General features: G+C 47.1%; 2 protein-coding genes across 2 annotated transcripts in view; one reads left to right on the top strand and one right to left on the bottom strand.

Moving 5' to 3' along the window:
- The window catches only part of RNGTT (RNA guanylyltransferase and 5'-phosphatase), a 668,054-nt gene extending 666,317 nt beyond the window's left edge, over nt 1–1,737 (bottom strand). Inside the window, exon 1 of the mRNA XM_075338411.1 lies at nt 1,478–1,737. Within this exon, the coding sequence (XP_075194526.1) occupies nt 1,478–1,541 (64 nt within the window). The 5' untranslated portion in view covers nt 1,542–1,737. The remainder of the gene's footprint in view (nt 1–1,477) is intronic.
- Nucleotides 1,738–38,529: 36,792 nt separating this feature from the next.
- PNRC1 (proline rich nuclear receptor coactivator 1) lies at nt 38,530–62,410 on the top strand. The gene is made up of 2 exons (XM_075338410.1): nt 38,530–38,997; nt 61,314–62,410. Exons 1-2 carry the CDS (start codon nt 38,758–38,760, stop codon nt 61,764–61,766), a joined length of 693 nt encoding a protein of 230 aa, XP_075194525.1. The 5' UTR covers nt 38,530–38,757; the 3' UTR covers nt 61,767–62,410.
- The last annotated feature ends 9,679 nt before the right edge of the window (nt 62,411–72,089 follow it).

Here is a 72,089-nt window from a genome sequence, read left to right as displayed (position 1 = left end):
AAGAAAAGCCGGCTTCAGTGTAATGAGTGGGATCTATGGCTCCCCTGATCGGACCACCATAACGGGAGGATGGATCTATGGTTCCCCTGATCGGATCACCATAAGGGGGGGAATCTATGGCTCCCTTGATCAGAGCACCATAAGGGGAGGGGGGGGGGGAATCTATGGTTCCCCTGATCGGACCACCATTAGGGGGGGGGAATCTAGGATTCACCTGATCAGCCCACCATAGGGGGGGATCTAGGATTCCCCTAATCAGCCCACCATAAGGGGGGATCTAGGATTCCCCTAATCGGCCCACCATAAGTGGGGGATCTAGGATTCCCCTAATCAGCCCACCATAAGGGGGGATCTAGGATTCCCCTAATCAGCCCACCATAAGTGGGGGATCTAGGATTCCCCTAATCAGCCCACCATAAGTGGGGGATCTAGGATTCACCTGATCAGCCCACCATAGGGGGGGATCTAGGATTCCCCTAATCAGCCCACCATAAGGGGGGATCTAGGATTCCCCTAATCAGCCCACCATAAGTGGGGGATCTAGGATTCCCCTAATCAGCCCACCATAAGGGGGGAATCTAGGATTCCCCTAATCAGCCCACCATAAGGGGGATCTAGGATTCCCCTAATCAGCCCACCATAAGGGGGGGATCTAGGATTCCCCTAATCAGACCACCATAAGTGGGGGATCTAGGATTCCCCTAACCAGACCACCATAAGTGGGGGATCTAGGATTCCCCTAATCAGACCACCATAAGTGGGATCTAGGATTCCCCTAATCAGACCACCATAAGTGGGATCTAGGATTCCCCTAATCAGACCACCATAAGTGGGATCTAGGATTCCCCTAATCAGACCACCATAAGTGGGATCTAGGATTCCCCTAATCAGCCCACCATAAGGGGGGATCTAGGATTCCCCTAATCAGCCCACCATAAGGGGGGATCTAGGATTCCCCTAACCAGACCACCATAAGTGGGGGATCTAGGATTCCCCTAATCAGACCACCATAAGTGGGATCTAGGATTCCCCTAATCAGACCACCATAAGTGGGGGATCTAGGATTCCCCTAATCAGACCACCATAAGTGGGATCTAGGATTCCCCTAATCAGACCACCATAAGTGGGATCCAGGATTCCCCTGATCAGCCCACCATATAGTTCTGTAAAGCTTCACTAGCAGTGTGGGGCATGGGAGTGATGCAATGACCCTGTGATCTAGTGCCCCTGACACCAGTACATACGGGTCACAGCACCTCCTGCTGTGCACACGTGACTACCAGCCGTCCCTATACACGGTGTATACACACAGGCAGCTATGTCAGCAGATGACGATGTCTGAGAACCCCGGACGACACGTGACTGCTGAGGGCTTGCTGGCTGGATAGTATTCGCCCTGGTCTGAGAAGGCAGGCAGATGCAGAAATGACATCCACAGTGTAGTGTCACCCACTCGAGCCCTGCTGCAGCCATTTACCTGCCACCGGCTGTCCCCTGCGAGGGCAGTTCAGCCATCTGGGTGGTATCTTGTTATGAGCCATGCGGATGGAGGCAGGAGGAGATTACACTGATATTATTGTTCCTGAAGGCTCAGCCGTCACGTGACCCCTCCCAGAACCACTCACAGCGGCGAGCTCACACAGTGACGTCACCCCCTTACGTAACGGAACAGGGCTCCCACCGGGATCCCGCGTCTCACAAACCCCATTCAAAGTGGTGCACTCGGCCCACAATGCACAGCGGAAACCCTCTCAGTGAGGGTGCTTCCGGGACGCGGAAACTTCCGGTGGAAATCCTACCTGGGTGTAGGAGGGTGACACCTGGCGAGTAACAATGGAACTGCAGGATAGCAGGCTGGCCGCCATTCTAATGTGCGAGTGCTTGTGTGATGAGATTTGGGCCGTGTGTCCCCGTATGTAATACCTGGAAGGGCGCAGTGACGTCATGGCTCACTGGACTGGCTGTAAACAGGTGCCCAGACGTGTGGTTGCTACTGGCAACTCCTGTGTCCGTGTCTTGAGGTCACCTGCAGACAGGACAGACTGGCTCTCAGCACTGGGCACTGTAATGAGCTGTATACCTCTGTGGTATGGGACAAGATGGCACTGGCGTTTTCCTCAGAAGTGACCAGCTTTTCATTGACATTACTGCCAGTTATGGTGTCACACGAGCGTCCTGGAAAGGAACCTGTGGGGTTAATACCAGAACTATTCAGGGGGATAGAGACAGGCGCCATCCGTCACCTGACGACCAGTTTGTACTTTTGTGTATCCTTGTCCGGGCACAGAGCAGCTCTTCCCGGGGACCCAGACCTATGTCTTTCCCTGCTAGCCATTTTCCTGGCTATAGTGGCTAGTTAGTTCATGAATGAGGGCCCGTAAAATGTTGGGGAATTCTTTATAACTAAAGGTGGCTACGTACATTACGTAAGTAATGGCTAAACCAGCCTACCATGTGGTTGTCCCCGCCAAGATAGATGTTTGGGGGAGGTGGGGTGACCATCAAAGCAACTGGATTCCAAAACCACATGCTGTATTCTCTAGAAGCCATTACCCAATGATCCAGGATTGTTAAAGGGAACCTGTCACCAGTTTTTTCCCTATTAAACCAAAAATACCACCTTCTGCCCCTATCGCGGGGCTGAGCATAAAGTTTCTTTCGCGCGAGCGCCGGTGATGTAGTTGCGCTGGCGCGAGATTATGGGCGGGTATGAGGATGATGCTGGTGAGGTGATACACAGCGCCGACCATAATCTCATGCCTGCGCAACTACATCACCGGCGCTTGCGCGAGGGAAACTTTATGCTCAGCCCCGCGAAATGCGCCTGCGCGAGACTCCAGCAGCGTGGAACGGCATCATCCATGTAAATCATGACTGGGGGACGACAAACAGCGGTAGGAGGGGGGACAGGAGCCGAATTAGAGCCCGCCCATCTGGTCAACCAAACTCATTTGCAGAGGCAACGGTAACATTTTATAAAGTTCTTTTAGGGGTCTGCAAGGGGGGTCAGCAACAAGGTGCACCTTCCTAGAATGCAGCCCAGGAGCTGCAGAAGGTGATATTTTTGGTTTAATAGGGAAAAAACTGGTGACAGGTTCCCTTTAATTCCTGGGGAATTTCAGTATTTCCAAAAACAGACATGACAGAGAGTGACATGTCAGCTTTTAAGGCCCACATACACCTAGGATAAGAGGTGACACCAGCTAGAGGGGGTATTAAGCATTATCACCTTTACGTGTTTTTCTGAAATTAAAGTGCAGTAAGTGTTGCAAGTGTAATTTTACCTAGGTGTCGTTTTATTTTTGCTTCATATTTCCTGCTAATAAAAATCCCCTACGTGTTCATGTCATTTTTTGTCTGGACAGATGAAAGGGCTCATAAGCGGATCCATGGAAGTTCGGTTTGATGGGTTCATCCGGACTTTGGATAAAGTTCAGTGTGGGACCCGAACTTGATCTCAACCCCAATGGAAGTTACTAATTGGGCCCTTCTAGAGAAGGGTGGGCGGGGTTTTCCCATTTTTGCACACACTACATCCGATCACGCTGTTGGTACCCCCAGTGAGAGCCATTCACACTGCAAGTGCCTTGCACTGGGCTGAGCACAGAGTATACGTGAGCACAGCGATGCTCATGCAAGTGGTTTGCATACGTAAAGCTAACAAACTCTGTTTACAAAGCCTATGTTTAGTACGAACACTGCACTTTGGGTTCGCTCATCTCTACTCATAAATAAAAGGGCACCATGTACATTTCAGGTTTAAATTGATAATTTGTACAGCATGGGCCAAAAATAACAGAAGCAGAGCTTTTTAGAATTCCTTAGAATTGATCCTCATACTGGAAACTGCACCCAACATGCTGTGTATCTACAGTTATGAAGACCATTTTGACCCCACATGTGTTCTCCGGAAAATAGCTGTTCTAGAGTGAAAAATGCAAATATGATGTGATTGTGCCCAATATGGGTGTATGGACACATACGCTCCATACATTTTTGGAGGGGTTACGCTACTGGACATCACCATTTGAAATAAACACAATGGACACTCATCTCCTGCAGTGGCGCAGTTCTAGCAATTTCCACACTGCTATTCCTGACAGGTCACATGACATTGTAGTGCCTCGGGTCTGTTGAAGCCTCTACTATTTCTTCATGGCGAACATCCACTCTGATGAAATATCAATCCAAGACTAGGAATAGCACCACCAGCATTGCTGGAATGGCGCAAGAAGTAAGAACCCACTGGTTTTATTTTAAAAGAGTTACTGGAATCATTAAGCTGGGTTATCTCATCGTGAAAAGCTCATCTAACACATTATTAGTTTAATATGAAGCATCGCTCAGAGGCTTAAAATCCTAAATATTATGCTCGCATGTGCGAGCGGGAGTGGACCCACTGGGCCACAGCACAGGCTTGACCTGAAGGGCGTACCTATGTGGAAACCTCATCTTCACTAGAGTCTCTGATGGTGAGGATAGGCCACCAGGTGCTACTCAGGGAGACATGGTACTGAGACAGCTGACCTCAGGGCACAGATGTAGGCAGGCACAGTCTCGGGACGGCTGATGCAGACTGGACGGCTGGGATCGGCAGGGATGTAGGATTAGGCTATAAGGCAGGTGTAGCTGGGACGGCAGGTACTGAAGGTTGTAGCAGGTTTGGCTAGTACAACAGTCACAGATGCTACAGGGGATACAGCAGATACAGAGAGTACGGCAGGTACGACAGGAAAAGTGGGTACGGCTGTTACAGGCAGGTACAGCAGGTTTTAGGACACAGATACATGTTAGCAAACACAGCTTAACGTACAGCACATGGGAACAGGACCTGACAACTAGCAATGTGTCTCTATTCTCTAAGGATAGACCACGTTGCCCAGGCACCTCCCATAGGGAGAGGATGCGGTAGATACCTGGTGACTCTCAGCCCTAGGCTGAGAAGAATGTTTTGGCTAGAGCACGCTGGCACTGTAAAAATAGGTGAGTGCGCCCTAAGCATGTCCCCAAAAGACCTGCATGATGTGCTCAGGCCCTGGGAGCTGGCAGCTTGGGCTGGGGACATAGAAGCCACTGCTGGGGGGCCGGAAAGGTAAATGTGCCATCGTCCCAGCCAGGGAAAGGGGACAGGAGAGTGTGGGGATGCCGGTAACGACGTTGCAGTACCCCCCCTTACGCCCTCCCTTCTCCAGGCTTGAAAGGAATCTCCTCAGGAGAAGAGGGACATATGCTCCCATGATGTCTCCTCAGAACCAAACCCCTTTTAATCAATGAAAAAGAGGGTTTTACCTTTTTCATGGCAAGGATGCTCTTTACCTCAAAGATGTCTTTCGCATTGACGAGTGAAGATAGGGCAAAAGGATTCCTGAAGTAGTGGCTCAGGACGACAGACTTAGGGTACTTTCACACTTGCGTTAATTACCTTCTGGCGCAATCCGCCCTTTTGGAAAATAGCGGAATCCGTTAACGGATTCCTCTGTTTCCCATAGACTTGTATGGATGACGGATTGTGCCAAAAGTACCTGCGTTGCTTCCACTGACCAACGCTGCGTAGCTTACGCCGGGCGGAAGGAACGCAGCATGTAACGTTTTTTGAGCGGCGGAATCCTTTATTTTTCACTGCGCATGCTCATCTTTTTTTTTTTTTTAATCACAGAAACTTTATTTTGTCTCTTGGTGGCAGAACGTTCAGCTGAGCGCCCGGCAGCCGACTTTTGAGAGCACTCAGCTGATCGCCCGGCAGCCGGCTTTTGAGAGCACTCAGCTGATCTCCCGGCAGCCGGCTTTTGAGAGCGATCAGCTGATCGCCCGGCAGCCGGCTTTTGAGAGCGCTCAGCTGAGCGCCCGGCAGCCGGGTGATCAGCTGATCGTTCACAATAGTCTGCTGCCGGTAAAACTGTAAAGAAGAAAAAAAAAAAAAAGCTTTCCGTTGTTTTGTACGATCTGTTGCATCCGTTGTGCCATTATATGCAACACATCCGTTGCATCCGTCACACAACACAATGCAACGGATGCCGTTTAACGCAAGTGTGAAACTAGCCTTAAGGAGAGACACATTTAAGGAGTTGCTGATCCACAAGGAGGCCAGAAGCTTCAGCTTATAGGACACAGCTGTAATGCCCATACTGTCGTCCCCACGCTTTCCTGCCCCCCTCCAGCTCTCTGACCTTCCTAGCTGCCGAGCAGTGGCTGGTCTATGCTGCTGGCTCGCAGGACCTGCACATGCCGCACAAGCATCCTGGGAATGATCGTAGGGTGTGTATGCAAACATGCCCCTTTTCTTAAAGGGCAAGTTCACCTTGACATGGCAGTGCCTCTCAGCTTGGCTTAGAGGCTTCAGGTATTTAAGCCAACTTCCTTTTTAGGGAGGTGTCTGGGCACCAAGTTTTATATGTTGTTAATCCTCAGGTCCATTGTGCTGCTTCTGTTATTGTAATGCATGTTGTTGCTGATTCGTATCTGTGTTTCAGTGCATTACAAGTCCGCTGCTGCTACTGCTGAAAGTATCCATGCCAGCTGCCTACCACGATATCTGCTGCTGCAAGTATCCACATCACTGAGTGGGGCTGGGGCCAGCAGGATCCATGGCCTGGGCAAACTGTTATGCTCGCCAGCCTGCAGCAAGAGGTGGTCCAGCAACGCGAACAACAGGACCAGATGCTGATTCAACTGCTGTCACTGGACACCCGTTTCAAGCTATGTCTTTCAAGAAAGCGATACCGGCTGTGGTTCCTACTCTAGCAACAAATCCAGCTCAAAGTGCCGATCTTCATCTTATGTCCCCTCCATGGTTTGACGGTGATCCCCAATTATGCAGAGGCTTCATTAACCAGTGCTCCCTGCATTTCGAGCTGCTGTCACATCTGTTCTCAGATCAGACCAAGGTGTCCTTTATGATGTCGCACGTGAGTGATGAGGCTCTGGCTTGAATCAACCCACTGTGGGAGAAAAATAAGTCTGCCGGTCTTGTTCGACAAGCCGGGTCGAATTTCTTTGGCCACATCATCGTTGCTCAGACTCCGCCAAAGGCGTCTCACTGTGGGCCACTATGCCGTCTGGTTACACACCCTGCCATCTGAACTAGGATGGAATAACAAAGACAAGTGGCTATATTCTGGGAAGGATTGTCTAGGAGAATAAAGGACGAGCTAGCGGGTTGAAGTGTGCAATTACAACGCCCATGCCAGCATCCTCACGCTCTCCTGCCCTTGTTCCCCGGCAGAAACACTGTCCCTCTCACCTTCTCTACAACCCAGCAGTGACTGCACCATCCCTAGTCCATAATGCTGTTTCCTAAGGCCTGCACACATCCCATAGGCCTCCTGGGAATCCTGGTAGGGTGCGTGCACTGCCACTCCCCTGTTATGATCCGGAACCATGGAAGATCACCATAAATCATTGGTAAAAAGGTGACAAGAGCATTGGCAACTAATCTGGCCGCCATCCCCTTACTAACCATCAACACTAGAAGTAGCTGAGGGGTGAACTAACATCCTATGCACCGCGAACCCAGCCAGAGAACTAGCTATCCTAAAGGAAGGAAAGATGAATAACTCTCTGCCTCAGAAATAGACTATAAAGGTATAGCAAGCCCCCCACATTCAAAGACTGCGGTGATATAGGAAAACACAATACACAGATAGATGATAGGATTAGTAAAGGTGAGGTCCCACTGACTAAATAGGACAGGATAGGAAAGGGGCTGATGGTGGCCAGAGAAAAACCCATAAAAATCCAAATTCCTGATAGTACAAAAAGCCCTCAGATCGCTGGATCTGAACTCCGTCCTATACCAGGCGCTCTTGTCATACCAATGAACAGAAAGCAGGAACCATTACACATTCAAGAAGCAACAAACACATGGACTTATAGGAGCAATACTCCAAACATAGCTGCAGGGAGCTTCCCAGCTAAGCAACTGAGAGGGAAGATTCCTGCCTGCAAATAAACTGAAAACAACCACAGTAAATGACAAACTCAGATAAGAGCAAAAACAACAAAACAACATAAGAAAGGTGGTCTGGAGCAGTATGAGAAGGCTGGAAAACTAAAGAACAAATGACATCCGGCTCAGCCTGCTAGCAGACCAAGGTTTAAATAGGCAGAGAGTTAGCAATGGAAACGCCCATTGCTCTAACACACCTGGTCTCTGTCCAAACCATTCCTGGCCACAAGAGGGAGCCTCACAGCAGCAAAAGCATAACTGACATTCACAACACTCCCCTTTTCCTAAAGGGCCAGTATGACCTGACCTGGCAGTGCCTCTCAGGTCGGCTGAGAGGCTTCAAGTATTTAAGGCACCTTCTCCTTAAGGGAGGTACCTGGGCAATGAGTTAGTTATGTTGCTAGTTCTCAGGTTTTCGATGGTGCTGGCGCTGCTGCTGTTACTGTGCTAAAGTGTCTTGCAAAAGTATTTGGCCCCCTTGAATTTTTCAACCTTTTCCCACATTTAAGGCTTCAAACATAAGGATAAAAAATTTAAATTTTATGGTGAAGAATCAACAACAAGTGGAACACAATTGTGAAGTTGAACGAAATGTATTGCTTATTTTAAACTTTTATAAAAAATAATAAACTGAAAATTGGGGCGTGCAATATTATTCGGCCCCTTTAAGTTAATACTTTGTAGTGCCACCTTTTGCTGTGATTACAGCTGCAAGTCAGTTGGGGTATGTCTCTATCAGTTTTGCACATCGAGAGACTGAAATTCTTGCCCATTCTTCCTTTGCAAACAGCTCGAGCTGAGTGAGGTTGGATGGAGAGCGTTTGTGAACAGCAGTTTTTAGTTCTTTCCACAGATTCTTGATTGAATTCAAGTCTGGACTTTGACTTGGCCATTCTAACACCTGGATACGTTTATTTGTGAACCATTCCATTGTAGATTTTGCTTTATGTTTGGGATCATTGTCTTGTTGAAATACAAATCTCCGTCCCAGTCTCAGGTCTTTTGTAGACTCCAACAGGTTTCCTTCAAGAATGGTCCTGTATTTGGCTCCATCCATCTTCTCATCAATTTTAACCATCTTCCCTGTCCCTGCGTAAGAAAGATAGGCCCAAACCATGATGCTGCCACCACCATGTTTGACAGTGGGGATGGTGTGTTCAGGGTGATGAGCTGTGTTGCTTTTACGCCAAACATATCGTTTGGCATTGTGCCCAAATAGTTCGATTATGGTTTCATCTGACCAGAGCACCTTCTTCCACATGTTTGGCGTGTCTCCCAGGTGGCTTGTTGCAAACTTTAAATGACACTTTTTATGGATATCTTTGAGAAATGGCTTTCTTTTTGCCACTCTTCCATAAAGGCCAAATTTGTGCAGTGTACGACTGATTGTTGTCCTATGGACAGAGTCTCCCACCTCAGCTGTAGATCTCTGCAGTTCATCAAGAATGATCATGGGCCTCTTGGCTGCATCTCTGATCAGTCTTCTCCTTGTTTGAGATGAAAGTTTGGATGGACGGCCAGGTCTTGGTAGATTTGCAGTGGTATGATACTCCTTCCATTTCAAGATGATCACTTGCACAGTACTTCTTGGGATGTTTAAAGTTGTGGAAATCTTTTTGTAACCAAATCAGGCTTTAAACTTCTCCACAACAGTATCACGGACCTGTCTGTTGTGTTCCTTGGTCTTCATGATGTTCTCTGTGCTTTAAACAGAACACTGAGACTATCACAGAGCAGGTGAATTTATACGTAGATTTGATTACACACAGGTGGATTATATTTATCATCATCAATCATTTAGGACAACATTGGATCATTCAGAGATCCTCAATGAACTTCTGGATTTAGTTTGCTGCACTGAAAGTAAAGGGGCCGAATAATATTGTACGCTCCAATTTTCAGTTTATTATTTTTTACAAAAGTTTAAAATAAGCAATAAATATAGTTCACCTTCACAATTGTGTCCCACTTGTTGTTGATTCTTCACCATAAAAGTAAATTTTTTTATCTTTATGTTTGAAGTCTGAAATGTGGGAAAAGGTTGAAAAATTCAAGGGGCCGAATACTTTCGCAAGGCACTGTACATTCTGCTGCTGATATGATAATCCACGCTGCCCAGCTACTACGCTACCCGTTGCTGCAAGTATCAACGCTGGCTGCCTAACACGATACCTGCTGCCACAAGTATCCTCATCGTCCGCTGCTACCGCATTCATCCATACCACTGAATATACAACATCGACTGCTGCTGCTGTTGCTACAACCAGAGAGTGTATTGTATCACGGCATCAACTGTCAAGGTACCGCAGATCCCCTGGGGCTGCCCTCTGCTGGCTGCTTATCACCGTGTGTACTTACTGCCTTGGTGCAATGGCAGTAGTGAAGACTCGGTGGCCGGTCCAGGTCACTCCTCCAGTCAAATGAATTGTACTTTCGATCCAGTGGACACACTAAGCCTGTACTCACCCTGCGACCATAATAGTTTGCCCAGGCTATGGATCCTGCTGGCGCCAATGCTGCCCAATTGGCTGGAGTACAACAGGAGCTTGTCTGTCAGCATGAGACACAGACCTGAATGCTGGCCTTTATGACAGTGGATACCTGTCTGAACAGTCTGCAAGCCGCCATCTGTCCAGCTCTTGTTCATGGCGTAGTTCCAGATCCAGTGGTCAGTTCTCCAGTCTCCATCTCGCGGCTCCCCCTCGCTTTGATGGAGATCCGAATTTATGCAGTGGGTTCCTGAATCAATGCTCACTCTATTTTAAGCTTCTCCCTCACCACTTTGCTACGGATCAAGCCAAAGTGGCTTTCTACATGTCCCACCTCTAAGGAGAGGCTTTAGCCTGGATGAATCCATTGTGGGAGAGAGATGATCCAGTTAGTTCCAACCTACCAATCTTCTTGGAGACATTCGGAAAGGTGTTCAACGAGCTAGGGCAGATCTCCGCGGTCGTATCCTCGTTGCTCAGACTCCGCCAAGGGAGTCTTATTGTAGGCAAATATGCTGTTTCGCACCCTGTCCTCTGAACTGGGCTGGAATAATGAGACACATGCAGCTATCTTTTGGGAAGGTTTGTCTGGAAGAATAAAAGACAACGTGGCGAGTCATGATGTGCCAACTTCCCTGGACGACCTAGTTTCGCTGACTATCCACATCGACCTTCAGTTCCAGGAATAATCAAGAGAAGAACCGGGAGAAGAGGTTATTGCACATGGCTCCTTCAATCCAGAGAGACATCATGCCGCTTCCACGGCTTTATCTGAGCTGATGGAGGTGGATCAAGTGCACCTGGCAAGTCGCCAACCGTGAAGGTTGACACACCGCTGAGGGGTGTTTCTACTGCGGAGGTTCCATGCATCTGATCTGTTTCTGTCCCAAGAAGCCGGAAAACTGCCCTGTCTAGGGTGAGTAGGAGAGGCTACCCTAGGTGAGAGCAAGTCCACTTCATCTCTATATATGGCTGTATTCATAACCAGTGGTGACTCTAATTTCTCTGAAGCAGCCTAACTGGACTCTGGTGCTCATGGGAAGTTCATACAGCAGGTCGTAGTGGATTGGTATCGGATTCCTGTTCGTCATCTGCAAACTCCCATTACAGTGCTCTCAGTGGATAGAAAGTCTCTAGTCAAGCCCATCCATGTCATCACTGAGGAACTTGTCCTGCAGTTGGGAATGCTGCATACAGAGAGAATAGCCTTCTACTTTTTACCAGGAATGTTTATCTGCTGTTGCGGGACTTGCCATGGTTTCGGAAGCATGAACCAGATCTTGGGACGTGCTCAGGTGAGGTCTCTCCTGCCATGAAAGCTGCCTTGTTTCTGTGCAACCTGCTCAGCCGCCTTTGAGACCCTCTAACATCCTGGGTCTGCCGTCCGCCTACTGGGACTATGTGGACATCTTTGACAAGAATGGGGCTGAGACTTTGCCACCCCACAGACAATACAACTGCCCTATTGACCTACTCCCTGGGTCTACTCTTCCCCACGGTCATATTTATCCTCTGTCTCAGGCCGAGACTAAAGGGTGCTTTACACACTGCGACATCGCTAGCGATCTCATTAGCGATGTAACACGCCAGATCGCACATACAATTTGCCGAGATCGCACATGTGACCAGCGCTTTAAAACATTACATATGTGCGATCTCGGCAAATCTTATCTGCGATCTGGCGTGTCACATCGCTAACGAGATTGCTAGCGATGTCGCAGCGTGTAAAGCACCCTTAAAGCTATGTCTGAGACTTGGTGTTAGACTGGCCAAGTCAAAAGGGTGCTTTACACGCTGCGACATTGCTAGCGATTGCTAGCGATGTCACGAGCAATAGCACCCGCCCCCCGTCGTTCTCGCGATATGTGGTGATCGCTGCAGTAGCGAACAATATCGCTACGGCAGTGTCACACGCACATACCTACTTAGCGACGTTGCTGTTGCTGCCGAACAATCCCTCCTTCAAGGGGGAGGTGCGTTCGGCGTCACAGCGGCGTCACTAAGCGGCCGCCCAATAGCAGAGGAGGGGTGGAGATGAGCGGCTGAAACATGCCGTCCACCTCCTTCCTCATTGCCGGTGGACGCAGGTAAGGAGATGTTCGTCGTTCCTGCGGTGTCACACACAGTGATGTGTGATGCCGCAGGAACGACGAAGAACCAGCGGCATGCACCACCAACGATATTATGAAAAGGAGCACGTGTCAACGATCAACGATTTTTGTCATTTTTGCGATCGTTGATCATCGCTCCTAGGTGTCACACGCTGCAATGTCGCTAACGACGCCGGATGTGTGTCACTAACGACATGACCCCGACGATATATCGTTAGCGATGTCGCAGCGTGTAAAGCACCCTAAAGTCCAGACCTGAATCCAATCAAGAATCTGTGGAAAGAGCTGAAAACTGCTGTTCACAAACGCTCTCCATCCAACATCACTGAGCTCGAGCTATTTGCAAAGGGCAAGAATTTCAGTCTCTCGGTGTGCAAAACTGATAGAGACATACCCCAAGCGACTTGCAGCTCTAATCGCAGCAAAAGGTGCGTGGCTGTGATGCGCTGATTGGTGGCCACACACAAAGCACACTGACACTGCTATATATACATCACAGGAGGAACTGGGGGCTACAGTATATAAATGATAGGAGGGGCTGGGGGCATAGATATTACTGGGGGGTATAGATGTTACTTGGGTAGCATTAAACTCTGTGGGGCATACACATTACTGGGGTGGATTGCATAGAGCTCTGGGGTCGCAACGCATACGGCTCTGGGGTCGCAACGCATACGGCTCTGAGGTAGCAGCGCATATGGCTCTGGGGCAGAACATAAGGATCTGGGGTGGCAGCGCATACGGCTCTGTGGGGCCACGCATATGGCTCTGGGGTGGCAGCGCATACGGCTCTGGGGTGGCAGTGCAGTGCATACGGGTCTGTAGGGCCACGCAAACGGCTCTGTAGGGTCGCGCATACGTCTCTAGGGTGGCAACACATATAGCTCTGGGGTCCTATACAGCTCAAGGGAGGGGCACCTAATGCTTTGAGAGGGCCCGTACAGATCAGGGGGTGGAACATACAGCTCAGATGGAGGGGGTGCAACATACAGTTCAGGTGCAGGGGGGCCCCATACAGATTAGAGGGGAGTGGAACATGCAGCTCAGGTGGAGAGAGGCCATACAGATCAGAGGGGCCATAAGATCGGGAGGGGGGTGGGAACATACAGCTCAGGTGGAGGGGGCCATACACTGTGCTCAATGTGCTGGCTGGAGCTCTGGCTGGAGCTGCGCTGCGGCTCCTCTTCATCTGTGGGCCTGGAGCACACTGCGCTGTAGCTCTGCGCACAGATAAACTTCAAAGCAGGAGGAGCACGGAGCATTCAGCAGTGAATGCTGTGTGCTAGTGTGAATTAAAGGGCCAGCAACCGTATTATCCAGGACAGTGCGGCCAGGGCTCCCACCTGAAATTTTAGGGCCCCATACTGCCAAAATTTTCGGGCCCCCTTCAGACTCCACCACAGCTCCACCTCTACCCCTCGAATCTTCGGCAATAGAAAAAAAACAATTTTAATCCATAAGGTTAAAACCAACACTAGGTTGGATGAACATCCACGAAGTAAAAAACAATGTCTTAAGCCCGCTACACACGCTTCAATATATCTCACAATCCGTCGTTGGGGTCAAGTTGTAAGTGACGTACATCCGGCATCGTTTGTGAGGTATCTGCGTGTGACATCTACTTGCGATCAGGATTGAACGCAAAACCGTTGATCGCAAACACATCGTATCATTCTCTAGAATTGAGCGTTTTGTTGCACGATCCTAGTCAATTGTAACGTGTGACATCCCTCATACGATTTTGGTGTCTGATGCTATGTGCGCAGGTGTGCGCTCTGCACCGCAGCTTATAAAAGGTCTGCTTCAGAGCGCAGCTGAAAAGCTGCGTTCTGAAGCGCCTCACAATGTCTGTCATTCACTAATCTCTGTCAGTCCGTCACTATCTCTGTCCCTCACTCTCTGTCCATGTCAGTCTATCCCCCTCTCTCATATACTCACCGATCCCCGATCCCCGGCGCTGCACGGCGTTCACACTGCTCCGGCGGCTTTTACTGTTTTGAAAAAGCCGGCCGCCCATTAAACAATCTCGTATTCCCTGCTATCCCCGCCCACCGGCGCCTATGATTGGTTACAGTGAGACACGCCCCCACGCTGAGTGACAGGTGTCACACTGCACCCAATCACAGCAGCCGGTGGGCGTGTCTATACTGTGTAGTGAAATAAATAATTAAATAATTAAAAAAAACGGCGTGCGGTTCCCCCCAATTTTAATACCAGCCAGATAAAGCCATACGGCTGAAGGCTGGTATTCTCAGGATGGGGAGCTCCACGTTATGGGGAGCCCCCCAGCCTAACAATATCAGCCAACAGCCGCCCAGAATTGCCGCATACATTATATGCGACAGTTCTGGGACTGTACCCGGCTCTTCCCGATTTACCCTGGTGCGTTGGTAAATCGGGGTAATAAGGAGTTATTGGCAGCCCATAGCTGCCAATAAGTCCTAGATTAATCATGTCAGGCGTCTATGAGACACCCTCCATGATTAATCTGTAAATTACAGTAAATAAACACACACACCCGAAAAAATCCTTTATTAGAAATAAAAAACACAAACATATACCCTGGTTCACCACTTTAATCAGCCCCAAAAAGCCCTCCATGTCCGGCGTAATCCAGGATGCTCCAGCGTCGCTTCCAGCGCTGCTGCATGGAGGTGACCGGAGCTGCAGAATACACAGCCGCTCCGGTCACCTCCACGCAGGTAATGAAGACAGCCGCGCGATCAGCTGCTGTCACTGAGGTTACCCGCTGTCACTGGATCCAGCGGTGGCCGCGGGTAACCTCAGTGACAGCTCAGCTGATCGCGCTACTCACCTCAGTTGCTGCGTGGAGGTGATAGGAGCGGCGGTGAGTAGCGCGATCAGCTGAGCTGTCACTGAGGTTACCCGCGGCCACCGCTGGATCCAGTGACAGCGGGTAACCTCAGTGACAGCAGCTGATCGCGCGGCTGTCTTCATTTGCTGTGTGGAGGTGACCGGAGCGGCTGTGTGTGCTGCAGCTCCGGTCACCTCCATGCAGCTGCGCTGGAAGCGACGCTGGAGCATCCTGGAGTACGCCGGACATGGAGGGCTTTTTGGGACTGATTAAAGTGGTGAACCAGGGTATATGTTTGTGTTTTTTATTTCTAATAAAGGATTTTTTCGGGTGTGTGTTTATTTACTGTAATTTACAGATTAATCATGGAGGGTGTCTCATCTCCGCCTTGACCCACAAAAGGGCAAATCCAAAAGCATGGACCTCAAAATCAGAAGACACCTTTATCTCCCTCAAGCACGCCTTCTTTTTGGCCCTGGCACCGCATAAACCGGAGACTAGCAAGCAGTTTATCCTGGAGGTGGATGCCTTGGCCTCTGGTGTTGGGGCAGTCCTCACGCAGATTTTGGCTATGGGTAAGACTGTAACTTGCAGATTCTTGTCCAGGGCCTTCTCTCTGGCTGAACACAACTACTCGATTGGCGATCAAGAATTGCTAGCAATCAAATTGGTGTTGAAGGAGTTGGAGATACCTTCTGGAGGGAGCAGTGCATCCTGTCATCATCTACACCAACCACAGGAACTTGGCCTATCTACAGTTGGCTCAGAAGATGAATCTGCGCTAATAGAGGTGATCATTGTTCTTCACCCGCTTCACCTCCTGGCTGAGAAGAATGTCAAGGCCGATGCGCTGTTTCGATTGTTTCTGTCAGCCGCTGAGGAGCCTTGGAATATTATAAAGCCTGCCAGGATGATGTCAGTGGCTCCTATAGACTTATCTCAAATCCCTCCCGGTAAGATGTTTGTCGTTCAAGCAGACAAGAAGCGAGTTCTTCCTCCATGCTGACCAATCACACTGGATAGAAAAATTTTGTTCACTTGATCTCTCTGCATTATTGGTAGCCAACGCTGCTACAAAATGTCCTGGAATTCATTTCAGCCTGTCCCTCATGTGCCCACAAGACCCCAAAGAAGCTTCTTGCTAGGCAACTGCTTCCTCTCCCTGTGCCATCCGCTCCTTGGCAGCATATTGTAATGGACTTTAGCAGGGACCTGCCGAAGTCCTCCGGTTGCACCGCCATCTCAAAAATGGCCCATTTCACGCCACTGGCCGGGCTGCCTTCTTCGCCAGTGGCACTTCATCCAGCACATATTCCGGCTGCACAGTCTACTGCTGCAGATTACCACTTACCATTTTGGTAAACTGCGTCCATAGGCCTTCTTTTCTAAGTAATTCTCTTCAGCTGAACGTTATTACAATAATGATAATAAGGAATTACAGGCGATTAAGTTAGCACTTGAGGAATGGTGACACTTCCTAGAGGAAGCTATTTATCCTGTTACAGTAATTACTGACCATAAGAACCTTCTTTACCTTGAGTCAACTTAGCATCTTACACCGAGTTTTGGTTGTTATTATTTTTTAACAGGTTTAATTATTTCATTACTTATGGCCCTGGATCTGAAAACATTAAAACTGATGCTTTGTCCAGCAGTTTTCTAGGGGGGAACCCTGTGAGGAACCTATCCCCATTCTTCAGAAGGGAGTGGTGGTGTCGTCCCTCAGTAGTGATGTGGAGTCTGAGATTGCCAAGGTTCAAGGTGATGCGCTGTCTGGGGTTCTGGTGAACAAGTTGTTTGTTCCCCTGAATCTTCATCTTAAGGTTCTGGGACAGCATCATGATTCTGTCCTATCTGGTCACAGTGAAAGGTACTCTGGATATTGTATTGCATAGTTTTTGGTTGCCCAGAGTCCGGAGGGATGTAGTGCCTTATTATCACGGAGTGTGAGGGGATAACAAGGGACCAGGGCTCCTAGACTGACCCAAACCCCACAGATACTTCTAATGGTGAAGATGTCTGGGCCACCTTCAAAGCCCTATTCCTGGTAAGCCCTGATCTTATACCCCCATTACCCCACCCCAGGGGAAGACTGGGACAGGAGTGGTTGAAGAAACAGATATAGACAAAAAGAAAAACCAAAAACTAGCACAATGTCACAGGGTGTGAGGGGATAACAGGGGACCAGGGCTCCTAGACTGATCCTAAGGCTAGGGGCCCTCTCTGTCCCCACTACCAGAGATACATCTAATGGTGACGATGTAAGGGCCAAGTATCTTGCCCTGCTCCTGGCCAGCCCAGGGGTGGGCTGTGACAGGAGTTAACTCACAGATATGGATAAACAGGGAAATCTTTTGGTATATCTCCTTTTTTCTGTGTCTATAGTAGTCATCCCAAGTTCTGTACATTTCAGGATGGGCACTCATCAGGTGTACCTATGGAGGACCAATTGGTTTCAGCTTTGTCGTCTACATTGGGCGAGGTTCAGCAGCATTTGCGCGACATGGGTTCTAAGTATAAACGTGTGACAGATTGTAGACATGTGCCTGGTCCGGACCTGTGTGTGGGTGATCTGGTGTGGTTATCTACAAAAAACAATAGGCTTAAGATATCTTTACTGAAGTTAGCATCTCAATGTATTGGTCCGTACAAAATCACAGCAGTTATAATTAATCTGATTGCGTTCAGCCTGGCGTTATTGCCATCTTTCAAGATTCATAATGTTTTCCATAGATCTGTGTTAAAAATATGTGGCTTTGGGAATTCCTCTTCCCTTACCTCTGCCTCCGGTCCTGGTCAATGGGTCATTAGAATTTCAGGTGCACAAAATCATTGATTCTCGTTCTGTTTGGCGATCCTTACAGTATTTGGTTCATTGGCGAGATTATGGCCCTAAGGAGAGGACTTGGGTGCCAGCCTCAGGTATCCATGTTGAGCGCCTGGTTAGGACATTCCATCATCTTCATCCTGAAAGACAGGGCTTTTAAGGTCCAGAGGCCCCTCTTAGAGGGAGGGGTACTGTCACACTGAGTTTTGCACAAACTTTGCCAACTGTCATGGCGGTGTCGAGCTTTGTTCACATTGCAGATGCTGCCACTCCACCCGATGGTTTCTCTGGTGTCTGGGATCAAAATTGTCACACTCGGGCATCAACCTGTTGTGTGCTGATTCATAGGCAGGCTAGCAAGAGTTAATCTCTGCTAGTCTGCTTGTTAGGTTCCTTTGATCACGTGGTGGGGAAGCCATTCACATCTGCTCTCCTTCAATTTAAGCTTGACGAAATCTTCTGCACATGACAGCTATAGTTTCTATGTTGGTCTGTGTGGTGTGATATCCCAGATTCTCTGGTGAAAAATATGCTAATTGCTTGTAGTAGTTGTGCAAGTTTAACCATGTTGTTTTGTAGCATCCTTCCAACTGTTGTGTTTCCTCCTGTATCTCTTATTGTTTTTACCTATGTGTGTTTGCGCTGTGTAAAAGAGTTTTGATTTTCCCTTGTCTGTGTATATCTGTGATTTTCATTACACTTCTGTCCCAGCGTCGGTCTGGCGTGTCGGGGTAGCGGGGAAACCCCCGGTAGGCCCCGACCTTGTCTTCAAATTAAGCTGTCCCCGGCACCCTGCAGGGCCCCACGCCGGGTGTATTAACATCACCTGCGGTCACGGTTCCTTAGACCGTCGGACCGCCGCAGGTGATAATACTGCATGCAGGCAGCAGTAAGATTATGACAGCGCCAGCAGCTACAGGGGGTGGGCAGAGGGGGTGGTCCTGACCTGGAGGGGAGCACCCGGAAATTATGAGCTGCAGCGCGGCAGGGGCAGAGCAGAAAGCTCCTTCCTAGAGGAAGAAGATGCACCAAAAGAAGGACCTGCGGTGATGTCATGTCCATGTGACCGTGTGGGAGGAGCTGGGCAGGAGATACCGACCAAGGAGGATGTGAGCACGGTAATGAGGAATGGGGGTGGGTTGCAGGGTGAGTGGCATATGGGGGGGGGGGGGGTCCAGACTGTGACAGAGGGGTGTTAAGGGATACTGTGTGTGGGACATAGGGTTTCAGTGTTTTTGAGAGAGGAGTAATTTGTGGTACAGCCAGTCTGTGTGAGATATGCAGGACATGGGGGTGCTGGGTGTGTGTGAGATATAGAGGACATGAGGGTGCTGGTTGTGTGTGAGATATGCAGGACATGGGGGTGCTGGGTGTGTGTGAGATATGCAGTGAGATATGCAAAGCATGAGGGTGCTGGGTGTGTGTGAGATATGCAGGGCATGAGGGTGCTGGGTGTGTATGAGATATGCAGGACATGGGAGTGCTGGGTGTGTATGAGATATGCAGGGCATGCGGGTGCTGGGTGTGTCTGAGATATGCAGGGCATGAGGGTGCTGGGTGTGTTTGAGATATGCAGGGCATGAGGGTGCTGGGTGTGTCTGAGATATGCAGGGCATGAGGGTACTGGGTGTGTTTGAGATATGCAGGACATGGGGGTGCTGGGTGTGTGTGGGATATGCAGAGCATGAGGGTGCTGGGGGTGTGTGAGATATGCAGGGCATGAGGTTGCAGGGTGTGTGTGATTTGGGGGTGCTGGGTGTGTGTGATTTAAGGGTGCAGGGTGTGTGCACACGTCCCTTCTATCCGACGTGGGTAAAGTCCACACAGTAACTATGTATCAGTAGGGATTAGGGAAAGAGGGATAGCAGCAGGCAGAGCATGGGATGGGATTGGGAAAGCTGGGTGCTGAGCTGAGAGAAACAGGATCTTTTCCTCATCACCCAGAACATAGAAAAGCTGGGTGCTGAGGAAAAGAACTGAGTGTCCAGAGTAATTATCCTGTACCCCATGTGGCTTATTGAGAACAAGAAAATGAGGAGGGCACCACTAAACCACTGGCATCACCACTGGCACTAAATGCATATGCAGAACAAAAAGAGGAAAGAAAGTGCCAATCAATGAGGGATCAACCAGACCACATGTCAGTAGAAATTTATACAAAAGTTTATTATAAACAAAAAAGCACAAATTGTTACATGCAAGGGTGACAAAGCCACTAACATTCACAAACAACATTAAAATTAATTAAAACGAAATATATGTACAGGATCCTGTACCCCAGTGTCAGTGCCATTGTCCTGTACCCCAGTGTCAGTGTCATTACCCTGTACCCCCTGTGTCAGTATCCTGTACCCCCCGTGTCAGTGTCATTATCTTGTACCCCCAGTGTCAGTCATTATCCTGTACCCCCAGTGTCTGTGTCATTACCCTGTACCCCCAGTGTCAGTATCCAGTACCCCCAGTGTCAGTGTCATTACGCTGTACCCCCAGTGTCAGTATCCAGTACCCGCAGTGTCAGTGCCATTATCCTGTACCCCCAGTGTCAGTATCCTGTACCCCAGTGTCAGTGTCATTACCCTGTACCCCCAGTGTCAGTATCCAGTACCCCCAGTTTCATTGTTATCATCCTGTACACCCAGTGTCAGTGTCATTATCCTGTACCACCAGTGTCAGTGTCATTATCCTGTATTCCAGTGTCATTATCCTGTATTCCAGTGTCATTATACTGTACCCACAGTGTCATTATCCTGTATCCCCAGTGTCATTATCCTATACCATCAGTGTCATTATCCTGTACCCCCAGTGTCAGTGGCATTATCCTATACCGTCAGTGTCATTATCCTGTATCCCCAGTGTCAGTGTCATTATCCTATACCGTCAGTGTCATATCCTGTACCGCAGTGTCAGTATCCAGTACCCCCAGTTTCATTGTTATTATCCTGTACCACCAGTGTCAGTGTCATTATCTTGTACCCCCAGTGTCAGTGTCATTATCCTGTACCCCCAGTGTCATTATCCTGTACCCCCAGTGTCAGTGTCATTATGCTATACCGTCAGTGTCATTATCCTGTACCCCCAGTGTCATTATCCTGTACCCCAGTATCAGTGTCATTACCCTGTACCCCCAGTGTCAGTGTCATTACCCTTTACCCCCAGTGTCAGTATCCAGTACCCCCAGTGTCAATGTCATTTTCCTGTACCCCCAGTGTCAGTGTCATTATCCTGTACCCCCAGTGTCAGTGTCATTACCCTTTACCCCCAGTGTCAGTAACCAGTACCCCCAGTGTCAGTGTCATTATCCTGTACCCCCAGTGTCGGGGTCATTATCCTGTACCCCCAGTGTCAGTGTCATTATCCTGTACCCCCAGTGTCATTATCCTGTACCCCCAGTGTCATTATCCTGTACCCCCAGTGTCAGTGTCATTATCCTGTACCCCTAGTGTCATTATCCTGTACCCCCAGTGTCAGTGTCATTATCCTGTACCCCCAGTGTTATTATCCTGTACCCCCAGTGTTATTATCCTGTACCCCCAGTGTCATTATCCTGTACCCCAGTGTCAGTTTCTTAGGCTATACAGTACAGGCCAGCTCAGATTCGAGATCAGGTCAATGCCACACAGAGTTCTAGCAGCAGACACATCTCTAGAACAACTGTTAAATGGAGACTTTGTGCAGCAGGCCTTCATGGTAAAATAGCTGCTAGGAAACCACTGCTAAGGACAGGCAACAAGCAGAAGAGACTTGTTTGGGCTAAATAACATAAGGAATGGACATTAGACCAGTGGAAATCTGTGCTTTGGTCTGATGAGTCCAAATTTGAGATCTTTGGATCCAACCACCGTGTCTTTGTAGAAAAGGTGAATGGATGGACTCTACATGCCTAGTTCCCATCGTGAAGCATGGAGGAGGAGGTGTGATGGTGTTGGGGTACTTTGCTGGTGACACTGTTGGGGATTTATTCAAAATTGAAGGCATACAGAACCAGCATGCCTACCACAGCATCTTGCAGCGGCATGCTATTCCATCCGGTTTGCATTTAGTTGGACCATCATTTTTTTTTCAACAGGACAATGACCCCAAACACACCTCCAGGCTGTGTAATGGCTATTTGACTAAGAAGGAGAGTGATGGGGTGCTACGCCAGATGACCTGGTCTCCACAGTCACCAGACCTGAAACCAATCGAGATGGTTTGGGGTGAGCTGGACCGCAGAGTGAAGGCAAAAGGGCCAACAAGTGCTAAGCATCTCTGGGAACTCCTTCAAGACTGTTGGAAAACTATTTCCGGTGACTACCTCTTGAAGCTCATCAAGAGAATGCCAAGAGTGTGCAAAGTAGTAATCAAAGCAAAAGGTGGATATTTTGAAGAACCTAGAATATAAGACATATTTTCAGTTGTTTCACACTTTTTTAAGTATTTCATTCCACATGTTTTCATTCATAGTTTTGATGTCTTCAATGTGAATCTACAATTTTTAGAGTCATGAAAATAAAGAAAACTATTTGAATTAGAAGGTGTGTCCAAACGTTTGATCTGTACTGTATATAATTACTCTTCAGGGGTCTCTATATGTGATGATAGTACAGGAGGGTCCTCAATATAAATACTGTATATGTAAAAAAAAACAAAAAGCCTGATCTGCCTATAGAGCAGTATTGTCAGAATACACAGGAGTAGTGAAGGGTTTATCCAACATGTAAAGCTAATTTGGAAACAATAGTGCAGCTTTTATAGGCCTCTGTCTCCACAGAATGATCACATCCAGTACAGACACTGGGGGCCGATCATTATCTGATAATTATGTAATGTGTGACAGTGGAAAGAGAAGAGAATTTACCAGTCTCCAAATGGAACAGTGTATGGAGGGTAATGCTGCACACCTCCACATACTGACTCTATAGGGGATTTCACAGATAGATGGCGGCATCGGTCGATTAACTTTAGTAATCTTTTCCATGTGAAGATGCTGGATAACATTTTGCTTCTCTTTGAATATTGTTTGGCTGATGGACTCGGTGGTTTTCCTATGACAAGGAATGTCCATGTGTAAGAAAAACAGTGACTGACTGTAAATAATAGATTCCATTATTAACTGCAATAAATAAGAGCCTAAAAGAAATCCTGTGATATATGCAGGGCACAGGACAGGTCTCTTCTGCGCACTGTAGAGTTTGCTAAAAGGTGCAAGTTATAGTGAGAGAAGCCGAAAATGATCAAGTAATAAAAACATTCATGGTAGATATAGTGTGGGCCCCCAGAGTCAATTTCCCTGGTGGGCCCCTGGCACCCCAGTCCGACCCTGTTCTGTCCCATCCCTGCCTGGGAGTGGGGAAATCATATCATGACTGGTTAGGAGCAGGGCAAGGAAAGAGACTGAGGCATCCAAAAATTAGGTATCCCTGAGAACAGGGATAGCATACGGCCCCCAAGCTTGAGGGACAACTTAGGGGCCCAGAGTCACCATGACACCTTTCTTGTTTTTCCTCCTGAATCTCTTGTCTTTACTTTTGTGTGCGCGTGCTGTGTGAGTTTTGTTTTTTACCTTGTCTTTTTTTATCTGTGGTATCAACACACTCCTGTCCCTCCCTGGGGGAAGGAAGAAGGCAATCAGATCAAGACTGGTCAGAAGCAGGGCCAGGAAGGAAGCTCAGGCCTCTCCACCTTCAGGAGTATCCCTAGGATTAAAGATAGCGTAGGGTTCCCTAGCTTGAGGGACAGATTAGGAGCCCCGCTTCCCCGCTATCCCAAAGTCATCATGACATTATAGCTGGTCAGACTTTATATTACAGCATGAGCCCATATGCTGTGCTATTGAGGCAATTGCAGACCTTGACTCTCCAGGTGGCTGAATTAAAGGGGCGATACAGCAACAAGTGCAGTTTACCACACCAGCGCAATCTGTTCTGGTTTTGGGGGGGGCGCAGCCAGTTTGTTGCTTTAAGAGAAGCATATAAGTTGTACTTCCATTTATGCCCGCACTCCTCTGGTAGTATTGCAAAAAGCATGTCAAAATTTATTAATACACCTAAAAACAGATGCAGCACAACAATATGCAGAAAGTGCCAAGAGGCAGAGAGCACTAAAAAGCACTGAGCACAGATACAATCAACGAAATCACATGGCAGATATGAAAAGTGACAAAATATAAAGCATCAGTATAACAATTTACAAAAGTCCACTGCCAGGTGAGACCAGAAAGCAATAGCTGGTGTCCAAAGTAAAAAATAGATTAAACAGCACGTTAGACAATTACATATATCCGGACACCGGCACCTACCAGCGGCTGTATAAATTAACAAAGGATCACCAGTATCTTGCTATTAAAGTGCCAATAGTGCTGAATCAGAGACCAAACCAGTCCCCCCTCAAACAGGTTACGCGCGTTTCACGTGTAGTGGTATTGACGCTTCATCAGACCAGAGGGGTGAAGGACTCATTGATTTCTAGGACCTTTTAAGGCAAACATGTGATGGAGCACGTGGGGAGAAGTACCCAATGGGTGAGGGCCTCTCGGCGCATGCGCGGTCGCCGCTCATCACCCCAGCAGATGCGAGCGGCGTCAGGCCGGAGAGTGCAGGGGAGGGGGATAGAAACGCCCCCTCGCCGGCACCCGCCCGTCAGACGCCGCTAAGCACGCCAGGGAGACAGCGGAGACCGGGCATGCGCACACATCACCCACTGGGACATGGAGTGCACAGTGTAAAATCCCGATCGGCAGCAGCACATGGACAGTAGGAAGCATGGGGGCTATCAACAATAGACAGTAATGCATAAAATAGCAATAGTAAACCCCCATCCTAAGTCCAAGTCTTTATCCGGATTCATACATAAACGGCATCTTCCCATTGTTTCCTTCCTGATGAATGATGTGCTCAGGTAGTCAGAAGACTGTTGTGCTGCATCTGTTTTTAGGTGTATTAATAAATTTTGACATGCTTTTTGCAATACAACCACGTTTTTTTTCTCCTGTTTGTCTAACATTCCTATAGTGGTTTGCATTCCTTGTATAGATAGAGGCCCATACAGGACACTCTATATACTTTGCATTTAGACTAATCAAGTCATGTTACATTCTCTATTTATGGTGTACATCAATTCCTCATGGATATCTTAGCTCTTCTAATTGTGTTTTCTGTGTTTAGCACAGTTTATCCGCACGAGGATATGGACTTTTGTGCTCGGGAAGAATCCTGGCGTTCCCAGCTGAATGATGTGTTCAAGCACGACGGAGGCAGTGAATCAAGACCTGGGGAAGCAGGGCTCCAGGTGGAGGCAATGAGGTACAGGGGACTCATTCATAGACGGATCAAAATCTGGTGGAATCGAGCGTTCTTGGAACGCTATTTACAAGATGGACTCATACCTAGAGGACTAAGGGTCCAGGTGTTCCCCTCATTTGCCATCGAGGACATCCCCTTTAAGGAGAGATGGGAGGAATGTGCCAATACATGCTCCAGGGCCTTTCTCCAACTTTTATGCGAGCTTAATAGTACTCAACTCACGACGTTGAAAATTGAGATGGATGACGTATATAGCAAACTCTTGGGGGGTCTCAGTAAGGAGGCCTTCAGTAAGTTGGAACGAGAAATTGAAACTGATGTAAATAAATGGGAAAAGGAATTGAAAGAGAACAAAATTAAAAAATTCCATAGGGATCAACAGGATCTCCCTTCAAATAGGGTCTATAAATGGAAGATGTCCGTTGACAGATCTAGACCTTTCAGGCGGTTCAACAATCAGTCACGCTCTAGATCCACTTCCATTAGGTCGTATACATCAGGGGAGGAATCCAACACTGACACTCTGGACCCCCCCACTCTATCAGATAAAGCTACCGGCCCCTTTAACAAAAAGTATAAGAAGAAACAATTGGACCTTGGGAAACCTACTTTGGACCCTCCTCGAACTAGGCAGCAATCACACAAAGACTCACTTCAGGTAATAAATTTGTCATCCCACCCCTTATCACACACGCAGATCGATTTGTTATCAAAGGGTTTGAGTTTCTCTCCCACTGATTCATTCCATTTTTTTACAGCTTTAAAAGACCTTCACATTTTTTCACGCAAAATTCTTCTGAAAAAACTACATTCTAAAAATGTTACATCACTCAATACCTCTGACCGGGCCGAGAGAGAGGCTCTGCAGGCCTTAGAAGATCTTCTTACTGAACAGTCCTCCGGTTCACAAGGTAGGTTCCCTCCCTCAATTTTGCCCAGGAGTACCAAGTTCCCCCCCCTGTCCTTATGCTCCTCAATTGAAATCTTTACTAGGCTAGTCACGGATGAATTTAAAACCTTATCTCTGAGACGTAGACGTGACAACCTGAATTCATCTCAAAGGGCCGCACTTAGGGACTTACAATCCTTGAGTGATGTTCAGATCAAGCCAGCAGACAAGGGGGGGAATATAGTGATCTGGCCCAATAATCTTTATGAAAGGGAGGCCTACCGTCAGTTGAGAGATACGGCGACATATCGCAGACTTGACTCTAGCCCCCTCGCTCCCTTCACAGATTCGCTCCATCGGATATTGCAGGGGGCCCTTGATGAAGGTATTATTACGAAGAAAGTCTTTGATGGCCTATTCGTCATGTCTCCGAAAATCCCTACCTTCTACCTCCTGCCCAAAATCCACAAAAATCCCGAACACCCGCCAGGACGTCCTATCGTATCTGGCATAGATGGGTTATGCGATCCAGTGTGTCGATTTATTGATTATTACCTTAAGCCCCTTGTGGAGACACTACCATCTTATGTCAAAGATACGACGGACGTCCTGAATAGGGTCGACGGGATTTTTGTGGATGATGATACCCTTTTGGTCACGGCGGATATAGAGTCCCTATATACCAACATCAATCATGATGATGGCCTGGAGGCAGTCCGCTTCTTCCTGAGCAATTCCAACCGTGATGGCCATTTATGTGAGCTGATTCTAGAGCTGCTCCACTTTATCCTGACACACAATTTTTTCATTTTCAAAGACCGGTTTTATTTACAGACCAGAGGCACTGCGATGGGCGCGGCCTGTACGCCTTCGTACGCCAATCTGTTCCTCGGCCATTGGGAGAGGGACATTTTTGGCGACGAGGGAGTGCCGGCCGCTGCCCAGGCGCAGTGCTGGCTCAGATACATCGATGATGTTTTTATTTTGTGGCGGGGTACGGTGGAGCAGCTCACGGATTTTATGGTTTGTTTAAATAACAATTCTTTGAACCTTAAGCTCACCTTTAAATATGATTTACAGTCTATTGATTTTTTGGACATTAAGATTGGGGTTGACCGTGGTCGGCAACTACAGACAGATGTCTTTAGGAAACCCACCGCGGTCAACTCCCTTCTACACGCTTCATCTTCTCACCCTTTTAGTACTATTCAAGCCATCCCGGTTGGACAATTTCTCAGGATGAAGCGGATTTGCTCGACATCTGAGAATTTTCAGTCCCAGGCCAATGACTTAACATCTAGATTGTGTGATAGGGGATATAGCCGCCGTGTCATTAAGAAAGGGTATAACAGGGCAAAACGAACCCAGCGATTGGAGCTACTACAATCATCTAGTCGAGTGAAGACGGGGGCGGGTGAGGCTAGATTTATATCTGCCTATAACCATGAATGGCACAATATGCGTGCCATTCTGAATAAACACTGGCCAATTCTAAAATCTGACCCTACCCTTAGAGACTTGATACCAGATTATCCGTCAATGACGGCACGACGTTCTAGAAATCTACGAGATTTCCTCGTGCACAGCCACTATGTCCCTGTGACTCCTCACCCGTTTGGTTCCACCAACCCGGCCCGCGGGTGTTTTCCGTGCGGTCACTGTCTTGCATGCACCAATGTTTCTCGCAGCAAGACGTTCACCACTGCTGATGGTAGCCGGACCTTTGATATCAGGTGTTTTATCTCGTGTGCTACCTCTTATGTCATCTATTATGCGACATGCAGTTGTCCCAAGATTTATATCGGTCTTACTTCCAGGGAGCTAAGAGTGAGAGTGCGGGAGCATGTTAGAGACATTGGTGCGGCAAAGACAGTGACCGATCTTTCTACACTAAAAACCCTCCCAAGACATTTTCGGCATTTTCACGGGTGTAACGCAAAATCCCTTAGAGTCACAGGAATTGATGTTGTGCATTGTGGCAATAGGGGCGGAAATTTTAAAAAAATTCTCGCCCAGAAAGAAACAAAATGGATTGTAATGCTGGGTACAATGGTTCCGTCTGGATTGAATGAGTCCCTTAGCTTTGCTTCCTTCCTGTAGATCCCTGTTTCTCTCTCCCTTCCCCTCTCCCCACTTCCCCCCCCCCCCTTTTTTTGACAGAGTGGTGGTTTCCATCTCTGTTTTTTATTATTCATGGGGGTATCATAATCAGTTTACCCTTGTTTTTAACCTTTTTATTTTTCGCTGCATTTTTCTTATGCCATGTGTGCCTTTTTGTCTGCAGCCTTTTTCTCTTGCTTTCGTGGGACCTGCCTTCGTCTTCTGACTGCCTGAGCACATCATTCATCAGGAAGGAAACAATGGGAAGATGCCGTTTATGTATGAATCCGGATAAAGACTTGGACTTAGGATGGGGGTTTACTATTGCTATTTTATGCATTACTGTCTATTGTTGATAGCCCCCATGCTTCCTACTGTCCATGTGCTGCTGCCGATCGGGATTTTACACTGTGCACTCCATGTCCCAGTGGGTGATGTGTGCGCATGCCCGGTCTCCGCTGTCTCCCTGGCGTGCTTAGCGGCGTCTGACGGGCGGGCGGGTGCCGGCGAGGGGGCGTTTCTATCCCCCTCCCCTGCACTCTCCGGCCTGACGCCGCTCGCATCTGCTGGGGTGATGAGCGGCGACCGCGCATGCGCCGAGAGGCCCTCACCCATTGGGTACTTCTCCCCACGTGCTCCATCACATGTTTGCCTTAAAAGGTCCTAGAAATCAATGAGTCCTTCACCCCTCTGGTCTGATGAAGCGTCAATACCACTACACGTGAAACGCGCGTAACCTGTTTGAGGGGGGACTGGTTTGGTCTCTGATTCAGCACTATTGGCACTTTAATAGCAAGATACTGGTGATCCTTTGTTAATTTATACAGCCGCTGGTAGGTGCCGGTGTCCGGATATATGTAATTGTCTAACGTGCTGTTTAATCTATTTTTTACTTTGGACACCAGCTATTGCTTTCTGGTCTCACCTGGCAGTGGACTTTTGTAAATTGTTATACTGATGCTTTATATTTTGTCACTTTTCATATCTGCCATGTGATTTCGTTGATTGTATCTGTGCTCAGTGCTTTTTAGTGCTCTCTGCCTCTTGGCACTTTCTGCATATTGTTGTGCTGCATCTGTTTTTAGGTGTATTAATAAATTTTGACATGCTTTTTGCAATACAACCACGTTTTTTTTCTCCTGTTTGTCTAACATTCCTATAGTGGTTTGCATTCCTTGTATAGATAGAGGCCCATACAGGACACTCTATATACTTTGCATTTAGACTAATCAAGTCATGTTACATTCTCTATTTATGGTGTACATCAATTCCTCATGGATATCTTAGCTCTCCTCTGGTAGTTAGGCACAGTGAGTGGGAATTCTGATCTTGCTCTTGAGTAGGGACCCACAAGCACGGGCGTGTTTTTGTTCCCCGAGTCACCTGTTCTTTTGTCAGTGGACGGGTTTTTCTCTGCACTCGGGCTCATCTATGATGATCCAGACAAATTTTCTTTAGCCGAGTCTAAAATCCATTCACTGCAACAAGGTTATTGGCCTGGAGAGGACTATTGCGCCGAATTGGAGCACTAGTCCGTAGACACTCAGTGGAATGACTTTGCACTCAAAAGCCAGTTTTTGAAGGGTGTATCCGAGAGAGTTAAGGAGGCATTTCCCTTGAGTGTGCCATGTCTCTAGTAAAACATATTGATCGCCGTTTTGGACAGAGGTCTCGAAAAATCAAGACTTTCTGGCAGGGGGTTACTGTACCAACATTACCTTCGAAGGGCTCAGTTCAGCCCATGCAGCTTGGAGGGACTTCCAATGGGGGGAAGAAGCTCCTCTACTCCTAAAATGGAAGGAGTGTGTTTCTTTCCTGTGACAAAAAGGGAGTTTGTCAGTACCTGCCCCTCTGTTCCTAAAGAAAAATGGCACTTGGAAAATTTTTAGACCCAGGTGGGTTGGGCGATTCCAACCTGGGTCTATGTATTCACTCCACCATAGTATCTCAATGTATTAAACCAACATGGGTTAACATTGAGGACCTAGATATCCAAGTCTTTATGGATAGTGGTTCAGGGGCAAACATTATTGATGAACAGTTTGCTCGATGTTCTGGGTTATAGGTGAAGGAGTTATCTAATCCGGTACAAATTTTTGCCATTGATTCATCACCTCTTTCTCAGGGGTGTTTTGTTGAGTGTGTACTGGAGCTGGAACTCTGTATATTCAGAGTTCATATGTCATTCAGAGCTCATATATTGTTCTGTGTTTAAGGACCTTACAGCATAAATTGCATTAGGGTCCCCCTGGTCTGCATTACATAACCCCACTGTTGGCTGGAAAACCCAAGACATAATTAAATGGAACATATATTGTAAAGAACACTGTTTAGGAACTTGTATTTTTGTGGTTATCTCTAGTCTTCCAGATTCTCACTCAGTTTTCTGTGATGTGTTTTCTGAGAAGAGAAGGATTGTCAGGAGATACTGCCGCATAGACCTTATAACTGCACCATTAGCTCTTAAGGAGTATAATAATAATAATAATAATAATAATAATAATAATAATAATAATAATATATATATATATATATATATATATATATATATATAAATTTTTATTTCTATAGCGTCAACAAATTTTGCAGCACTTTACAATTCAGGAGGTTCATATACAAACAAGTAACAGTTATAGAAAATACAATGATTAGAGCAAAAAAGACAACCCTGCTCGTGAGAGTTTACAATTAGGGCTGATCGAATCTGCCAAAATCCGGAACCCGGCAGATCCTTTTTGGATTGAACAAAAAATTTGGATGTGCTCCGGATTCCAGTGCCCATATATGTCTATGGGGACCAGAATCCGGAGATTAAAAACGTTTGTGGAGGTGACAGGGGGGAAGGAGCGCACGCGGTATACTCACCCGAGGCTATGTCATGGCAGCAAACTGCTTCCAGGTCACGCTTTTCCCTTTCGGAGCCGATAATTCAATGTTCATTGTTTTGCCCGCCCATCGGCGCATGCAATTGGTTGCAGCTAGACGCACCCCCCTGAGTGTCAGCGTGTCAGCTGTCTGCAACCAATCACAGGCGGCAGGACGGCCGGTGGGCGTGGATGCAGTGCAAGTGTCTGCGGGTCAGTATTGTGAACGTGCATGTCTTTCAGAAACACATGCATGTTCCTGTCAGAAGTGTGCGCGCCTGTGCCGGTGATGAGCTGTCAGACTTGTACAAAACTGACATGACATCAGCCGGCGCTCTCTCAGCATGAGTGTGCATGTACACAGAAACACAGACACGCTCCTGTCAGAAGTGTGCGGCTGTGCCTGTGATGCGCTGTCAGACTCATACAAGTCTGACATGACATCAGCCGGCATGGCCTGCCGCACTCTGAGCATGAGCGTGCGTGTACATTGAAACACATGCACGCTCCTGTCAGAAGTGTGTGCGGTTGGGCCAGTGATGCACTGTCAGACTCATACAAGTCTGACATGACATCAGCCGGCATGGCATGCCGCGCTCTGAGCATGAGCATGCATGTACCTAGAAACACATGCACGCTCCTGTCAGAAGTGTGTGTGGCTGTGCCGGTGATGTGGCTTTTTTTTTTTTAATTTAAATAAAACATTTAAAAAAAAAACGACATGCGGTCCCCCCTAATTTTCATCCCCAGCCATGATAATGCCAACTGGGGGCTGGTAGTCTCAGCCCGCAGCCGCCTGGTATTGCCACATCTACAGTATCAGATGTGACAATCTCCGTGCAATACCGTCTCTTCTCGATTGCCCTGTAGCGCTGGCAATCGGGGTAATAAGGAGTTAATAGCAGCCCATAGCTGCTACTAAGCCCTACGTTAGTGTGATAGCACAGGCGTCTATGAGATACCTGCATCACACTAACCTGTAAGTGAATGTAAATAAACACAGACACAGAGAAAAATAATTTATTTAGAATAAAGTACAAAACACACACCCTCCTTCACCTCTTTATTAACCCCCAACACCCTGCAGATCCGGTGTAATCCACACGAGGTCCTATGCCGCTTTAGCTCTGCTACATAGCCAGCGGCCATAGAGCACGACCGAAGGCTGTGCAGACAATGACAACCAATCACAGACGAAAGGACGGCCGGTGGGCGTGGAAAACACGGAAAGCTGTGTGTATACGATGCACAGTTCAGGAAACGAATGCGCGACCCGGAAGCAAGTGTGCCACCATGACACAGAGTCTCGTTAAGTATGAAACGCTGTTTTATTTCTGGTTTTCTTTATTTTTCAATTATTTTTCCCAGTGCTGGATCCGGATCTTGCACCCGGAATTCCAGATCCGGATTCGGCACCCGGAAATCTTTGAAAGCGCGCGGATCTGGATTTTTATAATTCGGATCTGCTCAGCCCTACTTACAATTTACAATGATGTGGGGTGGGAGGACAAGGTACCAAGGTACAAGTGTTTAGCTAAAGGGCACATCTGGCAATCCTCATCTCTGGCGGCTGCTGGCTTCTTGTTAAAAAGAACGGTGTCGGACTACGGCTGTGCCTGTACTTTCATGATCTCAACCAGATAACTGTTCATAATCCGTATCCCCTACCACTCATTCCAGACCCATTTAATCAGATTTCCCGTGCTAAATGGTTCTGTAAACCTGACCTTTGGGGGGCTATAAATCTGATCCGTGTCATACAGGGAGATGAGTGGAAAATGGCATTTCACATGCCATGTCTATACATCGCGCCTGCAGTCGCAGCCCTCTTTAACATCTCATAAACGATCTTTAGAAATACTTTTTCTAAAGATTTATGTATGGTAGTAAATGCTGGTACAGTTAGGTAGGGATTCTAGATATGCACCCAGAACTGCTCATGGTTCTGGGGACACTTGGGACCTTATAGGTTCCCTTTAGGGCTCATTCAGACGACTGTTCCGTTTGTCCTGATCAGTTCCTATTTTTTTGCGGACCTACAGACAGGACCATCTTTTCAATGTCTTTTGTGTAGGATCGGATGGCACACGGAAGCACTTCTGTGTGCATCCGATCCTTCAAAAAAACACATTGGATGCCGTATGTCCGTTCCATTATTATGGAACATGTCCTATTCTGTTCTGTAATAACGGACCGTGACTCAATACAAGTCAATGGGTCCGCAAAATCCTAAGAAGCCGAACGGAAGCACTTCCATGTGACTATCGTCAGGTGCCCCTGGAGTCTGTGTCCCACTCCCGCGCCAACCCTGCAGCTTCTCGCACTGCAGTGTGTCAGCATCTGCCCGCACTGCAGTGTCACCAGCTGCCCGCACAGGAGTGTGCGAGCAGCTGCGGGGATGATGAGCGATGCCGTCAGGAGGTTAGTAAAGTTCATTACCTGCGGTGATGAAGTCCTGCACTCCTGACATCAGCGCTTGTCACTGATTTATATGCCCGCCGCGGGTGGAGGGGGTCTGAGGCTGTGACTAGCGGTGACATCACAGGCCGCTTGGGATACTTTGCTTGGCGTTCATTGAACTCAGTGACGAGTGCTGACGTCAGGAGTGCAGCAGACTTCATCACCTAGGTAATGTACCTAGCTAACCTGCAGTGACCTGGGATGACCTCATGATGTTAGCTCAGGTCACTGCACTGCTCTCCCAGCCAATGCAGAGCATTCTGTTCTTCACTGACTGGGACAGTGAGTATGGATCGTCGTGGGACGCCCTTATTGGATTATGCCGGACCCGGATTTGTTTTTTCTTTCCAATAAATTGGTGAAAGAGGGAATGTGTTGGGGAGTGTTTTTTTCAAATAAAAATTTGTTTGTCGTCTATTTTATTTTATTACTGACTAGGTTAGTGATGTCGGGTATCTCATAGACGCTGTGACATCACACCCTCTGGGGTTGATGCCAGGTGACATTACACATCTGGTATCAACCCCATATATTACCCTGTTTGCCACTGCATCAGCCACCGCACCAGGGTCATGGGATGAGCCGGGTAATGTCCTGGGACTGTCGCATCTAACGGATGCGGCAATTCTGGTCGGCTGCAGGCTGATATTTTTAGGCTGGGGGGTTCCCAATGACATGGGTCTCCCCAGCCTGAGAATACCAGCCAGCAGCTGTGAGGCTTTATCTTTGCTGGTATCAAAATTGGGGGGGGACCGCACAGTTTTTTTTAATTATATATTTATTGTAGTGTACGATATACACCTGCCCCCCGACGGCTGTGATTGGTTGCAGTCAGACAGATGTCACTCAGCATGGGGGCGCATCTGACTGTAACCAATCACAGATGGAGGGAGGAGTGAATATGTATGATCCTAATGAGCGGCTGGCTCGGGAAGATCAAAGAGCTGCCATGGGAGCAGTGTGACAGCCGTGCCGGTGATCGGTAAGTATGTAGTGCTTGCTCCTACCCCTTTGCCCCAGATTCTGTTCCCCATATACTTTATATGGGGACCAGCATCTGGCCAGATACCCTGGACTGCATGTAACTCTCCTTCACACGGATTACACACGGACCGTATACAGAACAAGACGGATGTGGTTGTCACACGGATGCCACACAGATGCATTTGTGAAAAAACAGGCCCATTTTTTGTGGACCACAAAAAATGGTACGGTCATGTGAATGAGCCCTTAAGTTGTGTTTTGATCTTAAATGTGTGTTCAGCTGTGGTAAACACATTCAAAAAGGGATCCATGTGGATACAAAAGACCATTGTTCACCATTCTTTTTGGTGAGCATTGCCAAGTGATTCAGATCACCAAACAAGAGCCAGACTGCCCATCACTAGCTCTCATGTTAGGTGGCATAAAATTGCTGTCAGATTTATTTTAAAAGATAGTCAAAGAACTGAAAATCTGAACAGCAAGTTGTTTTTACATAGAAATGACTCTTTTTAGCATTTTGTGAGCACTTTTCCAAGTGGTTCTCAGAACAGCTTAAAAATAAGCGTGTGAAAAGTGCCACAAACCATTGTTTACAATGACACTACATGGCGATATTTTATAGCCCTGATTTTGTGATTATTGTGGTACACTGCGGCCCCATGTGAAGTCAATATATCCAGTGTTGCAGTTTGTGGCTGTGAATTTAGTGTCGCCGGGTAGCCACTGCCCAAAGATATTGCTTTAAGGGAAACTGTCACCAGTTTTTTGCCCTATAAGCTGCGGCCACCAACAGTGGGCTCTTATATACAGCATTCTAACATGCTGTATATAAGAGCCCAGGCCGCTGTGTAGAACATAAAAAACACTTTATAATACTCACCTAAACCGGTCGCTGCGGTGGATGTGGCCCAAATCGGCGTCTTCGTCCTCTGGTGCCGGAGCCTCCTCTTTCAGCCATCTTTGTCCACCTTCTGAAGCCTGTGTGCATGACGCGTCTACGTCGTAAACACTCGCCGGTCCCGCACTGGCGCACTACAATACTTTGATCTGCCATGCACCGCGGCTTCAGAAGATGGAGGACGAAGATGGCCAAAAGAGGAGGCGCCAGTACCGGAGGACAAAGACGCCCATTTGACTCCAATTCACCGCAGCAACCGGTTTAGGTAAGTATTAAGTGTTTTTTATGTTCTACCCAGCGGCCTGGGCTCTTATATACAGCATGTTAGAATGCTGTATATAAGAGACCTCTGGTGGTGGCCGCAGCTTATAGGGCAAAAAACTGGTAACAGCAGGGGCGTAACTACCGCGTTCGCCATTGCGACCGGGCCCAGGAGGTTAGGGGCCCACGGCCGCCTGGCAGATCAGCAGCCAGGTCCTTTCTGTGAGAGAGGTACTGCGCTGTTCTGCAACAGACCACGCAGCCGCTATATGACCCGTTCGCCGCCGCTGACACTGGGCCCCACTGCCCGGTGTCAGCGACGGCGGCAGCGGGCCCCCGTCATCACACACTGGTATGATATTGCATAGAGCGGCTGGCGCTGCTCTATGCATTATCATTCTCCCCCCGTGCCTGCGTGGTGACGTCACTCCTGTGCGACTGCTGTGTGTGGTGAGAGCACGGAGCGCAGGACAGGAGGACGCTGACAGGAGCCACGGGGGAACGAGGACAGAAGTGAGGACGAGCAGCGGTGAAACAAGTAAAGGTGAGGACAGAGCTGCGGTGGAAGAGAGGTGAGTACTTGTTTTTTTATTTTTTTTTAGAAATCACTGAGTGCACAGGGAGGCTGGCTGCAGGACACATGGAGGCCTTGGTGGGGAGGGGGATGGCTGCATGACTCATGGAGGCCTTGGGGGGGCTGGCTGTATGACACATGGACATGGAGGCCATGGGGGGGGCTGGCTGCAAGACACATGGAGACCTTGGGGGGGCTAGCTGCATGACACATGGAGGCCTTGGGGGGGCTGGCTGCATGACACATGGAGGCCTTGGGGGGGCTGGCTGCATGACACATGGAGGCCCTGGGGGGGATGGCTGCATGATACATGGAGGCCTGGGAGTGCTGGCTGCAAGATACATGGAGGTCTATGGGGCTGCATAATAAACATGAAGGACACCTTATACATAGACTGTAGGGGTGCATTATACATGGATGAGTATGGGGCTGCATAATACAATATGAAGATTTAGAGGGCTGCATTATAATACATATAGGACTATGGGGGCTACGTTATAATAAATGGAGGACTATGGAGGCTACCTTATACATGGACTATGGGCGTGCGTTATAAACCATGGAGGACTATGAGGTGCAGTATGATATATGGAGAACTATGGGGTGAATTATAATACTTGGAGAACTATGCGAAATTCATTATAATAATTGGAGGACTATGGAGGTACATTCTAATATATGAAGGGTTATGTGGGGTTATACTATAAGGAAGGCTATGTGGGGACCATTGTAGTATTTGGAGAACTATATACGAGGGGGGACAAAGATACAAGCATGGGATGGGATGGGAATGTTTTGTACTGAGGGAAAAAGGCTCTTTCCCTCAGCACCCAGCTTTCCCATGCTCTGCTGTACATGTCTCAGCACCCAGCTTTCCCATGCTCTGATATGGGAAAGCTGGGTACTGAGGGAAAGATGTATAGCAGAGCATTGGAAAGCTGGGTGCCAAGGACAAGATGGATATCAGAACATGGGAAAGCAGGTTGCTGATAGAGGGATTTCAGATCATGGGAAACCTGGGTGCTGTGGGTAAAAGCCAAGTGTCAGCGTCATTATCCCGTACGCTAAAGGCCGCTTTACACACTGCGATATCGGTACCGATATCACCAGCGTGCGTACCCGCCCCCATCGGTTGTGCGACACGGGCCAATCGCTGCCCGTGTCGCACAACATTGCCCGGACCCGTCACACGGACTTACCTTCCCTGCGACGTCGCTGTGACCGGCGAACCGCCTCCTTTCTAAGGGGGCGGTTCGTTCAGCGTCACAGTGACATCACAGAACCGCCGCCCAATGGAAGCGGAGGTCGGAGAGGAGCGGGACGTAACATCCCGCCCACCTCCTTCCTTCCGCATTGTGGCCGGGACGCAGGTAAGGTGAGGTTCCTTGTTCCTGCGGTGTCACACGGAGCGATGTGTGCTGCCGCAGGAACGAGGAACTTCGTTACTGCTGCAGTAACGATATTTGAGAATGGACCCCCATGTCACCGATGAGCGAGTTTGCACATTTTTGCAATGATGCAAAATCGCTCATAGGTGTCACACGCAACGGCATCGCTAAAGCGACCGGATGTGCGTCACAAATTCCGTGACCCCAACGAGATCACTTGAGCGATGTCGCAGCGTCTAAAGCCAGCTTTAGTGTCGGTGTATGTGGAGGGGGGGGCCCAGGTCCAAATTTTGCACCAGGGACCATCAAACCCTAGCTACACCACTGGGTGACAGGTTCCCTTTAACATGCGCCAATAAAAGTGAGAAATCTCCAGGCAAAGATCCAGTTCTACTGATTATAAGGCCGCTGTCAGAAAGAAGAGAGGGGCTATGCAGCGATCGTACAGCGATATCCCACAGGACGACTGACTGCACCAGCCAGACTCAGGGCTCGCACCACCAAGCGGCGAGAACGAGCGGGAAACCGGCGTACCCGCATTACCTCACGGCGAGTGGAGCAGCGCGCATTGTTACCTCACAGCGAGCGGGTAAGCAGCGCGCGCATTATTACCTCACAGAGAGCCAGACAGAGCGCGCGCATTACCTCACAGCGAGCGGGAAGGCGCCTCAGGAGGTGGCGGGAGCGCGCAGAGGCGGTGCCTGAAACAAAAACACAACTGAGGAGACATCTTGTGTGACGACCTCAGAGCCCATACTTCTCTACGGAGGACAGCGGTCAGTGTAGGGAGCAAGCTGGACGCGGGCAGGTCGTCAACAGCTGGAAGGTGACAGTACAGACACAGTCCTGTGCGCACTGTTACAGGAGCGGTCATGTCCGAGCCCCAAGGAGGCGGCGGCCGGCGGCGGGGGAGCAGTGTGAGCAGAGCGAGGAGCTGCGGCCGCAGGAAGAGAAGGAAGAATAAAGTCAGATCGACCCCTTTCCCTACCCGACTCCATCATCACAACCCGCTGCAGAGAGGCGCAGGAGAGAATGCAGCCAGAAGCCCCAGCCCGGGCCCCCGGGAGCCGCAGCCCGCCCGAGCGGCGCAGTACCGGCAGCTGCGGAGAGAGGTGTGTATGTGGAGAGGGCAGGCACCCGGGCACCGGCTTCCCAGGGCGTCAGCAGGACAGACCGTGCTGGGAGGTGACAGCATCGGAGCTGCACTTAATGAAACTCCATGAAACAATGGCCAACTCTGGGCTATCTCAGGCATTGTGTGGCAGTACTACATTGCCCTTAAAGGGGTTGTCCAGTCTCAGGAGAAAGGTCTGCAGTGGCATAGACATAGACTCCCCTGAAGCCTTGTGCGGATGGGTGGTCATGTGACCACATGTATGTCATTCCTATAGCTGAGGCCCAGTGGCTAGGCTGACCCAGCTTCTCAGTAGAAGAGAACCAGTCTACTGGTCACATGACCTTAATTAGGCAAGTCACATACATGTGGTCACATGACCACCCCCAGACTTTTCTTCAGAGACTGGATAATACTGTTTGGACGCCCCCATTTGTTTGTCATTATGTCATCCAGGAACCACCATTCTTTTATATTTGTCATCTTCATGGCTCAACAATTATTTTTTTTGTAGGATTAGGTATTTGAAAGGGGGAGCATTATAGGACGCATGTAACTTTATTACCAGTGATGGGTGAGAAATAAAATGTTTATTCCTTGATTTTGAGTTGGTCAGACGCTCGGGCGAGCTCGACGCGAGAAACGAGCATTATGGAAAGTCGGTGATTGGCCTGTTCGGGTCTCCGTCCACATACAGCCAGGCATAAACAGAGCAATTCTGGCAGGAGGGAGATTGTGGTTATGTTGGTTTTTTGTTTTGTTTTTTTGTCACACTACTTCTGAGAATGTTGCTTTACACCCAGTGAGAGCCATTTAGAAACTGAATGGCTAACCCTCGTTTGCCTGCACACATCATGCTGTGAAGCAAGCCTGTGCATTGTAGTCGTTTCACTTATGAAATATGAAAGCACCTACGATACTTGGCCGCGCTCCTCGAGCATCCTGATGCTCTATCGAGTAACAAGTAGTGCAAAGCACGCTCACTCATCACTAATTACCAAACTTTTTTTTATTAAAGGGACCCTGTAAGGTGCAATATGCACCCAGAACCATGAGCAGTTCTGGGTGCATATTGCTAATCCCTGTCTAACCGTCCCTGTATACACTAGCATAGATAAAGAGATCTATAGTAAAAAGTATTTCTAAATATTTTAGATTATGCTAATGAAGACAGGGACTAGTTTCTAGGGCGTTATATCCCCTGACTAGTCTGCCCTCTAATCATGTTAGTACGTCCACAGGGCTGTACTAACATGCTATTCAATGCAGCGTCACCGTGCGTACATGTGTTCTCCTCTGAGAAGAAGCAGACAGTCCGCCCACGAAACAGCTGTCAGGCTTCAAACGCTGGTCCATGTGCTCTTCTCTATACCTTCATTTATATTGGGTAAGGTTACTTTTTATTCAGACATTTTATTATTAGGAGTGCATGTTTACATTGTATTCCCCACACCGGTATTGCCCCCTCAGGAGCATGCTAACATGCTATTCAATGGCCATTGCTGAGCGGTAACACATGTACCTATGTCCGTTGTCACCACTTCAGAACTTCCGGTTATCCGCACAATGAAGCCAGTTGTGCGCATATCTGCTTCAGAGAGGTCTAGTGTGCGTGACCGGAAGTGCCGAGACTTCTGATCTTACGCACTGACCCTAAGCCTGGCGTGCTGAGGCGGTGAAAACTGACACAGGTACGCGCATAATCGGTGATGATCCTGAGAAATGGGCATTGAATAGCATGTTAGCATGCCCCTGAGGGCGTGTTAACATGCTAAGAGAGCAGAATGAGCGCAGGAACTAATGCCCTTGCGACTAGTCCTTGAACTCATTAGCATATCATAAAGGATCTTTAGAAATATTTTTTCTAAAGATCTCTTTATCTATGCTACTAGATACAGGGACTGTTAGGCACGGATCAGAAATATGCCCCCAGAACTGCTTGTAGTTCTGGGGGCATATTGCACCTGACAGGTTCACCTTAACAGAATATTATTTATTATTAAGTTGAGCCATGAAAATAAAAATAAAATATTTTTTTTAACACAAAATTGTTTCAGCCCCAAATTTTTCATTTTCACTAGGGTAACAGGAGAAATTACACCAATTTCTCTTGAGTACACGAATACCCCCTATATGATAAAAAACTACTTTTGAGTCAAATTGAAGAAGGAAAGTAGCGCCATATGAGTTCAAATTTAGTTGAAATGGTTTGCGGGTGCCATGTCACAATGGAAAAGCCACCGAGGTGCCTAAACAGTAGCATTCCCCCACAAGTGACCCCATTTTAGAAAATAGACCCTTCAAGGTATTTTTGTCTATGTATGGTGAACTGCTTGAACTCCCGGGTGCTTCACAGAATTTTATAACATTGAGCCATGAAACTGAAAAAATAAATTTTTAACCACAAGCATGTAGCTTTTACTCCATTTTTCAAATTTACGAGGGTAACAGGAGATAATGGACCATACAATTTGTTGTGCAATTTTTCCTGTGTACTTCAATACCCTCATATGTAGTCTAAGGCTGTGTGTGCACGTTGCGTTCTGTACCTTGCAGAAATGAACGCATCCTCTGGCAGAATATGTCTTTGTCAAATTTAGTTTTGACCACAAACGCAGGAAATACACATACGTTTTTCTTGCGTTTTTCTTGCGTTTTCAGTGCTTAAAATGGGATGTGTTTTCAATATAAAGACACTACTAAATAAAGTTTGAACATTCAAACACTAGGAAAAAAGTGGAACAAAAAGTCATGCTTTAAATCATACACTATAATGATAATTTTCCTAAAATTATTATTGAGATTTAATATTTATGTTAAAAATAAAATTAACTTATTGTTTGACTCTTTATTTTAAGTCTGGCTGGTTGTGAGGTCAAAAGGAAACCTCTTGACGTCACTAATGCCAAACAAGCATGCTTTAATTTTGACAAAGCATGCGTTTAGCATCAAAAATGCATGTAAAACGCTAGGATTTTGATTTTGGATGCGTTTTCAAAACTGTCATTGACTTCAATGTTAGCAAAACGCTGCCAAAACGCAAAAAAGAATTGACATGCTGCTTTTATAAACGCAGAAATTTTGACAAAATGTTGTCATTCAAAACGCTGCATTTAAAAAAGCATCGTGTGGGCGAATTTTGCTAAATTGCCATAGACTTTGCTTAAAAAACAAAACGCAAGCTTTTTGGCATTGAAACGCTGCAGTTCAAAATGCTGCGGAAACGCATGAAAAAACGCGACGTGCGCACATAGCCTAAAACTGCTTTTGAGGCACAGTACAAAGTAAAGGGAAGGAACAACATATTTGAGTTCAGTATTAGTTGGAATGGTTTGCGGGTGACATGTCACATTGGCAGAGCCCTTGAGGTGCCAGAACAGCAATTTCCCCTGAACGTGGTAAACGTGGTAATACTCCACATGTGACTCTACACAGGGCTGTGGAGTCGGTAAGCCAACCTGCGACTCTGACTCCTCAATTTCCCTTGTACCGACTCCACGACTCCGACTCCCACATATATTGCTTATATTTAAGTGAAAAATTTAACAATGTGAACATCAGACATTTAATCATTTTTATGACACAATAAGTCCTCATCAATCCTGTTGCTGTATTTTCCCTACATATTGTATATATATTGTATAGAAGCTATCCTCCCAAAAGTACATGAGCTCAAAGAAAAAACAAACAGGCATCCAGCATACAGAGAGAATGCTGGATGCCTGTACAGTATACTGTTCATTGAAAGTTTACACTATGTGCAGACTTATTAGGCAAGTTGTATTTCTTTATCGTTCCTTTGGGAGACCCAGACCATGGGTGTTTAGCTTCTGCCTCCGGAGGACACACAAAGTACTACACTTAAGTGTAGCTCCTCCCTCTGAGCTTATACACCCCCTGGTAGCCAGTCCTAGCCAGTTTATTGCTTTGTGTCAGGAGGCATACATCCACACATGCATTCTCATCTGATTTGTTTGACTTTTGGAAAGAGTTTGAAGAAAAGCGGGTCCATGTCTGGACTCCCGGCATGTCCCTTCTCACCCCACTGTGTCGGCGGTGTTGTTAAGGTTGATTTACAAGGCTGCAGCCTTACATGCCGCGCTCCTTCACCATCCCTTCTGGGCTCTGGCTTGAAGTGGGAGCCAGCACGGTCTCCATGCCTGGCAGGAGTCCGGTCTCCATCCACAGCCCCTTGAGGATTCTGTTGGACCGGAGCACTCATCCCCAGGGACATGGCCCTGCGTCTCAGCAGCTAAGTACCTGAGACGTTTATGTTGGGGGTCCCGGTTTATTGTAAGGGGAGAGTATGCTGTATGTGATTGTTTTAACTTTTCCGGTGGGTTCTCTAGCTTTTGCCTGAGAACCGCGCCGATGGTGCCTGCTTGTCGGCCTCGCCGCTTAAATTTAGGCCCTGGCTTCGCCGGAGGCCTAGTTTCATTTTCCTGCCCTCGCATGTCACTCATGCAGAGGGACAGGTTCGGCTCCTCCCGGCGGCCGTTCTACACAGGGGAGGGACACTCCCCACTGCTGGGGCGTCCCTCCTTCCCTGCAGGTCTCTATAGCCCTCCAGTTCCCGCTCTTTTATAGGAACACCCTCTTCTCAGGCAGAGTTCACTCTGCTCTGGGACATCCTGCATTCTGCATCTCTGCTGAGGTGCTGCGACTGGGGGACCGGGTTTCGGGATCTGGAGGGCATACAACACCGCGCTCAGCGGTCTGGTAAGCCACAGCCGGTCTCCGGTTGTGGACCTCTGTATATTCTCCCTGGGGTTCATTCTCTGCAAAGCCCCCACTCCAGCAGCATGTCTCACACAAGGAGCAAGGCTCCAAAGCTTTATTCTGCATGCACTGCATGTAAGCTCCTGCTGCCTGAGCCGAGCACCTATCCACATTGTGATGTCTGCTCTAACTTGGCGGTGCCACAGCCTGGAGTCTCACCCCCAGTGGTCTCTCAGGCTGCTGCTGCACCTGTGATTGAACCCTCGGCCCGGGTAGAGTCCTTCTCTAGGTCCATATCCCAGTCATTTGCTGAGTCCATGGGACTTTTGTCCAGGACTTTGATGAATATGCATCAGCCCCCCTCACAGGGTGCCTCTAATACTCTTGACAGAGGACTCCTATCCTCTGACCTCCGTCCATCGGAGCTCACAGAGGATTCATCATCTGATCCCAGACCCCGTCCTTCTAAGAGAAGGCGCAGGGTTTCCTCCCCCTCCCCATCCCACGGCTCTGCCTCAAGAGCTGACTCTCAAGATGAGGAGGATGCCCTCACTGATTGATTGCTTCTATTAATTCTGTGCTGGATCTCAATCCGCCAGTGTCAGAGGAGCAACTCTCTTTGGCAGAAAAACAGTTTACCTCGCATAAGAGAGTGAAGAGTGTGTTCTTTAACCACTCCAGTTTTCAGACCGCTGTGACCAAACCCAGGGCCTGCCCTGACAAACGCTTTCCAAAGCGTGGTTCTGATGACCGGTTTCCATTGCCACCTGAGGTGGTCAAGGAGTGGTCTCACTCCCCAAAGGTAGACCCTCCGGTGTCTAGGCTATCAGCCCGGACCGTTGTGTTGGTGGCTGACGGCACCTCACTTAAGGATTCAACTGACCGTCAGATTGACCTTCTGGACAAATCTGTGTATGAAGCTGCGGGGGCCGCGTTTTCCCCGACTTTTGCAGCAGTGTGGGCTCTCAAAGCCATCTCTGCTTCTCTAGAGGAGATGCATTCCCTCACCAAGGAATCTATGCCGGAGATGGTTACCTTAACTGCTCAGGCTTCAGCTTTTTCATCCTATGCCATGTCTGCCATGTTAGAGGCTGCTCACCGCACTGCGGTGGCTTCAGCTAATTCTCTTGTTATCCGCAGGAGTTTGTGGCTTCGAGAGTGGAAGGCAGATGCTTCTTTCACGAAGTTTCCTGCTGGGCTCCCTTTTGCTGGTTCACGGCTGTTTGGTGAACAGCTGGATGAAATCATTAAAGAAGCTACTGGCGGGAAGAGTACTTCCATGCCACAAACCAAGACCAGGAAACCCGCCCAGGGTAGGAATCAATCGAGGTTTCGTTCCTTTCGTTCCTCCAACTGGTCATCCTCTAAGCCTTCCGCCTCGTCCGCTAACTCAGCCAAGGATCATAAATCCAACTGGCGCCCAAAAGCGCGTCCACAGAAGACCGCAGGAGGTTCTGCCACTAAGGCAGCTTCCTCATGACTCTCGGCCCGCTCCAGCCACGTCCTTAGTCGGTGGCAGGCTCTCCCACTTTGGCGACGCTTGGTTAAAGCAAGTCTCCGATCAGTGGGTGAGAGACCTCATATCTCACGGCTACAGGATAGAATTCTCTTCCAGCCCTCCAAACAGATTTTTTCTCTCAACTCCCCCCTGCTCCAAGGCCGCCGCCTTCTCGCAGGCCGTGGCGTCCTTGCAGGCAAACTGAGTGATTGTCCCAGTTCCCGCTCAGGAACGGTTCAGAGGTTTTTACTCAAATCTCTTCCTAATTCCAAAAAAAGGACGGTACCTTCCGGCCCATCCTGGATCTCAAGCTTCTCAACAAGCATGTCCGGGTGCGGCATTTTCGCATGGAGTCTCTGCGATCAGTCATTGCCTCTATGACCCAAGGGGAGATCCTGGCGTCCATCGACATCAGAGATGCCTATCTACATGTGCCAATCGCAGTGTCACATCAGCGTTGGTTACGTTTTGCGATAGGAGAAGATCATTTCCAATTCGTGGCTCTCCCCTTCGGGTTAGCCACGGCCCCTCGGGTATTCACCAAGGTCATGGCGGCAGTGATTGCGGTCCTGCACCTCCAGGGGTTAGCAGTGCTTCCTTATCTGGATGACCTTCTGGTCAAGGGTACATCCAGCGCAGACTGTCAGCGGAGTGTTTCGCTCACTCTCGCCACCCTAGCCCAATTCGGGTGGATTGTCAATCTTCCCAAATCCACTCTGACTCCGACCCAGAGTCTCACGTACCTAGGGATGCAGTTCGAGACTCTGCCGGCACTTGTGAAGTTGCCCTTAGACAAACAGCTGTCACTCCGGTTGGCGGTGCGCTCTCTCCTGAGGCCCCGCCGTTATACCCTCAGGCGTCTGATGCAGGTGCTGGGTCAAATGGTGGCCTCCATGGAGGCGGTTCCCTTTGCCCAGTTCCATCTGCGTCCTCTGCAGCTGGACATTTCTCCGCTGTTGGGACAAGCGGCCTTCCTCCTTACAGAGGTTAGTGGCTCTGTCGCCACGGACCAGGAGCTCTCTTCAGTGGTGGCTTCGACCCCTCTCCCTGTCCCAAGGGCGCTCCTTCCTGACTCCGTCCTGGGTGATTCTCACCACGGATGCCAGCCTATCCGGCTGGGGAGCGGTACATCTCCACCACAGAGCACAGGGCACTTGGACTCCGTCCGAGTCAGCCCTTTCAATCAATGTGCTGGAAACCAGAGCTGTGCTTCTAGCTCTCCTAGCCTTTCACCACCTGTTGGCGGGCAGGCACATTCGAGTCCAGTCAGACAACGCGGCAGCGGTTGCCTACATCAATCACCAAGGCGGGACACGCAGCCGCCTGGCAATGTTGGAGGTCCAACGCATTCTTCAATGGGCGGAGGACTCCAAGTCCACCATATCCGCAGTCCACATCCCTGGCGTAGAAAACTGGGAGGCAGATTATCTCGGCCGTCAATCCGTGGACGGTGGCGAGTGATCCCTGCACCCGGCAGTGTTTCAGTCAATCTGCCGCAAGTGGGGCACTCCGGACGTGGACCTAATGGCATCCCGTCACAACAACAAGGTTCCGGTTTACGCTCCCACGATCCTCAGGCCTGCGCCGCGGACGCTCTGGTTCAAGACTGGTTCCAGTTTCGTCTGTCCTACGTGTTTCCCCCTCTAGCTCTCTTGCCCAGAGTCCTGCGCAAGATCAGAATGGAGGGCCGTCGAGTCATCCTCATTGCACCGGACTGGCCCAGGCAAGCTTGGTATCCGGACCTGCTCCAACTGTCCGTGGAGATGCCGTGGCATCTTCCGGACCGTCCAGACCTGCTCTCGCAAGGTCCGTTTTTTTCCGCCCGAATTCTGCGGCACTCAAATTGACGGCGTGGCTCTTGAGTCCTGGATTTTGACGGCTTCTGGTATTCCTCCTGAAGTCATCTCCACTATGACTCGGGCCCGTAAGTCTTCCTCCGTCAAGATCTATCACAGGACTTGGAAAATTTTCCTGTCCTGGTGTCGCTCTTCCGGCCATTCTCCTTGCCGACCCTTCTGTCTTTTTTACAGTCCGGTCTGCAGCTAGGACTGTCCCTCAACTCTCTCAAGGGACAAGTCTCAGCTCTATCAGTGCTGTTCCAGCGGCGTCTCGCCCGGCTGGCTCAGGTCCGCACCTTCATGCAAGGTGCGTCTCACATCATTCCGCCTTATCGGCGGCCCTTGGATCCCTGGGACCTTAACTTGGTCCTCACTGTATTGCAGAAACCCCCTTTCGAGCCCCTTAGGGAGGTTTCTTTGTATCGTCTTTCTCAAAAGGTGGCCTTTCTAGTTGCCATAACTTCTCTCAGGAGAGTCTCTGATTTGGCTGCGCTCTCCTCAGAGTCACCTTTTTTGTTTTTTCACCAAGACAAGGTAGTTTTCCGTCCGACCCCGGACTTTCTTCCTAAGGTGGTCTCTCCCTTCCACCTTAACCAGGATATTTCCTTGCCTTCCTTCTGTCCGGCCCCTGTTCATCGCTTTGAGAAAGCGCTGCATACTCTAGATCTGGTGCGTGCTCTCCGGATCTATGTGTCTCGCACCGCTGCGCTTAGGCGGTGCACCTCTCTTTTTGTGCTAAGCACAGATCGGCGCAAGGGTCTCTCTGCTTCTAAGCCGACCTTGGCCCGTTGGATTAGATTGACCATTTCGGACGCCTACCAGAGTACTCAGGTGCCTCCCCCGCCGGGGATCAAAGCACACTCGACCAGAGCTGTCGGTGCCTCTTGGGCTTTTAGGCACCAGGCTACGGCTCAACAAGTCTGTCAGGCTGCCACTTGGACTAGCCTGCATACCTTTTCGAAGCACTACCAAGTGCATGCTCATGCTTCGGCAGATGCGAGCTTGGGCAGACGCATCCTTCAGGCGGCTGTCGCCCACTTGTGAAGTTAGGCTCCGCCTACTTCTTAGTTTTTTCTGTTTATTCCCACCCAGGGACAGCTTTGGAACGTCCCATGGTCTGGGTCTCCCAAAGGAACGATAAAGAAAAAGAGAATTTTGTTACTTACCGTAAATTCTTTTTCTTATAGTTCCGTATTGGGAGACCCACCTCCCTCCCTGTTGCCTGTTGGCAATTTTCTTGTTCCGTGTGTTATCACCGGCTGTTGTCGTGGACAGAGTCTCCGGTTGTTCCGGTTCTTACTCGGTTCTACTTGTGGGTGGCTATTCTCCTTCAGCTTTTGCACTAAACTGGCTAGGACTGGCTACCAGGGGGTGTATAAGCTCAGAGGGAGGAGCTACACTTTTAAGTGTAGTACTTTGTGTGTCCTCCGGAGGCAGAAGCTAAACACCCATGGTCTGGGTCTCCCAATACGGAACTATAAGAAGAAGAATTTACGGTAAGTAACAAAATTCTCTTTTTTAGAGGATTTTTTTTTTTATTATTGATCAACAACTTTGTTCTCAATCAACCAAAAAGACTCATAAATATCAAAGCTTAATATTTTTGGAAGTTGAAGTGTTTTTTGTTTGTTTTTTTTTTTTTTAGATTTGGCTATCTTAGGAAGATATCTGTTTGTGCATGTAACTATTACTGTGCAGAATTATTAGGCATCTTAATAAAAAACAAATCTATTCCCATCTCACTTGCTTATTTTCACCAGGTAAACCAATATAACTGCATAAAATTTAGAAATAAACATTTCTGACATGCAAAAACAACCCAAAAAAATTAGTGACCAATATAGCCACCTTTCTATATGATGACACTCAACAGACTACCATCCATAGATTCTGTCAGTTGCTTGATCTGTTTACGATCAACATTGCGTGCAGCAACCACCACAGCCTGCCAGACACTGTTCCGAGAGGTGTACTGTTTTACCTCACTGTAGATCTCACATTTTTTTTTTTTTTTCAAAACAATTTTTATTGATTTTACAAACTTATTTCAATATCGTATCAAAAGTAGTATGATTTACAAAAGACAAGATTGCAGCTGTCGATAAGTATCATTGGAAGGGGTAGAATCCCCTCTCTATCTCCAATCCCGCTTCAGATTGCATTGACAGATAATGAATCAGAGTTAAAAAATCCAAACATAACATAAATGAAACAAACCCCTGAACCCCTGTGCCATTCTCTAATAGTTCTAGTGCCAATGTCATGTCTTGATGACGTCATGTTGTCTCGCCTTTGTCCCTCACCTGGGTCCCTGCTAATTAGTCCTCAGCTTTCCCAGACTATCCTGGATTTCATTTATGAGGTACCACTCCGTATGTCTGAAGGGTGCCACTAAATGGCTTATGTCCTCCTGTTTGTAATGAACTTCTATAAAAGTTTTCCACCTCCTAAAAAACTTGGTTGTCAAATTATCCTTGTCCCTTTCTGCTTCTAATTTCTCCAGCCTCAAAAGGTTGTGCAGTTCACTGATGACTTCCCCTATGGCTGGGGCCTCCTCCTGTATCCAGTGCCTTAGGATGCATCTTTTAGCTATCATGGCTATGTCATGTATGATTACAAATGTTTTTTTGTCCCGAGCGTTCAATCCCCCTCTAACTCCACCCTCCAAAAAGTGGAAGATCCACACCATTAGTTCTAGTTTGCAGGAAATTTTCCATGTTGTTTGAACTAACGCTCTGACTTGGTTCCAAAACCTCTTTATTGGACTGCATTCCCACAAACCGTGCAGCATGTCTGTTTTTTCTTTGTGGCACTTAGGACACCGTGCCTCCCTGCCCGGGATGTTGAAGCCCAAAACAGCCCTGTGTAATATCCTAAATTGGGTGTCCCTCCAGCTCTCGTTAGTGACTTGTTTCCTCATCTGAACCCATCCTTTCAGTATGACCTCCACTACTTCCTGTCCTTTCAGTTGTTTTTCCCATGCTAGAAGTGTTCGACTATCTTCCCTGGATATTAGCACACCTCTAAATGTTTGGTATATTCGGGAAACATTTATATTTGTTACGCTACATCCCATGAGCTCATCAATCATGCTCTTGTTCAATTCCCTTCCAATCTCACCAAGCTCTTTCAGTACTCCATGTTTCAATTGTTCGTACTGCATAATGTGGGAGCCGTTGAGATTGTACTTATCAAGCACCTCCCGACCTGTCATCCATCTTCTCTCTTCCACATTCATGACATCTATCAGACTCCTAATGCCTCTCTCTTTCCATTTGAGGAATAATTTATTCTCTCTCCCCTGGGGAAAGTTTGGTGACGCCCAAGGATTTAGGTATTTTGATACCTTCCAGGAGAGTCCCAATTTCCGTCTAACCAATCTCCAGGCCAACATGGTGTCTCGAAATATAACCGAGTTTCTTATATGACCTTCAACCTTAGACATTGGGGAGTGTAAAATGGACGTCAGGTCCCATGGTTCTGCATACTTGAGTTCCGTTCCATAATCTGAGTGCCTGCTCGTTCCTCAGATCTCACATTTTATGAGGGACCACAGGTTCTCTATGGGGTTCAGATCAGGTGAACGAGGGGGCCATGTCATTATTTTTCATCTTTTAGACCTTTACTGGCCAGCCAAGCTGTGGAGTAGTTGGATGCATGTGATGGAGCATTCACCTGCATGAAAATCATATTTTTCTTGAACGATACCGACTTCTTTCTGTAATACTTCTTGAAGAAGTTGTCTTCCAGAAACTGGCAAGTAGGTCTGGGAGTTGAGCTTCACTCCATCCTCAACCCGAAAAGGTCCCACAAGTTTATCTTTGATGATGCCAGCCCATACCAGTACCCTGCCTCCACCTTGCTGGCGTCTGAGTCAAAGGGAGCTCTCTGCCCTTTACTGATCCAGTCTCTGGCCAATCTATGTGGCCCATCAAGAGTCTCATTTCATCAGTCCATAAAATCTTTGAAAAATCAGTCTTAAGATATTTCTTGTCCTAGTCTTGACGTCTTATCTTATGTTTCTTGTTCAAAGGTGGTCATTTTTCAGCCTTCCTTACCTTGGCCATGTTCCTGAGTATGGCACACCTTGTGCTTTTTGATACTCCAGTAATGTTGCAGCTCTGAAATATGGCTAAACTGGGGGCAAATGGCATCTTGGCAGCTTCACGCTTGATTTTCCTCAATACATGGGCAGTTATTTTGCGCCTTTTTTTTTCCCAACACGCTTCTTGTGACCCTGTTGGCTATTTGCCATGAAATGCTTGACTGTTCGGTGATCACGCTTCAAATGTTTGGCAATTTCAAGTCTGCTGCATCCGTCTGCAAGACTTCTCACAATGTTGGACTTCTCAGAGCCTGTCAAATCTCTCTTCTGACCCTTTTTGCCAAAGGAAAGGAAGTTGCTTAATAATTAAGCACCCCTTATATAGGGTGTTGATGTCATTACACCACACACCTCCTCATTACAGAGATGCACATCACCTGATTTACTTAATTGGTAGTTGCCTCTCAAGCCTATACAGCTTGGAGTAGGACAACATGTATAAAAAGTATCATGTGCTCAAAATACTCATTTACCTAATAATTCTGCATACAGTGTATGCTTTAAGAAGTAATTACCATAATATTGTTATCCTGTTCACTGTAGCAATTCTGAGATGAGTGCAGACCTTCCTTCTTTCTGAGTGTTTACTTTTTACCCTTGCCTGTAGAGGAGGAGCTTCACTGGTGCACACAGACTTATCTCAGCTAAGGCTGCTTTCACACTACGTTTATTTAACATGCGTCCTGAATGTTTTTTTGCTGCAAAAGCGGATCCTGCTTTTACAGCAAAAAACGCATGCAAACGCATGTCTTACTTTGCAGGATCCTGTCACTGGATGTTTAGGGGCGGGCATTGGAGTCATGTGATCGGGAGTGAGGGGAACTAAACGTGCCAGACTGGGAGCCGGCTTCTGACAGCTGCAGACGCTCGTAACCAAGGTAAACATCGGGCTTGGATACCCGATATTTATCTTGGTTACGAGTGTCTGCAGCTGCTAGGAGCAGGGCTGCCTGCACACGTTACCAACGTAAACATCGGGTAACTAAGATTAGTGGTTACCCGATATTTACCTTGGTTACGAGTGTCCGCAGCTCTCAGGTGGGAGAGAGAGGGAGGAGAGGAAGGGGGAAAGACAGAGATAGAGAGGGTGAGGGAGGGAGGAGGAGAGAGAGACAGATCACGCGAGACTGGTTCTGGGCATGCTCAGTACTTTCTGGGCATGCTCAGTACAAAAGCAGGATCCTGTTACAACGCAACTCAACGCATTCTGCTAGGCAGGATCCAGCGCTCATTGAAATGCATTGCAGCTCGCGGCGCAATGTGAAGGATCCTGTGAGATGCGTTATTTTGACAAAGGTAAAAAACGCTACAAGTAGCGTTTTTGAAACATGTTAAAATAACGCAAAAGTACGGATCCTGTGTCTAACGCATGCGACCGCAGGTGGACGCGAGTCCATTGCAAATGCATTGAAGTGAAAACGCATTTGCACTGGATCCGTTTTTCCGCTAAAAAAACGTTATGGACGGATGTTAAATAAACGTAGTGTGAAACCAGCCTAAGAAAAAGCCTAGATCCTCAGGCTACATACATTCACACATAGTGTTTTTGCGGATCCGTTTTTTTTTGCAGTGAAATGCAGTGACTCTGGGCATCCCAGCAAAGTTAGTGGGTTTCAAGATATGACATTCAGACACATAGTTTTGTGAAGATCCGTTTTTGGGCTCAAAAACATCCTCACAAAGAATGAGCATGTCAGTTTTTGTGGGGTTTTTTAATCTGCTTTTGCTATTGAAAGCATTATTTATGAGTTCAAAAACCTTTTCATGTGATGCGGTTTTTTGAAAAGCTGATCTGCTTTTGCAGCTGAAAACCGTATACTCAAAAACGCAGCAAAAACGCTGTGTGTGAATGTAGCCTTACTTAGATCAGGAATAGAACAGCCATTTATAGGTTATTTAATAACTTTCCCAAATACCTATGAAAATATATTCAGCACATTCTGCATTGAACTACTGTACCTAATTTATTATATATTTTAGGAGTCGGAGTCAGTCCCTTTTATACCAACACCGACTCCACGACTCCGACTCCTCAGCACTGTTTGGCCACATGGCAGGGGTCAGGAGGGAAGGAGCGCCATTTGACTTTTGAAGCACAGAGATTCCTAAAATAGTTGGCAGACTCCCTTTGCAAGAGGCCTTAAGTGCCAGAACACCACAAACTCCCTCAAGTGACCACATTTTGGAAGTTACGCCCCTCTGGGAATTCATCTACTGGTGTATTGACGATTTAGTCTCTGGAGAACATGCATTGACATTGAGTCAAATGCATTGAATATTGCAGAATTGAAGATTGCAAATAAGCACTTGTGCCCGAACATTGTACCCAGCTTGTGCTTCTGGATACCTGCACCCCATAAATGAAGCGCACTCTCCTCACTACAACTTTGCCAAACAAGTGGATGCTAACTGTGGTGCAGGCACATTGTATTTTTGTTTTTTGGGTTTTTTTCATTTTTTTTCTTTTGGGTGGGGGGGTTTAGCTATAGGGTTTTTCCAGAGCCTTTGTGTTACCGGTAACGTGGACGCACCCTATATTCCCATTAACAATTGCACTTGCATCAGGATTTCCATCTACGTCTCCGAAATACATGATTTAGGTGAAACACCCCAACAGATCCATTCACTGAGGCAGCAGAGTTACTCCAGACTCTGTTTGGCCTCTGTTCAGCTGTGTTTGTCTTTTCAAAGCTGAACAAAACTATTGTCCCGCTTTTGTACACGCCTAAAAAGATGGACACTGCTGCACTACATGCCAGACACTAGGTCAAAGTGAGTCCCTCTGCCTCATTAGTGAATTTTTAGTTGGGAATTTTGTCTAAATCATGTCTTTCAGAGATTTACATGTAATCCCTGATGTAAGTGATCAGCGTAGAGCTCACGATAAATTTGAGCAGTGCTGTACTGTGATCTGTGGGAGGCAAAATTAACAAATCAACAGCAGTTGAAGAATTGGCTTTATTTATTTTTTACGTTGTTTACAGTGCAATATAAATAATTAGGCGCCTTTTATTCCTCAGGTACAGCGATGCCAAATTTATATAGTCTTTTATATTTGACTACTGTCGCACTAAAAGCGCTTTTTTATAAAATAATGTTTTTTGCACTGAATTTTGAAGTCTGTTATTTTTCTGCTGACAGGATCATGTGAGGGCTTGCTTTTGTGTGATGAGTTGGAGTTTGTGTTAGTACCATTTTGGACCAGGTAATATATTTTGATCGCTTTCTATTCAGCTTGTGAGGCAGAAGTGTGAAGTAACAGCAATTCGGGATTTATTTATTTTTTTTTTTACGCTATTCATATAAAAGTGATAGGACAGCTTTATTCTTAAGGTCAGTATGATTACAGTGCTACCACATTTTACAGTTGGGGGGGTTGTTCATTATTTTGCCGCTTTTACGCAGTAAAAACTAGTTTATTAAAAAAAAAAAGTTTGCATTGCGGTATTCTGAGTTAGTTTTTTTTTTTTGTTTTTTTGTTTGACAGCTGTATAGTGGCTTGGTTATTTTTTTGCAGAACAAGATGACGTTTTCAGCGGTACTGTTTTTATTTATATTTAACCTTTTGATGGACATGTGTAGAGGGTTTTTTTTTTACATTTCCATATTTCTTTGAAGGTTTTTTTCATTATTATTTTTTGAAGATTTTTCCTTTTTAAATACTGTTACAAGATAAGCCACAGACCTGGCAGCGATTGCAGGGGTACAGCGCCTTAATCCCCCACAATCTCCATGACGTACTCGCTACATCTATGGTCGGGACCGCACTGACAATTGTGAAGTACCCAGGAAGTCCAATGTCCTAAGGAGGTTAACACCAAACTACCAGCACAGCTGATCATATAAGAGAACACATATTGGAATAGAAGGATAAAGCATGCAGTTCGGGAAAAATTATGCAGATCCAATAGGTGTCACCATTTAGTGTGTGGCTTCATTAGGGGCTAAGTGCAGTATGAGAGGGCATATAATTTGTTTTATATACCTGTTCAAATTACTCAAATTGTTACCTGCTGATGGTGGTCACGTGGACAGTAACCGACATATTGCTTTCAATAAGGTATTCAAGTAAATGCACCAGCTCACCCCAGAAGTAAAGAAGGGAATCCTGACCCGGACAACAGAGTGCATGCGTCAAATACATGATAGCATGGACTAGGTCTTTGCCTGTCCATGCTTTGAATACGTGTATATTTTATTATTAGGTCTCATATGTTTTGAAGCGTTTGGGTTTTTTTTTTTTTTTGCCAGAAAGTTCAGATTTGGTGCAGGAATTTGTTGTCTAAATTTCAGCGCCAAATCTGCATCTCTTGTCAAAAACAAACACTATTTTCTGGCAGGAGATGCAGGTCTGATTGAACTCGGTTCACCTGAGGTGAGTTTACCTGCCGTCACAGGTGGGGTACTGTGGGAACCTCCAGCTGTGAGTGCAGATAATCTCAGTGACTTCTCATGGCTTCGGCTCAGTCAATGTCTGACTGAAGCCGCAGTGGGTTGTCATGTTCTGTAATGTGCCCGCGTCCTGCGACTCCAGTAAGTAGCAGAGCCGGGATTGTTGTGGGCCCTTGTGTGGATTACCTTGGACCTGTTCTTTTGTGGAGTAAATAATTTGGAGAAAAAGGGTGTTTTTAAATTTTATTTCAAATAAAGGAATTTTCGGTGTTTGGGTTTTTTTTTTTTTTTTTTCCTTTTCACTTACAGGATTAGTAATAGGGGGTCTCATAGACCCTTGCCATTACTAATCTAGGGCTTAGTAGCAGCTGTGAGCTGTCATGAACTCCTTATATTACTCTGATTGCCACCTCATCAGGGCAATCAAGTTGAGCTAGGTAAAATGCCAAGATTGTCACATCTAGTGGATGTGACAATTCTGGGCGGCTGCATGCTACTATTTTTAGGCTGGGGGCCCAATAACCATGGGCCTTCCAAGCCTGAGAATACCAGCTCATTACCGGGTATCACAATGTGAGGGGCACATACGCCAACTTATTTATTTTTAAACCACTATAGAGATGCAGACAGCATGTGTGATTTCAACCAATCACAGATGCTGTCGCACAGTGTGGAGGGCGCAGTCTGACTGCAACCAATCACAGACGCCGTGACTGACAGTGGGCGGGGGAAGCAGCAAATATGTATGAGAGGTAATGAGCGGATCCGGAAGTAGTGTTACAGTCATGGGAAAGGTCGGTAAGTATAACCTGAACAGTCACATGGATTTCTTTGAGAAGTCCTTGTTCAGGGTCTGTGCCTGGACACTAGATATCTGGTACAGACCTGGAACTTTATAGTTTGGGTTCGCCTATCAATATATATTTCCCTTTTAATAGCAAGTCAGGCTTGTATAGTGGACAGGGCATCTCGTTAGCTGCTTATCACATATGGGAGACAATCCTACAGCTAATTGACACAAAAACTTTATTAGGGTATGTGCACATAGTGTCTTTTTTACGACAGTGTATCCACATGGTTTTTCAAGGTGAAGCCACTTCAGGAAAACACCAGTAGTCATTATCCCTGGCTGTTTTTTGTTGCTATTGCTCCACCATCAGCATCTTTTATGCTATACTTAAAGTATACAGAGGGGGTGACTTACTAACACAAGCTGCCTAGAGAAGGAGCATGTCGCTCTAACTTCTTTAGGATATCCGAACCCTTAAAGGTGCAAAGAGATTATGTTAACAGCATATTCGTGTAGATATTGCTGTGCTTGGTATGAAGAGCTTTAGCAGCTCTTCTTCACCTGAAAAAAAAAAGTATGCACATATACCCTTACTGATTGCATTGCTGAGGTTTAACCCCTTCAGCCCCGGGGCACTTTCCGTTTTTGCGTTTTTGTTTTTTGCTCCCCTTCTTCCGAGAGCCGTAACTTTTTTATTTTTCTGTCAATCTTGCCATATGAGGGCTTGTTTTTTGCAGGACAAGTTGTACTCTTAAATGAAACCATAAGTTTTACCATATGGTGTACTGGAAAGCAGCAAAAAAATTCCAAGTGTGGAAAAATTGCAAAAAAAGTGTGATGGCACAATAGTTTTTGGGATGTTTTATTCACGGTGTTCACTATATGGTAAAACTGATGTGTGGGTATGATGCCTGAGGTCGGTGCGAGTTTGTAGACACCAAACATGTATAGGTTTACTTGTATCTAAGGGGTTAAAAAAAAATTCACAAGCTTGTTCAATAAAAGTGGCGTACGTTTTGCGCCATTTTCCGAAACCCGTAGAGTTCTCATTTTTTGGGATCTATGGCTCAGTGACAGCTTATTTTTTGCGTCTCGAGCTGATGTTTCTAATGGTAGCATTTTTGCGCAAATGCTACATTTTGATCGCCTGTTATCGCATTTTGCGTAAAACTTGCGGCGAGCAAAAAACGTAATTTTGGCGTTTGGAATTTTTTTGCTACTACGCCGTTTACCAATCAGATTGATTTTATATTTTGATTGGGCATTTCTGAACGCAGCGATACCAAATATGTGTATAATTATTTATTTTTTTTAACCCTTTAATTTTCAATGGGGGGAAAGGGGTGTGATTTGAACTTTTTTAGGTTTTTTTTTTTTTTTTTTTGTTTTTGTTTTTTTAAAACTTTTTTTTTATTTTATTTTACTAGTCCCCCTAGGGGGCTATAGCAATCAGCAATCTGATCGCTATCTGCTGATCACAGCTATACAGCTGTAAACAGCAGAAATAGTCACTTTCTTTTTCCCTCTGCTCCCAGCCGAGGAAAAACGAAAGTGAAACTTCGTAGCTGCAGGCGTCATCACATGACCCTGTGCTACGATGGTAACCACCGAACGTCACATGATCACTCACGTGACTTCCGGTGGGGACGGCGGTAAGTAAAAAACATGGCCGCGCGCATATAGATTTCGCTGCCAGACTTTGGCAGCGAGATCTAAGGGGTTAATGTTACAGGTGGAATGTGATTCCACTCGTAACATGCAGGCACACATGTCAGCTGTTGAAAACAGCTGATATGTGTGCTGATCCACGCCGCCTGCCCGCAGGGGGCGGGGCTTAACTGGACACGCTCCATGACGGAAATATCCGTCCATGGTCGTGAAGGGGTTAAGGGCTCACTTACAGAAAAAGAATTGCAGCATTATACAATACCAGCAAAGTGAATGAGTTTTTAAATTTCATGAACTTGCTGCTTAGGTTATGTTCACACTTATGTGTTTTTGATGCTTTGCTTGTTTTGACGGCGGAATTTATTGTGCACTGGCAGGGGGCGCATCATTCCATGCGTCCATTGGTTCACTGTGATGCGATCATGGGGCACCAATGGCTTGCTATTGCAGCCAGGGTCTGCTGAACACTTCCTGTGGCTGTTATGAAAGAACTACTGTGAAAGTCAGCCTGTGGCTGGAGTTTATCGGAGACCGTGAATTTCACTATACAGAGCAATACAATAGTATTATATACATAGTACTATACACAGCAATACAATAGTATTATATACATAGTACTATACACAGCAATACAATAGTATTGCTGTGTATAGTACAAACGATCTGATTATTGCAGCTTCAAGTCCCTTAAGGGGCCTGATAATTACAGTATAAAAAGTTGGAAAAAGGTTTTTAAAAAAATTAAAAGTTCAAATCTACTTATTTTCCCCATTAACTCCTTCCCGACATTGGACAAATCGGTACATCTTATTTTTCTGTTCGTTCAAGCAAATGGATGTACAGGTAGGTCCTAGTGATCAAGCTGTCTTATCGCTTTTACGACACGTGAACAGAGTGAAAAAAAAAATCCTGAATTGCTGTTTTTTCTTGATTGTGCCTTACAAAAAGCAGACTAGAAAGCGATCAAAAAAATAATGTGGCCCAAAATCGTACCAATAAAAACTCCGATGTCTGTTGGTAGAAAAATAAAATGACTAAAACCTTTTAGAATTTGATGATGGGGAAAAAACCCTTTTTATTTTGTAATTTTGTAAAAAAAAAAAAACAAACAAGTTTTCATGTGATAGTAGCCAAACCTTAAAAAACAAAAACCGCTATATACAGTAAATTTGGTATCGCTGTAATTATACTGATTTGAGGGGGAGGAAAAAACAGCAAACATCTGATCACTTATACCACAAAGTGAACAGCTTAAAAAAAAATAAAGAAATAAAACCAATTCTGCAACTGCTGCTGATTTGTTTATTCTACTTCCCAAAGACCACAGTATGGTTCAGCTCACATTTATCCTGCGCACTACGCTGAGCACTTACACTGGAGATTCTTTCTTTTCAAAAGCTTCACAAATCTGTCGTTGACCACACTTTTGCGAGTACCAATAAAGTGTCAGACAAAATTCCCAACGGAAAATTTACTGTAGTGAGGCACTTTGAATTCCTGTCTGGCCTGTGGTCTGGCTATGTCAGACCTCTCTTGGCGCTAACAAATTACGGTCAACAACAGTTTTTTGCACCTTTTTGAAAAGGACACTGCTGAACAGAGGACAGGGTCCGGAGTAATTCTGCCGTCTCATTAATGGATCCGTTGAGGGTTTCACTTGAATCACTTATTTCGGAGCTGTAGATGGAAGACCTAATGTGTATGCTCAGCATAGATAACAGAGAGCACAAGAGAGTGGTGTTTTAATGCCGCGCCAATAGATCACTTCAGATGATGTTCAGACCAGTGTTACTTTATTGTTTTCCAGGTCAACGCGTTTCTGGGGCATCTGCCCCCTTCATCAGGACCACCAAAGAAACAGATAACATCCAATCGAGCGAGATTGGATGTTATCTGTTTCTTTGGTGGTCCTGATGAAGGGGGCAGATGCCCCAGAAACGCGTTGACCTGGAAAACAATAAAGTAACACTGGTCTGAACATCATCTGAAGTGATCTATTGGCGCGGCATTAAAACACCACTCTCTTGTGCTCTCTGTTATCTACCGGTTTGGTGGCTGCAGCCTTGGATTGTGTGATACATGCGATTACAGTAGTTGTGGCTTCTCACAACTACATCTGGTGAGTAGTTTCACTCCCCCACCCCCACCCCTCACATATTGGGGTAAGACCCTATGCGCTTGTTTTTCCACAGCTTTTTCTCCGTATGCTCAGCATAGAGCACAGGATAAATGTGAACTGATCCAAAATGTTCTGTACGCCAAATTCTCATCAATAGCATTCAACTTGACCCACAAAAAAAAAACAAGTGTTCACCCAGGTCCGTCATCTGTTACTGGACATATTAGGGGCTTCCACATCATTGGTAGCACAAAGGCTCTAACTTGAAGGTTTTGTCTGGTGTTTAGTTGTTAATGGTGGATTCCTGGCGATTTTTACTGCCATTTGTTTTGCAGCAAGAAAATTTGGTCTGATGTTGTCCACAATTTAACAGGCAAATGGTAAATGCTGTACAAATGGCATGTTTGTGTTTTTTTAGGAAGGTGTTTAAGATTCTTAGGTATTCCCCCTTTTTTTTTTTTTTTCTTATACTCTATGCTTTAGGTATTGTAATTTATTTTGTGCGTTTTCTCACAGGCTTCCCGATGGCACAAAAATAATGCAAAGGTTTTTTAGAATGAAATACTTTATATAAAGTGGTTTTAGTTTTTGCTAAAACTAATATTGTGGGAGTTTAATTTTTTTTTTAACCCAAAGTGGATTTAAAAATAATGAGAAATTGCAACTGCTTCTTACGACAGCATCCATTTCTGGCTTTGGCACAAAAATTTCCTGCTAAAATAAGCCTCTATAAGGCTATGTGCCCACGGGACTCTGTACCTGCGGAAAACCTGCGAATTTATCTGGATTTTCTAGATAAATCCACAGGGTTTAGCAAGTACAGACACTCCCCATGTTATCCTATGGGACATGGGGAGTGCTGTATCAATGCTGCGGATGTTCCGCAGCCGCACTTAACTGCATGTCAATTATACCTGCGGAAATCAGGCCTATCCACTATGGAGATAGAGGCCGGGACTTCCGCAGGGAAGTCGCATGAATGTCCGCAGGTTTTCCGACGATATTTCGCTGGAATCCCGCAGCTATGTATAGCTGCGGGTTCTGGGGAGCTGCTGCGGGAAACCTGCAGAAATATCCGCAGGTGCGAGCTCCTGTGGGCACATAGTAATTGTTACTTTTGTTAATTTCACCTTAACATATCCAGTGTAAACTTTATTTATTTTTTTTTGTTTCCTTTATGAACAGGTGTTAAAAACCAGAGTGAAGAGTGACAAGAAGATTGTTAAATCCGAAAAAAATACCTCCCACAGTCCAGCAGCACATCGATGTGAGCAACGTACGCTCCACAAGCAGAAAAATAAATGTAACATTCAGTCTTTAAAGAGCAATTCCCCAAAAAAGGCTGAAAGGCTTCATACTGACTCTGAGCTCACAAATAGGTCTGTTCAGAAAGCTGAAAAGAAACCATTAACAAATGCTGAAAATATCCAGAATATCAAAATCAAAAAAGAAGGGTATATCCAGGATGAAAATGAAAAAGAGATCAATTATGCAGGAGCAAAGTTTAGTGATCCACCATCCCCAAGTGTGCTCCCAAAGCCTCCAAGTCACTGGATGGGGATAAATGGTCAATGTTCCGACCAATGTAAGGAGTTAATGACATCTCATCTGAAAGCCCTATTGAAAGTCCAGCTGTAATCGTCCAGAGTTGTGCTTGACGCCCTCTTTTAATGAACGTTTTACTACAGATTCAATCGCGATGTCCAGCATTTTTCCAAGTTTGGAGCTTTTTTTGTGCAGGAACTTAAATGGACCTTACATTTTACATTTCTGTACAGAACTGTAGTATTATATTTTGTATGGTTGTGTAAATAGTGTACACAGTGTAATATGTGTATAGCCTCGTTTATACTCCAAGTAAATTTTTAGTTTTGTTATAAAGGTATGTATTTTGACCTGACTAAAGAAACCTAAGTGTTTTATACGTAAGGTGACAAGGTTTCACTGCAGTCAAATGACAACACCGAGGACTTCCATTTTATGAATCCCTATTGACTCTTAATTACCCAAATTTCTAGCACTTGGTCCCTTAAATGAAATGGAAAGCACTTTTTGGTCCATCGTAATTGTAGCTGTTTTATCTAATTCAGCAGTTGGAAAAAGTACTACTGTCTGGTAAAACAGTATCTCAAAAATTATTGCACTTCTGTCACATTTGTAAAGCACTGCACAAATTAACACTGGGAATCCGATATATTTCCAATTTGGAGTCTATAATTATTGGATCCTTCCACATAAATTGGATATTGTTAAATTAAATAAAATAATTTGGCCCCCCCCTATGTCTTTGATGTGATGGTTGTTAGTATGAATGGATGATGTCCCGTAAAGAGTTTTACACTAATAAGTAATGGTGGGCACAACCTAAATAAATAAACTTTAGAATGCCAGTCAAACATGCATAGCTACAGTATTAACAAACCGAAAGGAAGAAAGGTGCATATATTAGCAGAGTGAATATTCTAATGAATAGAATATCTTTATTGCAATCTCTATAAAAATGAGGTATAAATCCACAAATTTAAAAGTACACAAATGTTGGCAAGTACATGTCCCAAATCGTGGAGCAAAAGGACAAACTCAAAATAGAAGCTTACCAGGAAAAAATACACCAAATAAAAACAAAGATTCTCAAATTGAACAGAAGCAATATTGCATGAGAAAAATATTTTTTTTTTTTATTTTTTATAAGGTGTTAGGTGTATTTGTTAGAATACATTTATCAATGAAGCTCGTTCTAAAAAGTACACATACCAAAAATAAGAATCAATAAAAAGGTATCTAACGCAATACGGAGTGACCTAAAAAACTAATCTAAGAGGAAAGAATTAGCCGATCTATATCACCAATCTAATGTGGCTTCATTGGAGTAAAATAATGTTGAATAGAGTTGTCTGATATATGGGTATAACAGATGTAACACATAGAATGGGACATACAAAAGGACTACACAAAGTGACGTGAGTAACTAGTTGAGTATATGGTTCGTAAAGACTTTTCTACCGCTGTTGCCTGCATCCCCGCACTGTCCTGCTTCCTCCTCCTGACAGGGACACCAGCGCACTCGCCCTCCTAGCCGCTTACTGGTGGCATCTGCTAATATGTTACGTTTACCTCTCGGCCTCGAGAGATTTATGACGGTTCTACTATTTGAGCTTTCTCCCTACTCTGGAGACTAATATTAAATGTACTTTGCTTTCTGTTGGCGCTGCAAGGGTTAATGTCAGTTTTCCCTTGCTGCAAGTTGCTAAGTTGGAGCTCAGCTGCAGCCTTTTGTGGCTTCTCCTGTTTTCCTCAAAAAGCCCCATCAGCCACTTCTCCTTGCAGTTGAAAGATTCATTCTACCAAGGCCTGCCATGGAGAGAGGGAGTCGCTCGGCAACTGCTGGTACAAGTGTTGCTGTTTGCTTGTTGTTCTGGAGCTGCTGCCCTTTGGTATTTTTCCTTACTGCTTTGTTTTTTTCCCCTTTTTACCATTTTGTGTTTGAGTGCTCTGTGACTGAGTTTTGGTTTATTTTCTGTGGGGTTACTGCTCTGATCCGGTTCCCCCCCACCCCCCCCTCCCTCCTTGAGTGGTGCGAGAGGGGGTACTAGATCATGGCTGGTTAGTTAGGAGCGGAGCCAGCGTAGCGGCCCAGATTTCCTCACCTTCAGAGGTAATTCTGGGATCAGGGATAGCTAGGGTCCCCTAGCCTGAGGGTCAGTCCAGTAGCCCTTATCCCGGTTACCTACAATCCCTCCCGTGACATCATGTCCCTCCTGCTGGCTTGGGGGTCCTGTGCACATCACACAGGTCTCCCAGGAGAGCAGCTCCCTGATCTTGGCCAGCGTGCACAAACCCGGAAGCACCTCTCAGCCTATGGCTGAAGCACAATGTACGTAAGACCTCCTATCCCTATAGGACAGTGATGTTGAACCTATGGCACACTAGGCACGCAGAGCCCTTTGTGCTGGTACGCGCGCTGTCGCCACAATCAGCCACTTTGAACTGCCGATGTGATCGCGCCGGCAGTTCAAAGTGGTTTTTAACAGAGGAGACATTTCTCCTCGCTCTGACATGCCTCCTCTCCTGGGCTATAGGCCTGTTGCCTAGGAGACGGAGGAGCAACAGTAGGCGGCGTCGGCATCTTGTGGCCACGCGGTGGAGCAGGTGCTAGAAGGTGAGTTTTTATTTTTTTTTTATTTTTAAGCTGTGTGCGCGGCTGTGCCAAGGTGTGGGGGGACAGTGCCAGTACGGGGCATACATGGCTGCAAAGAGGGGGGGGGGAAACATGGCTGCAAGGATGGGGGAAACATGGCTGCAAGGATGGGGGGAAACATGGCTGCAAGGATGGGGGAAAACATGCCAGGATAGGGTACATTTAGAAGGAAGGGGAACATATTTACCAGGATGGGGGGATACATTTACCAGAATGGGGGGGGAAACATGCCAGGATTGGGGGTACATGAACATGCCAGGATGAGGAAAAATGCCAGGATGGGGAACATTTAGCAGGAAGGGTGACATTTATCAGGAAAGGGGACATTTACCAGGACAAGGGAACATGCCTGGATGAGGTACATTTACCAGGATGGGGTCATTTAACAGCATGGGGGAACATGCCAGGATGGGATACATTTACAATGATGGGGTATATTTACCAGGAATGGGGTACATTTACCAGGATGGGGAATATGCTGGGATGGGGTACATTTACCAGGATGGGGCCATGATGTGGATAAATATACCAGAATGTAGGAAATATATATCAGGATGGGGGACATGTTTACTAGGAAGTGGCCAGGAAGGGGGACAGAACTACACAATGAAAGGGGAGGGGAGCAACTCGTACGTCTTTATGGGATTTCAAGATGTTCAGAATTTGAAATGTAGATGTGGATTATAGGGGGAAGTCTGATTGCATTCCATGCTAAAATCTCTGTCTAATATGCTGCAATTTTTTCCAGAAAGATCAATCCAACTGCTGTGTCTGGAAAGGGCAGGGGCTCAGCTTCAATGGGTGGTAAGCATGAGCATGATGCCCCTGCTGAAAAGAGAAGACTGCAAAGGTAAGGTTACAATCAATTAGTTACATAATAGGATTGGTTGGCACTTCGGAAAAAAAAATGGGTTTAGGGCTACAGTTTGGGCACTCGGCCTGTGAAAGGTTTGCCATGACTGCTATAGGAGATGCCTGAGCAACGTGGTTTTACTGCTAGAGACACACTTGCTAGTAGTCAGGTTCCGTTCTCTGTACCGTTACCTGTGCCTGCTAAACCGTACCTGTCAGACACTTCCATAACAGCTGTCTAGTCTGCACAAACTGTCCTGCCTGCACCTGAGTCTTTTCCTGCATCCACGACCTCTGGAGGCAGCTGCTTCAGGGCCGAGCAATCCCCTGCAGTAGCACCTGGTGGCTACCTTCCAGCACAAACCTATCCTCACCATCAGAGGCTCTATTGAAGAAGAGGTATTATTATTTATTATAGTGCCATTTATTCCATGGCGCTTTACATGTGAAAGGGGTATACATAATAGGGACAAGTACTGTTAAGGACGTGACTCAACCGGTCACTCCTTGGATCTGACTGCTGTTCCAAATTATAATCTCATGAGTGCACGTGAGAATGACCGATAACAGACACTATATCGGTTATGGACCTTCTCCATGACAGACCCTGAGGCAATTGGTCTTTATTGTTTAAAACTTTTTACAGCTCTTAAGAAGTGAAGGGTGTGGACAAAATACAGTCCAATCAAGTATCATAGGTCGGGGCTTCAAGACATATAGAAATCTGCATATCCTCTTTTGGATTGGTCAGTCCAGGCTCCAAGAATTTCTTTTATCACCTCGGGTGTAGACAGGATATGGCAGCCATCTTTAAAATTACATGTGCTGGTATACTGTATTAAGGAAAAATCACTGAATATGCAATATACATATATACATATTAGTAAGGAACAAAAGCATTCATAAATGTTAGTTTACATGTACTAAACTACATACCTGAGTCTATGAAATGGCTGAATTAAGTATTTTTGGTTACTTAATTCTCATCCCCAACAGTACAATAATCATAAACAATACAAGGCACAGACTAGTACAGGAGGATAGAGGTCCCTGCCCGCGAGGGCTCACAGTCTACAAGGGATAGGTGAGGATACAGTAGGTTAGGGTACAGCGGATTGTGCAGCGCTGTATCGGACTAAGGGTTACGGCAGCTTGTAGGCTTGTCCGAAGAGGTAGGTCTTCAGGTTCCTTTTGAAGCTTGTCAAGGTAGGCGAGAGTCTGAAGTGTTGAGGCAGAGCATTCCAGAGTATGGGGGAGGCATGGGAGAAATCTTGGATGCGATGGTGGGAAGAGGAGATGAGAGGGGAGTAGAGAAGGAGATCTTGTGAGGATAGAAGGTTACTAACCTGCAGGTAAGTGTCGGGAGACTAGGTCAGAGATGTAGGGAGGAGACAGGTTGTGGATGGCTTTGTAGGTCATGGTTAAGGTTTTGAACTGGAGTCGTTGGGCAATGGGAAGCCAGTGAAGGGATTGGCAGAGAGGAAAGGTTGGGGAGTAGCGGGGGGACAGGTGGATTAGTCGGGCAGCATAGTTTAGAATAGATTGTAGGGGTGTGAGACTGTTAGAAGGGAGGCCACAGAGCAGGAGGTTGCAATAATCCAGGTGGGAGATAATAAGGGCATGTACTAGGGTTTTTGCAGCTTCTTGGGAAAGGAATGTATGGATCCGGGAAATATTTTTGAGTTGCAGGAGGTGAAGAGGTCTTGGATGTGTGGCTTAAAAGAGAGATCAGAGTCTAGGATTACTCCCAGGCAGCGAGCACGTGGCACTGGGGAAAGTGAGCAGCCATTGACATTGATGGATATATCAGGTGAGGGAGTTGAGTGATGAGGAGGAAAGACCATGAATTCTGTTTTGTCCATGTTCAATTTTAAAAATCGAGCAGAGAAAAAGGATGAAATAGCAGACAGACATTGTGGGATTCTGGTTAGTAGGGAGGTGATGTCAGGTCTAGAGAGGTAGATCTGCGTATCATCAGCGTAGAGATGATACTGAAAGACGTGGGACTCTATGAGCTGTCCCAGGCCGAAGGTGTAAATGGAGAACATCACGGGTCCAAGAACTGAACCTTGGGGACACCGACATATAGAGGGCGAGATGAGGAAGTGGTGTGAGAGTGGGAGACGCTGAAAGTTCGGTTGGTTAAGTATGAGGAGATCCAAGATAGCGCCAAGTCTGTGATGCCCAGAGAGAAGAGAATTTGTATTAGAAGGGAGTGGTCTACTGTGTCAAAGGCAGAGGACAGGTCTAGGAGGAGGAGGACAGAGTAGTGTCGCTTGGATTTTGCGGTTAGTAGGTCGTTAGTGACTTTGGTTAGGGCAGTTTCAGTGGAATGATGGGGTCGGAAGCCAGATTGTAACCGGTCAAAGAGGAAGCAGGAAGAGAGGTATGAGGACAGTTCAAGATGGACATGTTCCAGTAGTTTTGAGGCATAGGGGAGAAGTGATATGGGGCAATAGTTTGACACAGAGGAAGGGTCAAGGAAGGGCTTTTTGAGGATGGATGTGATGGAGGCATGTTTAAAGCATGAAGGGAATACACCAGTTGTTAGTGATAAGTTGAAGAGATGGGTTAGGGTTGGGATGAAGACTGGTGAGATGTGGGATGGGAGTGGGTCAAGCAGTCAGGTTGTGAGATGTGATCTTGAGAGTAGAGTGGAAAGATGATCTATCATTGTGGAGAAGCTGGATTTGGAGGCTGAGTAGTTGTGAGGAGTGGCTGTGGTGATTGTGGGCCAAAGCTTGCTCTGATGTTGTCAATCTTCTGCTTGAAGAAAGAAGCAAAGTCTTCAGTTGAGATGAGAGGAGAAGGGAGGTGGTGCTGGGGGACTGAGGAGAGAGTTGAAAGTGTTGAATAGCTGTTTAGGGTTGTGGGATAGAGAGGATATGAGGGATGAGAAGTAGGTTTGTTTTGCAGCAGTGAGTGCAGACTTGAAAGCGGTGAGAGCCTGTTTGTATGTAATGAAGAGCTCAGTTGAATGAGACCTCTTCCATCTGCGCTCAGCAATTCTGGAAGCCCGTCTCAATTCTTTAGTCTGGCTCGTGTGCCAGGGTTGCCTGTTGACTGTGCGGGTTTTGGTGTGTGTGAGAGAGGGGCAGCTGATTCGAGAGCTTCAGAGATGGTAGTGTTCTATAAAGTGGCAGCAGCATCTGCATCGTGTTAAGAAGCAATGTCTGCAAGAGGGAAAAGAGACAGAGAGTGAGTGTAAGTCAAGGTGATTGAGATTTCTGCGGGGGCGTGAAAGTTTGTGGAGAAGGGGTTGTGTACTTAGAGAAGAGAGGGAAGAGAATGTGAGTAGGTTGTGGTCAGATAGGGGGAGAGGCGAGTTAGAGAGGTTAGATAGGGAACAGAGACGAGTGAAGATGAGGTCCAGCGTGCGGCCATCTTTGTGAGTACCTGCAGAGGACCATTGGGTGAGGCCGAAGGAGGAAGCAAGTGTTAGAAGTTTAGAGACAGATGAGTGAGAAGTGTCAGTGGGGATGTTAAAGTCACTCATGATGATGGTGGGGATGTCGGTGGAAAGGAAATGTAGTAGCCAGGTGGTGAAATGGTCAAAAAAGGCAGTGACTGGCCCTGGGGAGCGTTTACTGACAGCCAGTTGCAGGTTGGAAGGGGAGTAGATTCGTACGGAGTGCACCTCAAAAGAGGGGAGAGTAACCGAGCGTGGTAGTGGAATTGGTGTAAAGGACCATTGGTCGGACAGGAGCATAACAACTCCTCCACCATGCTTGTTACTGGGGTGGGGGGTGTGAGAGACTTGTAGACCACCATAAGAAAGTGCAGCAGAAGCTGTGTGAGAGGGGGTTAGCCTATGTCCGCACGTTGCTTTTTACCTGCTTTTTTGCTGCTTTTTCAACTGCAGCCTTTAATGCCAAAATGGTTGTGTTCTGCTTTTCAAGCAAAGTCTATGGGAATTTGGTTTTCTTGTCCGCACTATGCAGTTCAAACTGCAGCCTTTTTGTTGCAGAACTTTGGTCAAAAACTCAGCTTTGCAGTGCAAAACCCAAATGGCAAAAACAATTGACATGTCAGTTGTTTTTGCCATTTGGGTTTTGCCCTGCAAAGCTGAGTTTTTGACCAAAGTTCTGCAACAAAAAGGCTGCAGTTTGAACTGCATAGTGCGGACAAGAAACCCAAATTCCCATAGACTTTGCTTGAAAAGCAGAACACAACCATTTTGGCATTAAACGCTGCAGTTGAAAAAGCAGCAAAAAAGCAGGTAAAAAGCAACGTGCGGACATAGTCTTAGCCAGGTTTCTGTGATGCCAAGAATGGAAAGTTTATTAGTGATGAAAAGATCATGGGTGTAGGAAAGTTTATTGCAGACAGAGCGAGCGTTCCATAAAGCTCCTGTTAGTGGGACTGGGGAAGCGGGGCCTGGGTGGATGGGTATAAGGTATAAGGTTAGAAGGGTTGTGGAAAATACGTATTCACTTAGTTACGCTCCTCAAGGGTGAGCCTGTGCTGAGACACACTGGGTCCACGCCCACCAGAGTAACAGCTCCAGTACCACTCAGTGCGTAGGACTGCAACAAGAGCTGGTCTGTCAATGGGAACAAAAAGACCAAATACTGACCTACAAATTTGGTCACTCAAACCTTTCATGTCAAACCTTTTGACATCAACAGTTCCCAACCGTCCCGCATTCTGCGGGACTGTTCCGATTTGAAAGCTCTCTCCCGCAATCCCGCGGCTCACAGCTGATGTCTTGCTGATGTCCCAACTCCTCCCCTCAGTGCAGTAAATAAATTAAATTAAATTCTCATCTGCTTTGGTTTACGGGGAGGGCTGGGTCTCGAACTTGTGAACTCATTGTCCATAGGCAGCAGCTCTACTGCTTGTATTGAAAAACAGGAAGAGCTGGTAATCTTGACCTCTGTTTGCAGTAGAGAAACCAGAAGCAGATTATTAAGCTACAAAGATGGATAGATAGATAACGATAATAGAGGGTTAGATATAAAATAGATACATGATATATAGAAAGATAGATAAGATAGATACATGCTAGATAGATATATAATAGATAATAGACAGAGGAATCTATATATATAATTGCCTCATTCTGTCTGTCTGTCTTGCTCAAATTGTGTCCTTACGGTGACACAAAGCTGATTGGCCGCTGGGCTCGCCATGGCCCCGCCCCCCGGCACGGATTGGCCGCTCGCCCAGGCAACTCGCCCACGCCCCACCCCCCTCACGCAATGCACGCTCGCTCTGGCCCCGCCCCCCGCACGCATTCCCCGAACCGACCGACACGGAGCCACGACTCCCAGGTGAGTACTGTACCCCCGGGAGCCCACATCAGCGTACGCCACTAACCCAGCCGACACATACCCTCGCATTGCTGGGGTTGCCGCCGTATGCTGGTGTGGGCTCCCGTGCGAGCGGGGGACGGGATACGCTGGTAACCATGGTAGCATAGTTACCAGCGCATCAAGGTCCTGCAGCGGCGGAACATACGCACGCACGCACACATACATCAGATCACACTCACTCTCACACACACCTCACATCGCATCCACACACTCACAACATCCTGGGATATCGCTTGCTTCTCGGCGGCGATACTGTGCAGTGAACTTCCAGGACCTGCCGGAGGATCACATGGCCAGAAGCATGTGGTATCTCCGGATGTTGTGAGTGTGAGAGCGTATGTACAATATCGTTAATGTGTGTGTGCGTGAGTGTATGCGATCCGGTGTGTGTGAGTGTATGCGATCGGGTGTGTGTGAGTGTGTGTATGCGATCGGATCTGTGTCGGCAGAGGAGCACGGCGTGCTGGAGGAGGCTGGAAGGAGAGAGGCTGATCCTGGGGAAGGCTGGGAGGGGGAGGCTGAGAGAAGAGAGGCTGATGCTGGGGGAGGCTGAGGCTGGGGTAGGCTGGGAGGAGAGAGGCTGATGCTGGGGACAGAAAAGGCTGATGCTGGGAGGAGAGAGGCTGATGCTGGGAGGAGAGAGGTTAATCCTGGGGAAGGCTGGAAGGGGGAGGATGAGAGAAGAGAGGCTGATGCTGGGGGAGGCTGAGGCTGGGGTAGGCTGGGAGGAGAGAGGCTGATGCTAGGGACAGAAAAGGCTGATGCTGGGAGGAGAGAGGCTGATGCTGGGAGGAGAGAGGCTGATGCTGCGGGCAGAGAGGCTGATGCTGCGGGCAGAGAGGCTGATGCTGCGGGCAGAGAGGCTGATGCTGCGGGCAGAGAGGCTGATGTTGCGGGCAGAGAGGCTGATGCTGGTGCAGCATGGGGGATGGAGCACGATGGGGGGTGCACAGCATGGGGGATGGAGCACGATGGGGAGTGCGCAGCATGGAGGATTGAGCACGTTTGGGAGTGCGCAGCATGGCGGATGGACCACGTTTGGGAGTGCGCAGCATGGCGGATGGACCACGTTTGGGAGTGCGCAGCATGGCGGATGGACCACGTTTGGGAGTGCGCAGCATGGCGGATGGAGCACGTTTGGGAGTGCGCAGCATGGTGGATGGAGCACGTTTGGGAGTGCGCAGCATGGTGGATGGAGCACGTTTGGGAGTGCGCAGCATGGCGGATGGAGCACGTTTGGGAGTGCGTAGCATGGCGGATGGACCACGTTTGGGAGTGCGCAGCATGGCAGATGGAGCACAATGGGGAGTGCGCAGCATGGCGGATGGAGCACGTTTGGGAGTGCGCAGCATGGCGGATGCAGCACGATGGGGAGTGCACAGCATGGCGGATGGAGCACGATGGGGAGTGCACAGCATGGCGGATGGAGCACGATGGGGAGTGCGCAGCATGGGAGATGGAGCACGATGGGGGGTGCACACCTCCCCCCAACACACACACACACACACGCGCGCGCACTGCACAACACACACACACACACTGGGAACCACAAACACCGCCCTACACAGACACCCACACACACAGACAACGCTGCAC

This window comes from Anomaloglossus baeobatrachus, chromosome 3 (assembly GCF_048569485.1).
Source record: "Anomaloglossus baeobatrachus isolate aAnoBae1 chromosome 3, aAnoBae1.hap1, whole genome shotgun sequence".
In the NCBI taxonomy this organism is placed as follows: Eukaryota; Metazoa; Chordata; class Amphibia; order Anura; family Aromobatidae; genus Anomaloglossus; species Anomaloglossus baeobatrachus.
The sequence above is the reverse complement of the archived record's forward strand: the minus strand, read 5'-3'. Positions and strand labels throughout refer to the sequence as shown.

Bases quoted from the DNA above. Each gene is read 5' to 3' on its own strand.
- PNRC1 (XM_075338410.1), top strand. From the start codon at position 38,758: ATGTCCGAGCCCCAAGGAGGCGGCGGCCGGCGGCGGGGGAGCAGTGTG. The intron at 38,998-61,313 runs GTGTGTATGTGG...CTTTATGAACAG, and splicing joins ACCGGCAGCTGCGGAGAGAG to GTGTTAAAAACCAGAGTGAA.